The following is a 72089-nucleotide window of genomic DNA, read 5'->3' as shown; positions in this document are numbered from 1 at the left end:
CTCCAGCCAATAGGAGGCATAAACACAAAGAACGAGCAGATTCATCCACAACTGTCCCTAAAGAGTGTTATTACACAAAACTCCCGCCACTAGGCAGAACCAGCACATAAAGAAACAAAACAGGCGCTCAGCTTCACCAAATGGCTTAATCACCCCGTTTTCTCTATGAAAGACAATGCTTGCTGGGGACATATAAATACTTTGTGGCCATCCTTAGTATCTATTCCCAGACGTGTTCCAAATCTGTCTTGGTTGCTAGCGGATTAGCAGCTAATTCCCTCTCCGATGAATCCAGATAATCGATCTGACTCTCAACTTCCGACAATCTTGTAACCAATTCAGAGAATTTAGCCTCCATCGCTGTAATTGATCGACGTATTACAGCAAGATCCTCCAGGTCCGCTACAATCTTTGTCAGCATTACAGACATGCATTACAGTCATGAATTTCTCCCGTCGCACCATCCAAACTGAGTCCCTGGTCTGCGGGCTTGTCAGAGGTGTCAGCTTGAGCATGTAAGTGTCTTTTAATACCTCCAGAGCCCAAGGATTTAGAATTCTTTGCCATGTTGACTTCATAGAACAGTTATATAGCAGGGTGTATCGAATCTCACCAGTTTATGACATAAAAATAATTCAAAACTAGCAAAGTGCGCAGAGCTCGCCGTTTACACGTCCGACACCCGCATGGCGCCACACGACTCGCTAGCTATGGTGTTTTGAATATTTTACTGTCAATGAAATAACTATACCTCTCTGAAGCCTCTGGCTATAAATATATAATTACTTTCAGACATATCTTCTACATTGCAAAGTCTCAGGGATGTATTTACCCATATCCTTATGAATAATCACAATGTATTTCTATAAGTGGCATATATATATATATATATATATATATATATGTATATATACATTGATGAGCCAAAACATTATGATATATATGACAGGCAAAGCGAATAATGCTGATCATCTCCAACAATTGGTTCTCGTAGTTGAATGCAGGAGAAATGGGCAGGAGTAAATACCTGAGCAACTTTGACAAGGGCCAAATTGTTATGGGAAGGTGACTGGGTCAGAGCACCTCTGAAATGGCAAGACTTGTGGGGTGCTCCCAGTCAGCAGTGGTGAGTACCTACCAACAGGGGACTGAGGAGGGACAAACCACAAACAGGTGACATGGTGTTAGGCACCCAAGGCTCATTGATGTGCAAGGGCAACTAAGGCTATCCCGTCTGGTCCGAACCGACAGAATGTCTAATGTGTCACAAGTCGCCTAAAATTTAAATGATGGTTATGGGAGGAATGTGTCACAACACACAGTTCATCGCACCCTGCTGAGTTTGGGGCTGTTTAGCCGCAAACTGGTCAGAGTGCCCATGATGACCCCTGTCCACCGCTGAAAGCACCTACAATGGGCACGCGAGCATCGGAACTAGACCTTTGAGCAGTGGAAGAAGGTCGCCTGGTCCGATGAGTCCCTTTTTCTTTTACATCACGTGGACGGCTGTGTATGTGTGTGCCGTTTACCTGGGGAAGTGATGGCACCAGGATGCACTGTGGGAAGATGGCAAGCTGGTGGTGGGAGTGTGATGCTCTGGGCAATGTTCTGCTGGGAAGCCCTGGGTCCGGCCATTCATGTGGACGTCAGTTTGACACGGGCCACCTATCTAAACATTGTTGCAGACTAGGTACACCCCTTCATGGCAATGGTATTCCCTGATGACAGGGGCCTTTTTAATTAGGATAATGCACCCTGCCACACTGCACACATTGTTCGTGAATGGTTTGTGGAACATGATGAAGAGTTCAAGGTGTTGCCCTGGCCTCCAAATTCCCCAGATCTCAATCTGATTGAGCATATGTGGGATGTGCTGGACCAACAAGTCCGATCCACGCAGCTCCACCTCGTAACGTACAGGACTTGAAGGATCTGCTGCTAATGTCTTGGTGCCAGATACCATAGGACACCTTCAGGGGTCTTGCAAAATCCATGCCTTGGCGGGTCAATGCTGTTTTGGCAGCAAACGGAGGACCAACAGCATATTAGGCAGGTGGTCATAATGTTTTGGCTCATCAATATATATATATATATATTTATTTATACACACACACACACACACACACACACACACACACACTGATGAGCCAATATATACAGTGCATTCAGAAAGTATTTAGACCCCTTCATTTTTTTTTTCACATTTTGTCGCAAACTTTTTTCACATCTTATGCTAAAATGTTTACAAAAAATTAACATCAATCTGCACTCCTTATCCCTTAATTATAAAGCAAAAAAAAAAAAAGATTTTTTAAATTTAATTTATTAAATAGAAAAAACTGAAATATCACATTGACATAAGTATTCAGACCCTTTGCTCTGACACTTGAAATTTAGCTCAGGTGCATCCCATTTCTCTGGATCATCTTTGAGATGATTCTACAATTTGATTGGAGTCCACCTGTGGCAAATTCAATTGATTGGACATGATTTGGAAAGGCACATACCTGTCTATATAAGGTCTCACAGCTGAAAATGCATATCAGAGCAAAAACCAAGCCATGAGGTCAAAGGAACTGCTTGCAGAGCACAGAGACAGGATTGTGTTGAAGGACAGATTTGGGGAAGACTACAAAAAAAAAAAAAGTATTCAGCTGCATTGAAGGTTCCCAAGAGCACAGTGGCCTCCATAATTCTTAAATGGAAGAAGTTTGGAGCAACCAGGACTCCTCTTAGAGCTGGTCGCCTGGCCAAACTGAGCAATCGGGGGAGAAGAGCTTTGGTAAGAGAGGTGACCAAGAACCCGCTGGTCACTCTGGTTGAGCACCAGAGATCATATGTGGAGCTGGTAGAAACTTGCAGAAGGAAAACCATCACTGCAACACTCCACCGATCTGGCCTTTATGGCAGAGTGGCCAGACAGAAGAATCTCCTCAGTGCAAGACACATAAAAACCACCTAAAGGACTCTCAGACTGTGAGAAACAAGATTCTATGTTCTGATTAAATGAAGATTGAACTGTTTGGCCTCAATTCCAAGCATCATGTCTGGAGGAAACAAGGCACCGCTCATCACCTGCGCAATACCATCCCAACGGTGAAGCATGGTGGTAGTAGCATCATGCTGTGGGGGTGTTTTTCAGTGCCAGGGACTGGGGAACTGGTCAGGGTAGAAGTAAAGCTGAATGCAGCAAAATACAGAGATATCCTTAATGAAAACCTGGTCTAGAGTGCTCAGGACCTCAGACTGGGCCGAAGGTTCACCTTCCAACAGGACAGTGACCCTAAGCACACAGCCAAGACAACAGAAGAGTGGCTTAGGGACAACTCTGTGAATGTCCTTGAGTGGCCCAGCCAGAGCCAGGACTTGAACCCAACCGAACATCTCTGGAGAGACATGAAAATGGCTGTCCACCAACGGTCCCCATCCAACCTGACAGAGCTTGAGAGGATCTGATGAGAAGAATGGCCAAAAATCCCCAAATCCAGGTGTGCAATGCTTGTTGCATCATACCCAAAAATACTTGAGGCTGTAATCGCTGCCAAAGGTGCTTCAACTAAGTACTGAGTTAAGTGTCTGAATACTTATGACAATGTCATGTTTTAGTTTTTTCTTTTTAATACATTTGCAAAGTTATTAAAAATCAGTTTTTTGTTTTGTCTTTATGGGGTATGGCATGTAGATTGATGTGAAAAAATAAAATAATTTAAAGCATTTTAGCATAAGGCTGCAACATAAAATGTGAAGAAAAAAAATGAAGGGGTCTGAATACTTGAATATAAATACACTGGTGGCCAAAAGTTTGGAATAATGTACAGATTTTGCTGTTTCTGAAGGAAATTGGTACTTTAATTCACCAAAGTGGCATTCAACTGATCACAAAGTATATTCAGGACATTACTGATGTAAAAAACAGCACCATCACTATTTGAAAAAAGTAATTTTTGATCAAATCTAGACATGCCCCATTTCCAGCAGCCATCACTCCAACACCTTATCCTTGAGTAATCATGCTAAATTGTTAATTTGGTACTGGAAAATCACTTGCCATTATATCAAACTGCTGAAAGCTATTTGGTTAGATAAATAAAGCTTAAAATTGTCTTTGTGTTTGTTTTTGAGTTGCCACATTATGCAATAGACTGGCATGTCTTAAGATCAATATTAGGTCAAAAATGGCAAAAAAAAGAAACAGCTTTCTCTAGAAACTCATCAGTCAATCACTGTTTTGAGGAATACAATGCTTACAATGCTATACAATGCTTGAAATTGACAAAAAAAAATAAAAAATAATAATAATAATAAATTTCATACAAAGGTGTAAAATACAGTCTTCAAAGACAAAGGACAACTGGCTCTAACAAGGACAAAAAGAGATGTGGAAGGCCAGATGTACAACTAAACAAGAGGATAAGTACATCAGAGTCTCTAGTTTCAGAAAAAGACACCTCACATGTCCTCAGCTGACAGCTTCATTGAATTCTACCCGCTCAACACCAGTTTCATGTACAACAGTAAAGAGAAGACTCAGGGGTGCAGGCCTTATGGGAAGAATTACAAAGAAAAAGCCACTTTTGAAACAGAAAATCAAAAAGAAAAGGTTAGAGTGGGCAAATAAACACAGACATTGGACAACAGATAATTCAAAAATAGTGTTATGTATCTTTACCCCATTGAGCTTTTGTGGGATCAGCTAGACTGTAAGGTGCGTGAGAAGTGTCCGACAGGACAGCCAGATCTATGGCAAGTGCTACAGGAAGTGTGGGGTGAAATGTCACCTGAGTATCTGGACAAACTGACAGCAATAATGCCAAGGATCTGCAAAGCTGTCATTGCTGCACGTGGAGGATTTTTTTATGAGAACACTTTGAAGTAGTTTAAGTTATGAATTTTTTTTGTTTGTTTGTTTGTTTGGTTTTTTTAAAAAATTGTAATAGTAATTTTTCACGTTATGTCCTGACTATACATTGTGATCAGTTGAATGCCACTTTGGTGAATAAAAGTACCAATTACTTTCCATAAGAGCAAAATCTTTACATTATTCCAAACTTTTGGCCACCAGTGTGTATACAGTATATAGGTGTTCATTGGCATAGTTGATCAAAATTGGAATTGAGAATCTTTAAATTGGTATTGACATTAACTGTTGTTTTCAGTTCACAGTTTTTTGTACTTTTTTGTAATAAAGTACAATAATTTAATTAGTTTTTCTTTACATATTACTTTTGGTAATGTACTTTTGACCAGTTAAATGTATACCTTGAATACACTCTGTCGCTTTGGATAAAAATGTCTGACAAATGCATAAAGAAATGAAATAAATAAATAAATAAAATATTATTTTAGTTTTTTAATTTGGTATTATTTTATTGAATACTTAATACTGCTGTTTTATACACCCAAAAAAGCTTTTTATTAGCACTATTTATTCACAATGTATATGTGTTATATTGCTTTGTTTATTCATATTTTACTTTAAATCAAGGAGTGCGTTTTTTTCTCTGTTGATTTAGAGAATTGTAAAATTTCACTCACTGGTATTGACTACTGTTTTGAGTTTATTATGAGTTTTATATGTTTATGTTTTTATATATATATATATATATATAAATAATTTAAGTATTTTTTTATTACTTTTTTATTTATTTTCAATTTCTGACCTTTTTACATTACAAATCTAATCCTGTGCTAACTTGAAAAACAAAGCTAAATGTATGTTTATACCTCCAAGTTGCTTTAATAATCAATAAATGACACAATACTAGACTAGAGCAATGCACTCAAGTTTATCTTCCTTTTATTATTTAATTTTGCGCCTTTTTTTTATTTAACAGCATTCCACAGCCAATGTTGGCGACGTCTGGGACAAACTTCTGCATATCTATACACAACTGCAAATGCACCAAATCAACACAACCCAAAGCTGCTTAGAGAAGCTATATAATTGTCTGCCTTCTTGTTGAGCTTTTTCAAAGTCTGGTTGACAAATATTTGGCCAGGACTGCTAAAGAGGGGAGGGAAATTAGTCTCTGGGGCAGGGGGTTTGTGAAACAACGCTCTTCTTTGTTCTAACACCCCCTACTGCGTGTTTCCGTGGTGTTCGGGGAAGTTTAGGATTCCATTCACACACTGCCTGTTTGGAAGGTCAAGCCAAGAAACACTGGACATGTTGGCATTTCTCTTTTCAGAGGAGAGAAGAAAAGAGAGTGCAAAGAGAGGGTAAGTAAAGGTGAGCCACGTGTATGCTTTACCATGGTAAACAATGTTAAAGGAATAGTTCACCCTCATGTCATTCCAAACCCAAAAGGTTTTATTCATTGATAATATTCCCCCGCTGCCCCAAGTTTGTTAAAATACTACAATTGGACACAAAAATGATAAATGTCAAAGGTACCATTTTTATTTTGAGAGCTACAGATATGTGGAAGATTTTCAGTGAAAATCGAGTTAAATTTAATTGAATACTTTAAGATTTGGAATATAGTCCAAAAGTCGTATGGACTAATTTTATGGTACTTTTTGGTATTTTTGGAGCTTGAAAACCCCAATTGAATATATTGTTCAATAATGCTGTCTTCACTGAAAGCGTCCATTGCAGCGTGTAGCATCCGTTGCGGCACGGGATGCCCCATTCTATTGTTTTGTTTTTTTCGTATGAGCTTAACATACAGAAATTACATAGTTATATTGTCACAGTCAGGTGCCTGGCATCATCCAAATCGGTGAAGTTGTCGGGGCACCTGAAGTGGGAGCAGGAATATAGAATGTGGTCGGCCGTCTGCTCCTTGCCATTGCCGCATTCACTGATTGGGTCATCAGTGAGACCCCACTTGTGTAGGGTGGCCCGGAAACGGAGAGGGCAAGTTCTTAGTCGGTTCAGCTTGACCCAGGCTTGTCTGGGTAGGTCAGTTCCAGTGGGTTTGTTAGATACTTTGTTTCAGTCTGTGGTTGTTATTATTACACGCATCTTGGCACTTTTTGTTAGCCCAATTGGTGCCACTGTCATTATTTGCTTCTTTCATAAGGCACCTCATTGTGTTAGAAGGTGGGTGCTGGTTTTCTAGGTGGAGGATCGCGGTGCTCCAGTTGCAGATGGCATCATGCAGCAGGTGATTAGGGTCATCCAAGGCTTTCAGTGCAAGGTTGATGCAACTTGCTTCTCTGTGAAGATTTGGTGGAGAGATGCTGTTTAGAATCGGTAGCAGCTCAGTGGGCATAGATCTAATGCACCCGGTGATAATGCGCATGCTGTTGTTCAGGTCTGTGTCTACCTTCTTCATGTGGCTGCTGTTGTGCCAGGCAGGAGAGCAGTACTCAGCTAACGAGAAGGCTAGAGAAAGCACAGAGGTGCGTAATGCGGTGAAATTTGCACCCCAGCTAATGCCAGCTAGTCTTAGCAGGAGGTTGTTCCTTGCTTGGATTTTTTTCTACTGTTTGTTCGAGATGTTGTTTGATCGTCAATGAGCGGTCAAGTTCAACTCCTAGATATTTCGGGCTTTTCTCAAATGGGATAGTTTCGTCTTCGCATTTGACGTTGACTGTTATGTTAGCAAGGCGATTGGCGAGGTGGAAAATGCTGCTCACTGTCTTGGTGATGCTAAGTTTTAACCTCCAATCTTTGAAGTAGCAGTTCAGCTTGTTCAGGTCAATCGATAATGTAGTTTCTATTGCTTTGATGTCTGTAGAGCAATGCATAACAGTGAAGTCGTCTGTGTATATGTACTTTTTGGCAGTTGTACATGTCAGGTCAGCTGTGTAGATGTTAACCCTCTGGGGTCTGAGGGTGTTTTGGGCCCTGGAGAAGTTTTGACATGCCTTGACATTTGTGCTTTTTTCAGTTGCTTAAAAACATATTAATGGCTAAAGTCTGATAACACTATTCAGCACAAACTGGGCTACAATAATATGTGAACAACATGTATGTACATGTTTGTATTTTTGAGAAAATAACGTTTATGCGTCGGTAATTTTGAAGAAACACAAATTTTAAGTCACTGAAATAAGGCCATATAAACATTTGTTCACAAGACTTTTGAGAACTGGATCTTGTAGCTTAGAGTTTTTGCTACAAAAATGATGTGAAAACCATCCTGATCACTCATTCATACAAAACAATATAGTCATTTAACTTTTGTAAGACACTTTTAGTGTTAGAAAGGCCATATGCGAGGAGGCGTGGATGATCATGAATATTGATGTGATTCACACCTGAGGAGACAAAGACCCCTCCCCTGAGAGAGAATGAATGTAAGGAGACTTAATGATTGAATGTATTGTTTGTAGCTTATTCACAAAATCAAGTTTAAGTTAAAATAAGTCATCTGACTATACATTTTCTTTACATAAAGACTTTACTTAAAAACTTTAGACCTATACTACCATTTAAAAGTTTTAGATCTGTAAGATTTTTTCATGTTTTTAAAAGAAGTCTCTTCTGCTCACCAAGGCTGCATTTATTTGATCCAAAATACAGCAAAAACAGTGATATTGTGAAATAGTTTTACAATTTAAAATAACTGTTTTCTATTTGAATATATTATAAAATACAATTTATTCCTGTGATCAAAGCTGAATTTTCAGCATCATTACTGCAGTCTTCAGTGTCACATGATCCTTCAGAAATCATTCTAATATGCTGATTTTCTAATATGGGCATATTTACAGCACATTTTACACATTTATACCCGAACAGATATTTGCAAAGACAAGCTTCATTGATGATAATGAGGCAGCATAAACACTAGTTAAAATATAATCTAAACATTCATATTATTTTTATATCTTATTACATATCATATTTATATCATACAGCATATAATTTAAATACCTGCTTTAGCCGAAACAACATTTTAATGTAACTAAATCTTGCCTATAAGGACATATTTCAAATTTCAATACTTTGAATCCTGGCTGGAAAGTCTGGAAATAGTCCAACTAGTAAAATATGTCCATGTTTATATAAAATAGCATGTCAACTAATATGTAAGTAAAACTAAATGACTTACTCATCCAAAATTGTATCCTCGGCTCGCTCTTCAAAATGCAAACGTTTCTCGTCAGATTCCCACTGTTCTTCTGAGGAAAATGTGAACTCTTCGTCACTAACCAGGAGCTTCCTCACCTGTGTAGCATGCCATCTTCCAAATGCGCAGAAAAGTGAATGAACTTGAAGCTTTTTAAGGCACTGTTGGGGCCGTTTACCATTTGCATTGATCACCTCAGCACATTACCGTATGAATAGTGTGCTCTGCTGGTGGGTGTGATCACATTAGCGATAATTTGCTGAGCCAGGAGAAACTGTACATCACTTTGTTTCATACAGATTACATTGCAGGAGAATATTTGTTTTAAAACGTAATTGTTTTATTTAAAAGTAGACATTTTAAGCTTTCTTTAGACATATGTTTCATGTTTGTGTGATAAGTATTCGCATAGTTCCAATTCATTTTTGTGGCATGTTTCAGAAAGATGCTCACGGAGACAGAGACGGCTGAAAGCGCACCCTGTTTATTTTCTTTATTTTACAAAAGCACAAGATTTTTTTGTTATTGTGAGTGTACACAAATAAAAGTAGACCCTTTATAGTCTCTAATGATGTCTTACACTTATCTGTATGCCCAAAAATAACGGAGTATTTTAAGTTGTTTCCGCTGTTATGAGGAAAAAATCCAGCAGGATGCACCAGCGTGTCCGTCGACCCCAGAGGGTTAAACAGCATTGGCGCCAGCACCGAGCCTTGCGGGACGCCATTCTTAAGGTAGAATTTCCTGGAGGTGTCATTACCCAGTGTTAAGGTAAATTATCTGTTAGAGATTAGTTCTTGGATAAAGAGGACCAATTTCTTTTTTTGAGATGATACAAAGCAGTTTGAGTATGAGTCCTTTATGCCAGATCGTGTCATAAGCTGCTGTTAAGTCCACAAAAACAGCACCCACTTTCTTTTTTTCTTGGAAGCATTTTTCGATATCATCGACCATACAACAGACCTGGTCGGTAGATGACCTATTTGGCCTGAAACCTGCTTGTTCATTTAGGAGCTGTGGGTCTATGATAGAGCTTATTCTGTTGTATATTAGCCTTTCCATAAGCTTGAGGCTGATGTAGAGGAGGCTAATTGGCTGGTAGCTTTTTGGGTCATCAAGTGGTTTGTTTGGTTTATGAATAGCGATTCTTTTGCTGACACGCTGCAGAGCTGCTCCAGCAACTTCATTACTCGAGCTCACAGGTGATTGGTCAGTGCTGTCTGCATTTCATTTAGAATGTTCACTTTGACGATTTAAGTGTAGACAGCCTCAAGACGATGGACACTGTCATGAGTTTTATCTGGCCCCCTTTGGATTCGATTGGTTAAGGACTTGACTTGGACTCAACTAAGGTGGACTTAAGCCCAACACTGTGGATTCGGGATGACAAGGGGGTGAGTAAATTACAGCTGATTTATGGATAAAGTCTTCATATACAAGAGTTATAGGTCTGTAAGATGCGCTTTAAAAAGTCACCACAAAATTAAACCCATAATAATTTTTTTTTAATAAAAATCTACAGTATTATTACTCATCCATAATAGTAAAGTTGTTTTTCCATTTCTCCACAAGAGACCTTTTTTTCTCTTGCTTCTTGTTAACATTTGGCTAAATAAGTCGATTTTTACATTTAGTTATTGATCAGCCGCCATGCAAATGTACTATTTTGATATTCAGATGGTGACTGTTCAGCTGTTTATTTACCTTCCCATGTTGTCCCTTGGGTGCTATATGCTAATTTTGTTCACTCTCAATCCTGAAAATTGGAGCAGGAGGCACAAAGTAAACAAACAAAAAGCAGAGGAAGGACTGTACAGTTCAAAGAGAAGAGCTGAGTTGTATTTTTTAACGTATTTGCGCAAAAGGAAAGTGTAATTGTTTAGCTGGGTATGAACTCTGTGTCTAAAGAGATAGCGAGGTTGTCACATCAATTGGACACGGCAAAGTTCAGAACATACAGATCCTGTTTTGTGCTTGCGGTGGGGCATGAGGAACGTTGACCGAAATGCTGCGGAATTCTGTGGAAAGTCATGTGGAACTCCAGACTCAAGGCTGAGGTCTGATGCTCAGTGGCCCATATGAGTGGTCCTCTGATCTCAAAGTGTGTGCGCATGTGTGTGTGTTTCGATGAGGCCACATTTCAGAGCATTACAAAGTTAGCGGGTTTGCATTCCACTGGAAATACACGCAGCTCTCGGGGATTGGTTTATTTCTGTATATGGGTGAATTGCCCTACTGTTACACCAGGTATGTTTGCACTAGGACAGGTGTTTTCAACCTTTATAGACCCAGGACAGTGTGACTTGTTTAGGAGAGGTGTGCTATTGCAGTACTTTTTCTAAGCAATCTGAATTACAGGCCAAAAAATCCCATAGATTTACACTGAAAGATGGATCAAAGCCATATCTAGGCAGAATACCATAGAGATTTGAGGGTGGGCTCTTTTGACTTGGGCCAATAACCACCTACCAAGACACCTTTGCAACCACATAGCAACAACCTGGAAACCACCCTTGCATACAGGCAAGTTGTTACAAGGGCAACTACCACTAACATTTTCTTGAGAAAATGTACAAATCTGTTTTCTTTCTATTCATATTGGTTATTGTCAGTGAATTATTTGAAGATCAAAATTTACCAATGAAAGACAGTACACAAGAACACACACACACACACACACACACACACACACACACACACACACACACACACACAAAGTTTACAAAAAACAAAACAAAACAAATAAAACAGTAAGAACAAAGCAAAATATCACAAGCTCATTCTTTATGGCACTCTCTTGGAGACTAGCAAATTGAGAAAGCTAGCAGTGACCATACTTATCACCTACAGCTCACTTTTGTAGAGATTCACTTTAAACAAAAGGAAAATATTTTTTTTTTCAGAGAAAATAAAAGTAAAGGCTGTTTTTATAGACGAGCTGTGGTACTGTAATAATTACTTTGGTCAAAATAAAAGATGAGGACGTGAAGTTACTGAACTCAAATAAAAGATCAACACGGCTGTACAAATTCATTGTTGATATTGTTTTTATTTTTATTTTTTTTATTTATTTATTTATTTTTTGTCTTTTGCCTTTGCATCAGACTCTTTTCTTTTTGAAAAACCCAAGTTTGCCAGCTCACAATTATCTCTAACCTCTCTCCTCCAGGCATTGAAACTCAATTAGCTCATTTGAACAAAAGATAAATTCTCATTGGGTGTTCATGTTTTTATTCATTATTATGCAAAAGTAAAGAATAAATTACATCTTTGTTTATAAATGAAAAATAGGCATAAGCTAGAAATATATTAAAGAGAGACTTTTTGAAAACACTTTCTATGAAGCTATATATACTGCATTAGAAAGGCATTATTATATGTTATATGAATATGAAGTATACATGATGCCTGATAGCACACATTATAATTTGTAATATGTTTACATATTTAATTGTGATCAGATTTATTAAGCTGGCCTATTCATATTACAAACTTTAAAAAGTATAATGCATTATAACACATAATAACACATGATAAATAAAATTTACTCCTTAAAGGTGTTACCCTGAATAGATATAATACAAATAATGACATGCTATATCTGTGGTTACAGTTATTAAAGAAAACATACAACTATATAGTTTATTTAATGATTTTTTGTGAGCATGTGTTGGGCTAAAGGCCTATCAGGTCTCATTTTTACCATGTAATCGTTCCCTGTAATGGATAATCCTCTAGGCTGTATAAGACTGTCAAACACTGACCCCGGATCCTCCATGGATTTACTCTAAATCCTGCTCCCAACCCCCTGACCTCTGACCTTTGACCTCAATCATCAGAGCCAAACAGTCACATTACACAGGGATGGGAGTATCCACGGCAACTTCAAAGTTGTATCTACGTTCTTACGCACCAGTAAATTAGAGAGGTGTTTTAAGAAATCAGTAGTGTAGGAGAGGCATCTTAATGCTTTAACCAAACATGAGGATGTTTATGGTGAGTTAACACTAACTGTTACAAACCAGCTAAGAAATGTCTTAAAAAAAAAAAAAAAAAACATTTACTTTATGTTGAAAATCAGTACCACTTCATCAACAAATCAGACTACACTACAAAAATGTGATGTATACAGTTAGTTGGAAAGGCATGAATAATGTCTTCAAAACGAATAATGGCTTTTCCAAAAAAATATTAAAAATATTCGTATGACTGATTATCCAAGAGGCACAAAGATAAAGTGACATTTTAAATAAACATATACAAAATTACAAATAATTCATGAATCTGTGCAGCCAGTATTTCTAATGTGTAAACCTTATGAATGAAAATGGGCACGTTGTGATTTCAGATCGGATGGGCGTGGTCTTAACTCCATTTGCGGTCTGTGTTAATTGTGCACGTCTGGAGCTTATCAAGTATGACATCATGTACACTTTCCACTTCTTGAAATGTCAATGTTAATGTATCACACGTGATTCCCATGTATTCATTTATAGCCTAAACCTGAGTGCGATATTAAATTCCTGACCTGAAGTGATGATTTCACATCGGAGCCTGTCTATCTGTCTTTTAAAGTTGACCACATTTATGTCCACATATGGTTAAGATTTTATTCTGAAAAAGTTAAAATGTTCCATAAAGGTTTAAATGCTTCATAGAGTATTCATCTATTAAGAATATTCCTCCTTATGTAAAATAGAGAAACTGAAACCACTCAGTCTTTTTTTTTCTTTAAACTGTGCTACCTCTGCTATATAGGAGCTATATAAATTTAACATTATTATTATTATTATTATTATTATTATTATTATTATTATTTAACTAAATAATGGTGTTTTATCATACACATTTCTGATAGATTTACTTGATTTTCACCTGTTTGTAGGCTATATTAATTTTATTTTCATTTATTTTAATGTTTGAATTTGTATTTATTTTTCACTGAAAAATGTGTTCTTGACATTTCACATTTTGCTTGACAACTCCTGCCTCCAGAATAATGTTGTTATACATGTACAGACAAACAATCTGTTATATAATATATCAGAAATACCAGGAGAAACCACAGTTTACAACATATTCCACAGTTAATGTAGCCTACAAATTCAGCTTCATCTGGTAAGACAAAAAAAAAAAAATATAATAATAATATTTTTTTAATAATACTTGTATAATAATAATAATAATAATAATTATTATTATTATTATTATGCTATTACTATAAAAAGGCATATACAAGACCTGTTTTATTAATAGAATCTATCAATTTAAGAGGAACATTTAAAAATGGGCATTTCATTTAGTTTTGACGCACTTCTGGTTTAAGCCCCGCCCACACCAGGTTCTAGCTGAATACAGAGACAAATTACAGATAATTTTGTCATATGAGCAGATACAGATACAAATACAGATAATGGCTTCGATGCACACCCCTATTGGAGATGTATGTGTACTATTTGGGATTCATCTTGTTTCTGTCTGTGGTTCTTTTTAGGAATAGATTTGGTCTCTTTTTAGACACTAATGGTTCAATTTACATTTGTGTCTGCACTGCAGCACTAAAATTCACATGGGACTTCTTTCTCTCTCCCTCTCTCTCTCTCTCTCTCACACACACACACACACACACACACACAATGTAATACTTCAAGCCTCCAGGGAAGTGGAGTCAATTGGGTGAAGCTAGTCGTCCCACTGGGAGGAGTGCCATAGACTAGCTGGATACTAGTTAATAAAGTCTCTGACAGAAAGTCTTTCAATTTGTTTTGCTCTTTGTTTGTGAGATTCCTTATATGGTGCAGGTGACTCTAACTTTTGTGTCAATACACCAAAGCATTGTAAAGATACAGCCATTTATGATAACATTTTAAATGGAGAACAGACAACATGGAGGACCTTGTCAAATAGGTTAATGTTGTAATCTTCATGAACCAAGGGATCAAATTATCCAGATTTGATGCATGAGTAGGTATTGCTGTCCTAAAAAATTGCATGTATAGTGGCAATAAAAAGTATGTGAATCCATTGGAATTACCTGTATTTATGTATAAATTTGTTTTAAAATCTGGTTTGATCTTCATCTAAGTTACAATAATGAACAAACACAATTTGCTTTAACTAATAACACACAAATTAATGTATTTTTATACAAATATTGATATTTTATATTAAATATAAAATAAATAATTCAAACATTCACAGTGTAGGTTGGAGAAAGTATGTGAACCCCTAGGTTAATGACAACAATAAAAGCTAATTAGAGTCAGGAGTTAGCAAACCTGGCATCCAGTTAATGAAACGAGATTGGCGGTGTGGATTAGAGCAACTTTGAATTATAAAAAACACTCAAAAATGTTGAGTTTGCACAAGAAGCATCTGCTGACGTGGACCCACAATCAAGAATTGTTGCTTTGCATAAAGCTGGAAAGGGTTACAAAGAAATCTCAAAGAGCTTTGATATTCATCTATCCACAATTAGAAAAACTGTCTATAAATGGAGATGATTTAGAACTGTGTCTACTCTCCCTAGAAGTGTCCATCCAGCCAAGATGACCCAAAGGGCACACCGCGAAATGATCAGTGAGGTAAAAAGAACACTAGAGTGACAGCTAAAAACTTTGAAGAATCTCTGGAACTGGTTAACATCTCTGTTCATGAGTCTACTACACGGAACACATTAAACAGCCATGGTGTCCATGGCAGGACATCAAGAAGGAAGCTGCTGCTTTCCAACAAAAACATTGCTGCATTCCTCAAGTTTGCCAAAGACCAATTTGACACTCCACAATGCTACTGGGAAAATGTTTTGTAGACTGATGAATCTAAGGTTGAATTGTTTGGGAAGAACATGCAGCATTACGTATAGCATAAAAAGAGCACGGCATACCAACGGTGAAGTCCGGTGGAGAGAGCATCATGAATTGGGGATGCTTTGCTGCTTAGGGGCCTGGACAGCTTGCCATCATTGAGGGAAAAAATAAATTCCCAAGTTAATGAAGAAAGTCATGGTGGCTGTGTACCAGCTGAATCTCAGAAGAAGTTGGGTGAGGTAGCAGGACAATGACCCTAAACACTGAAGTAAATCCACTACAGAACAGCTTAAAAAAAAAAAAAGAAAGAAAGAAAAAGAAAAAAGAAAAAAAAAGAGTGATCCAGTCAGAGCCCAGACCTTAACCCAATAGAGATGCTGTGGAATGACCTCAAGAGAGCTGTTCACACCAGATATCCTAAGAATATGACTGAACTGAATCAGTTCTTTAAGGAAGAATGGTCCAAAATTCCTTCTGAATGTTGTGCAGGTCTAATCCACAGCTACCGGAAACGCTTGATTGAGGTTATTGCTGCCAAAGGAGGATCGACCAGTTATTATATCCAAGGGTCCACTTGTTTTTTAAACAACACTGTGGATGTTTAATGTGATGTGTTCAATAAATACATTAAATATTATAATTGTTTGTATGTTGTTAGCTTAAGCACATTGTACTGTGACTTTGAAAACCAGCTAATTCCAAAAGGTTCACATACTTTTTACTGACACTGTATGCCCAAATACCTGTTGTAATGATGCCCACAAAATTTAGTTTCAAAACATTTCTGGTTTATCTTGAACAGCCATCAAATTTGTTAAGGCACAACTTTGTAACATTTGTGAAAATCGAAAAACTTTTTCGTAGCTTTTGCAAGGCTTGGTCTAAAGATTATGTGAGCCAAATTAGGTAAAACATTAACAAAACCTGAAAGAAAAGGTAGAGCAAAAACCATTTACAATATATTTAATAATATTTTTCAATTTTTTCCCTGACATAAGTCCTTCACATTGTTTGCCTTTGATGTTTGTGAGTTTTCTTTTAAACTTCTGATTCCACTAGACAACTGCACACTTTCTCAGTGAGTTCAAGTCCAAATCATTACAGACTTAGACACGGATAGTTGAACTTAAATTACAGTGAAAATACTCAAAATTGGAGCAGTATGAGGTAGAACAGCTCAAATGGCTGTTTCTTTGCCAAAGGAAAATGTTTCTGATAATAGACTGTTCTTAGATTACAGTTGATTTCTTGCTTGAGGCTTATTCATTCTTTCCTCATATTTTATAAACAATCTTCACTTTAACATGACTGCAGATGCATTTCCCTTTGTCAAGGGTTTATAAAGAGTGTTAATATTGACTGAAGCCATTTACAAATGCATTATAAATCATAAATATACAGTTAGAACAACACAAATTAATATGGAGACTTTCATGCAATACTTGTCAAGTAGTGAGTAATTTTACCTAACATGTTATAAATGCTTAATAACACTTATTAAACATTAATAACCTATTCAAATGTACCTAAATGCAAAAGTGGACACATATGAAGAATGTATTAAGGAGTTACCAAGATTAGAAATACAATTTTGTGACATAAATTGTGAATTGGGACAGTTTTATATTTTTATTTATAATTATGAATAAGTATATTTATAAGGCATTTATAACACATAAGTTAAAATGCATACTATTTGGCAAGTACTGCATAAAAGTCGCCCTTTTTTATTAATGATATTATAAACATGTATCAATGATTTATAATGCATTTGTAAATGACTTATTAGTCATTAATGATCCCTTAATAAACCCTTAACAAAGGGAGCATACAATTTAAAGTGTTACCAACCCATTCCTTTAATAATATTCTCCTATGGCATCAGGCTCTAAAAACCTTTTCGTCTTTAATTAGAACTTTGATTTCTAAGAGTGACCCTGGTGAAGTCAGCCATATAGTCAAGTTTTGGGCAAAAGAAGTCACATTAGCTAAACATCTGTTACCATAAACACTTATTTGTTGCCTTGGGGATTATCCTCAATCTATCATTATCCACAAAATCAATATCAATACAGTACTATGTCAGAGATAAATAGAGCATGGTTTTCTGCTCATGTTGTGAAAGCTGTTTGTTTAGTAATCTCTTTCCACAGGGTCCTGTCCCTACAGAGTGAAATCAGATAGCTGATTTAATGATCTGCAGTGAGTCTCTTTCGCTCACACAAATACACACTCTGCCTCTCAAGTCTTTCTCTCTCATACATTCTCTCAAAGGTAGATGAATACGACCCTTATCTCACCTACACACGGCCAGATACACACTGATTTAGAAAGATCCCAGTTGTCTTCGCTCCTGCTGTATCGACCTCTTCATGGTGGAGGTGGGGGGAGGGCGGATGGCAAATGGGCCTGGTGAAGAGAACCAACAGGTACTGTATCACGCCGACACAACAAATTAGATTCTGCCGCGAGGGGAGGAAAGGAAAAGTCCTCTGAGGAGTGAATTAAAACATGGACTAACTGTAGATGGAGTTTGTGCTGTGATAAAGCCCTTTCCAGATACAGATCTGAGAGACAAACTTCTCTGAGGTCACCAAATCCAAGTATGCACTGCGGCATAGGAAAAATAGGAGGAACTAAAGATGAACTAAATATTATATATATATATATATATATATATATATATATATATATATATATATATATATATATATATATAAAAGTAGGACTGTCAATCGATTAAAAATCGCTTTCTGGAGGCATTTTCAGAATCTACCATTTCTTCATTTATTGGTATTACAATAAAACTATGGTAACTGGCTGTAAGCCACCACCAGGGCTGTGATTTGAATTCACAGGGCCTGGGACGAAAATTGAATGCAGGATAACAGGAAACATGGGAGCAATTTAAACATTATGCGCTTGCATGGGCATGCATCTCTGTTTGAATGAAACTAGGACAACTTCAGATTTACCTGCCCCTAAACAGCATGTAAAACCAAAACAAAAACAAAGCTGTCAGTCAGACAGCCTCTTTACACCTTAGTAAACAGTTCTCAGCAACATTGTAGTACAATGTGCACCAGACGTTTTTCCCGTCAATAGCGTGGCTTGGGACACTAATGCGCCAAACAGGAAAAGTTATCAGTTTATGCAGATTATTTAAAAATCCAGCCTGATCTCATGAATATTACATGACTGTGACAGCACCTCTAGTGTTCATACATAAAACGAGCCATGTTAAAATCATTTTGCAAAAAATTTAGGTATAGTAACATGACTCTAAGTGACCAGGTTGTAAAAATGTCAAATATGATAAAATTTATTGTACGTCATTGTTTATTGTTTATTTTTATTATTATTATTTGGAAATAATTGTTTATTTTATTTTATATTGTTTTGAAATTGATTTGGACTGTTTTGGTTTGTGAACGGAGCTTGGTCTCTGGTCTGTGCAAGTTTCTATTGTAAACAATGACGCGCTTCCTGACTCCTCCTCCACGTGACGCGTGACTTATCAATGAGCTTACGTCATCCCTCTCACGAAGACGCTTCCCAGAGATGTATGGAAGCAAACATTTGCAGATAAAAAGTATATAAGTATTGTTTTGTTTCTAAAAATAATCAATCGTTTGCGTACAGAAGAACTTTATTTGTCGACTGGAGTCGTGTGGATTATTTTGATGCACCCTAAATATGCATTTTGGACTGTCAAAAAATGGAGGATATTCACTTGCATTGTTTAAAGGAGGAGGAGGCCTGAAGTGAAATCCTAAAAATCTTAAATTCTGTTTTGATGAAGAAAGAAACTCAGATACATCTTGGATGGCCTGAGGGTGAGTAAATTATCATCAAATAAAAAACTATTCCTTTAATGTCATCGGAATTGAATGGTTTGGTGTTGTTTAAAACACACACACACACACACACACACACACACACACACACACGTTGGTATTTGTGGTTTACGAAGACTCTCCATAGACATAATATTTTTTATACTGTACTAACTATAGATTCTATTCCCTAACCCTAACCCTCACAAACAACTTTATGCATTTATAAATTTTCAATAAAACATAGTTTAGCATGTTTTTTTAAGCGATTTGAATTATGGGGACACTAGAAATGTCCTCATAAACCACATTTATATCATAACACCCTTGTAATTACCAGTTTGTAACCTAAAAAAATGTCCTCGTAAACCACTTAAACCCGCCCACAAAAACAAACCTTGAGGTTTCTGTGCGTATCCCAAGATGTAATCCTGCAGGTGAAGATGAGCAGAAACATTTGCTTGACTTACAATGAATAGAATTTATTAGTGCAATTGAGGAAATTGTAAAAACAATCGGCAGTAAAGGTTTAGAATCACTATCTGCGTAAACACTATGTCATATTTAATACATTGTTATTTGGTTTTTAGGTTATAGTACAGTAATACTTCATTTTATATAGCTGATTTTTTTTTTATTGACTTACAATGAATGGAATAATAATAGTACACTGAAGCTGGTAGTTTGTATTGCATTGCAAAGCCACATAGGCACTTTGCAACTTTCATTTGCGTTTTTCATTGACTTATTGTTAACACTGACTTGTCACAATTGTAATACAATTGTGATCACTTAACCTAGGAAGTGACATTTATTTATTTATTTAATTTATTTATTTTTGACTGGCAATATTGTTTCACCAACATAAGCTTAAGCAAATAATATATAAGGTAAATTTGATATATGAGCCTCGAGTCAATTGTTGTTTGACTCTTAATTTATGTTAAATGTATAAAGTTAAATTGTCTCAGACTCTGCCTCTTCTGATCTCGGTCTTGACTTGGCCTCAACCCTGTTATGGTCTTGATCTCAAGTCGGACTCGATCCTTTTCTGGTCTCAATCTTGACTCAGACTCGACCCTCTTCTGGACTTGATTCTGTTCTAGTTTCGGTCTTGACTTGTACTTGACCCTCTTCTGGTCTTGGTCTTGACTTGGACTAGATCCTTTTCTGGTCCCGACCTTGACTCGGACTCGGACCTCTTCTGGTTTCGATCTTGACTCGAACTCGAACTTCTTCTGTTTTCGGTCTTGACTCAGACTTTACCCTCTTCTGGATTCAATTCTGTTCTGGTTTCGGTCTTGACTTGTACTCTATTCTCTTTTAGTCTCTGTCTTGACTCGGACTAGATCCTCTTCTTGTCTCAATCTTGACTCTGACTCAAACTTCTTCTGGTTTTGATCTTGACTCTGACTCGACCCTCTTCTGGTCTTGGTCTTGAATCGGACTAGATCCTCTTCTGGTCTCCATCTTGACTCAGACTCGATCCTGTTCTGGTATCGATCTCGACTTGGACTCGACCCTCTTCTGGTCCCGGTCTTGACTCGGACTCGACCCTCTTCTGGTCCCAGTCTTGACTCGGACTCAACCCTCTTCTTGTCTGAATCTTGACTCGTACTCGATCCTGTTCTGGTTTCGGTCTTGACTTGGACTCGATCCTGTTCTGGTTTCAGTCTTGACTTAGAGTTGATCCTCTTCTGGTCTTGGTCTTGAATCAGACTCGGATGAGCTGGTCTCGACTACAACACTGCATACAGCCCTTATATACAGTATGTTCTACAATAACTGCATTAACAATGGTATTTTGATGGAAAGGTAAAGAACCTTGTGAATGAACGCATACAATTATTGATTTTTTTTATTGGCAGAGCAATTTGCTGCTATTTTGTGCTTTTTACTACTTTTTATCAAACTGTTGTTATTTCTACAGGAAAGACCTTTTGTAAATTCAATCTCTCTCTCTCTCTCTGTCTGTCTCTGAACAGTCAAGGGTGATCAGTAAATATTTAGGGGAATTGTATGTTTCAACATTGCTCATGGCTGACATATACTATTCCAAACAGGGTGACCTTTGGAATCATGCACACGTGCACCCGATCACATGATCGCATTATATCAGTCAGCTCCAGGTGACTGCATATATCAAAAGGCTTATGGAATTACTTATGTAATATATGTAATACGTAATACTTATACAGTCCTCGACATGAGTGTATAAATACTCTATTATCGTTACGGTCCAATTTGGCATGTCATTTATTAAATTTTAATGCAACTCATTATTCTTAATGATGATCCTCATTACCGTAACATGCAATTTCTATTGTAATGTACTGCAATGAAAAAATACCATATTGTTTGTTACTGTAGTATAAGTACAGTAAAAAAAAACAAAACAAAAAAAAAAACACGTTAAAGTTTAAAGACAGTACAACAAAAAATACCATGGTGTATAAATATTTTACTGTAATATGAAACTTTTTTAAAATTATTTATTTAAATTGTAGTGATAAGAAAAGTGCTTTTATTACAATAATGAGAATTTGGAGGGAAATGTGCTTAATTGTTATAAAAAATAATGCCAAAAAAGCTTTGTAATAGGCTTCTTTTTCTGTACCAAACAAACAAACAAACAAACAAAAAACTATAAAAAAGAAAATGTATTTTGGTTTGGGGGTGAAATTTGCCCCAGTCATGATTATGTGTAATGTCACAAGACGAATCCAAATTTGCAGATATCACAGGGCTTATGCAATTGCAATAACGTAGCGCTGGATATGAGTGTATAATTACACTAATTCTTATCATTACAGTCCAATTTAGCAGGTTGCGAGAGTGGAATATAGTGGCTCTTCAATATTTTAGATGTTATTTCAAATCTATTTGGTCACAATTAAACATCAATAAGTCTAGCTCAGCTTTTGGTGTCAGTTCTGGTTGAGAGATGTAATGGTAAATGACTGGATCGATGCCTCCCTTCATATGAGGTTGATATCCATCACAGCAGATAGATTTTGACATGTCTCTGCATACAGTCCTGGCACAGACTGCAGAATAAGTAGCTTCATAACAGACATTTACTGGGGATCTCTGCGGAGAGACACTGGTGTGCTCATGCGTTCATTTCTTATGTCAAAAGTGTTTTGTTTTTTTACCATGAGGGAGAGTTGCATGTTCTACTTCACGTAGCTGCAGACATTGCCAGCCTGTTTTAAACAGGAGAGCTGTGAAACCCTCTACACATTTAGAAGGCTATTTTTAATGTTTTAAATCCTGCCAAATTTATTAGGGTTAGCGTTAAAATTAGCATTGTTTTTAATCTATCTATCTATCTATCTATCTATCTATCTATCTATCTATCTATCTATCTCTATATGGCTGCATGATTTGTAAAAAAAAATCATCTTGCAATAATTTTGACATTGCGATTTGAACTTAAACAGTTTATATATATATATATATATATATATATATATATATATATATATATATATATATATATATATTGTATAATATTAATAATATTATTAAATTATATTATGATGATTCTTATTCTTATTATTATTTTATTGGAAAGTCCCATTAAAACAGAACTAGGTCATTTTTTCAACCCAAAATAAAAATACATGTAATATTTAACGTATTTACAAAAAAGAAACTATAATTTGCATTCAGAACATATATTTTGCATAAAGAAAAAATGAAGCCTATTTTAGAACCATTTCGTGACATGTCCCCACCAGTTTTAATTATCATAATGCATCCTGACACGTTATCATTTCATTTGTTTGTAATACCTATAATTTCCAAAGGTAATTTTCATTAGATTCTCGTTACTGCAGAACATTACTTTTTTAACATTTAAATCAGCATAAATCAAAGGTCATATGAATGAGTTTCTTGTTTTGCATTTGCATTGCACTGGAATCGTTTAATAAAAATAATATCATAGTGGTCCTAAAAATTCTTAGTTTCAGCAAAATAAATATTATTTATTTATTTTTGTGTTATTTGCTTAATTTGCTCAATGCAACTTCGATGCATTGCATAATTTTTTTTTTTCAGTTTAACAATTTTTATTGATTTCACATATTTGAACATATGCAAAACATATATACACAGAATCAACATTAACCCCCATTATTCCCCCTCCCACTCTCCAACCCCTCCTTGGCCCCCAACAACATCCCAGTGGTCATACATGATATAGACACACACACACACACACACACACACACACACACACACACAAAAATATATATATATATATATATATATATATATATATATATATATATATATATATATATGCTAATCACACATCCATAAACGTCACATATCTGCCCCATTTCTCCACAAACAAGTTAAACTTCCCCAGTCTTCTAAATGACCCTTCTTCAAAGGCCGCCACCCTCCCCATCTCTAAGCACCACTCCCGAAATTAGGGTGCTCCAGTCGACCTCCATCATCTTAAAAGTATCTGTCTGGCGATTATGACACTGGTTAGGACCCAAATCTTTATGTGTCTATTCTCAACATCGATGACCTCCCTGTTGCCTAAAATACAGAGTCTTGCTCAATTCATCACACACAAAACTCTGAACCTTTAACCAAAACACCTGGATCTTAACACACCCCCAAAAGACATGGGTTATGTCTCCATCCTCTGATTTGCATCAATAAATATTATTTCGTATTTATTTCTTTTGATTTTGGCGTGGCCATAGCTCTACGAGTTGTAACATGATGCAAAGCCACAGCTTCAGCAAACACAAAAACCTTAATATGATTCTCTATAGATACGATTATTATTATTATTATTATTATTATTATTATTATTATTATTTAACAGTATCAGGTGATTTAACATACTGGTTATACATAAGCTTATTGCATATGTATAATCAAAGTTTCATCAGAAATTAAAGAACCTGCCATTGGTTTTAACATGGTTCCTATAGCCTAATGCTAGTTGCTGCTATAATCTCTCAACGTTTCAGATGCACAACTTTCTTTGTCACTGAACATTCTGTATCAGCATCTGGAGCCTCATATTCCCGTAAATCCCCTCTGGCTTTGTGTATGAGTGAAGACTAAGGACTGTGCTAATGAGCATCTGCATTAGAAGAGGCAGTTTGCCCCAACCCAGTGGGAGATTCCCATTCAAATTCACTAAAACAAAGACACTGCATTGACTTCAAAAGATGCTCAGGAAGAACAAAGAAGAATCCATGCCGACTGGTTCAAAGAACGGCAAATACTTGGATTTGTTTTGGATTAGACATATGGATCCTTTAGTAAGAGCAAAGCAGGAAACTTTTTTCTTCCAATCTTGGCTTTTATGTAGCACTGGTGAGCAACAATGCAAAGCATGAATCCAAGAAGGTCAGCGGAAAACTAAGGATTTGGAGCTTTTTGTTTCCATATCCTGTTATAATCGAATTCGTAATCCGCCAATGGGATCTACCGAAACAATGATGGTGACGGAGTTTAAGCTAGGGAGTGTATGACTACTATTCTGCAGATTTTAGATCTGATGCCAAATAATAGTGAATAAGCAACATGATCTTATTAGTATTTGTTGGTATTCATATGTAAAGTATGATTTTAGACACATTACATTTGTATAAACACTCAAACATACAATATTAACATATCAAAGCATGAACAACTTTAGAGACACATTTATGAATCAGGTTTGTTCGGGTTCATAGAATTCTGAATACATGAAATTGATAGGTTGCTTTTATTGTATTATTAATAAATGGGATTAACCGAATATGTTAACAATAAACTTAGCAATGACTCCACTGGTTGTATTTGACAAAAAAACAAAACGGATAACGAAAATTCACTTTCAACTAAAATTGCTGACCTTTATTGTACAAGGGCTGATTTTAAGTATTACCAATTTCCTCGAAAAACCAATTAAAACTATCGATACCGCACCGTCAAGCGCCTAAATGCACTGCAAGATTTTCTGTGAGAGGCCACAAATGTCGAATTACCAAAATTATCTAAATCAAAACTCATCACTGGCCCAGTTTCTTTTATGCTAATGCAATTAAACACTTAGTGGAGGACTGGAACGAGTGATGAGATGAACAAGAGCCCTCCATTTTCCTCACAGGGGGGGGGGGGGGGTTAGACAGAGGGAAGGAAATGAAAAAGTTGAAGAAAAACAGCGAGGACAAGATTCCATTATCACTTGATCAATACGGCTATATGTGCCATCCGTTCAAATCAGAATGTGTTTGCTCTGAGAGAATGCCATTGATATACACTGACAGTGGCACTGAGGGTTGAGTATCTCAACTGTTTCCTAATGCAGACCCTTATGTGATTTGCTTTGTCATATAAAGAACGTAACGACAGGAGGTGGGATTCACTTTTGTTTTGATGGCCACCTACAATGAGTGGAGTGGCTAATACGGTAACAAATAAGCACTGCAGATTTCAGTCCTTCATTCGCTTTGGTAAAACCCCATCATTGGGTAAGATACTATTTTGAGGTTATTTCTTAAGAATTTACTTGAAATTTGAGATGACAGAGGTTGTTAGCAGGAAAATACTGCCCTACCCTCAGAATCACGTCATATTTCTAGGCCAAACGTTCATATTCTGAAGCCAAGGAGGTATACAATACCTTGAGGGAGCTATCGGTTAGAGTTAGCATTCATCTCAATGGCAGTAGCTTAACTAGTGCATGACCCCACAAAAGTACCCAAAGAAACAAAATTGTGCTTGGAAGGTACCACACTGATATTGTGAGCAGTTTTGAAGAAGAACTAATCACTGTATTTGCCCAAGTTTGCAAAGTTACTTGGTTTCAAATCTCTAAGATGCACTAAAACAAGCAAAATAGCAGTCATACAGTCTCTTCCTGACTAAATGGGCAGTTCTCTGCAAGAACATGCTGTAATGTGGACCAGACATTATGTTGCTAGTCAAAAATCTGGCTCTGCGAAACTAGTCTTTCTCCATTTCGAGAGGGAACCTCAGGTGTCAAATTAAACAGTAAAATGAATTCGAAAATGTGTTATTTCTATTGTTAAAAACAGATAACCAAGAAATGGCTAAAAGCCCTACATCACATTCATTTAATGGAATGTTCCAGCAATGTATTTAACATTTCTCCAATTTACAGGGTATAACTTCATTAAGAGGCCTGAATTGCAATATGTCGTACTCAGTATGCATTAGATCAAATAAGATTACCTTGATTGCGATAGTTAATATGCAGAACATTGGTTCTTTCATGCAAAACGTTGTACCCTAGAGTCACCCTTACATCTCCAAAGAGCCATTTACAATTTGAATTCAAGTCTATGCAAAATCTCAATCTCAGTTCCCCTAATGCTTCAGTTACAATGCGATTTAAACTTTTGAGAAAGATTTGTTTGTCATGAGACACTTATGTAATATATTGGGGTGAATTATAGTTGCAATTACAATTACAGGGGTGAATAAACAGTTACGCCAGATTTCCATGTGGAATTTTAGCACAGAAACTAACCACTAACCACCCTCAATTCAGTTGAACCAGGTGAATGTTCCAGGTTCAATACAAGTTAAGCTCAATCGACAGACTTTGTAGCATAATGTCAATTACCACATAAATATTTTTATAAAAATATTATTATAAAAAAAAGAGGCAATGACAACAGTCCAGTTGATAAAATATGCATTCCTCTTCACTATATTAGAGCCTGTAAAGCTGAAAACAACATGCTTCACAACTCGCATTTGGCATCCCTCCGTGGGCATTTTACTTGGATGATGGAGCTCACACGTGCCCATTCGCCAAACAACAGATACCGTTTTGGCCACTGGAGGCAGTGTTTCGCATTTTGGTATGCACAGACCAATTTCCACGGAAGAAAATTCAACCTACAGTTTTCGATTTCACAGTGAGATCAGCCTGAACAAATTGGGTGCACCACTTTTGAGCTGGCTGATATATTGAATATTCACAATATAATTGCAATGATTTTGGTGGTGATGTAAAATTAAGCAATATCGTGAATATCACAATGATTTTGAAGTGTGAGCTTCAAAGTGAACGAGTCACTGTTGTGTGTGCATGCGCAGGGCTCATGATACGCTGTTTTCATCGTGTTCAAAGCAAAGTGCTTTGTAAGGATTTATGTAAACCTGCATGCACACAGAACAGCGTGTGACTTGTTCACTGTGAAGCTCAAACAGATTATGTATTAATTTAGACATTATACATTAATTTATAATGTAATGTGCTCTTTAGGAAACATAGTGACCAAATAAAAAGCACTTCAAAATCACTGTGATAGTGTTTTTGCATTTTGGTAAGCACAGACTTATTTCAGCAAAAGAAAAGTCAAACTACTTTTAGAGATGGGGACATGGCCGAGTGACTTCTGTGGAGAGTGAGGCCGGGAGAGGAAAAGCGGTAAGGATTGACACCTGGGGAAAATTATCTCTAACAGCTGTTTTGTGTTGCAGTGAGAGCTAGAGAGAGATAAAAAACAGCCAGAGCCACAGTTGGAGAGAGAGGAACCGAAGTACTATGATGACGCTGCCAGTGTTTAAGGTTTAGAGAATTATTTTATGTTGAAGATTATTGAGCAGCTGAGTTGATTCCATTTGTGTGTGTGCTGAAAAAGCAGCAATAAAGAGCACTCTTTAAATTATATGTGTGTAAGCTGGTTCCTGCTTCCTCATTTTACCTGAGACTGATGTGTCACACTACTGTTTTCGATTTCACTGAGATCAGTACATAATGCTTTTTATTATTATATATTGTTGTATATTGGTGCATATAAATAAAACAATATTAAATATAATTCTTCCTATGTGATTATTTAGTGAAAACTTTGGAAAACATGCATTTATGATTTTTAACCAGATTAAAAATTTACCAGATTTAATCATGCAATAATCATTTAGTATCTGCTTGGATGTGTGGTTGAAATTATGGTTCTTCTGATTAAAAAAAAGAGTCACTTTTGAGTTATTTCACAGCAAATACATAATTATCGAGATATGCTGTATTGAATAGTCAATAGACTTATTTAATAGATATATTTTTGGAAGCAAGTTTGACCAGTTTTATATCTCCACCTTTCCCTGCTTTATCCTAAATGTCTTCATCCATCAGTGGGTTTCTGCATTTGCTTTCCAGTGGATGTTTTTCTAACCTTATTTGTTACATACAGTGGGCTATAAATAGCAGCATCCTGTCCTTTTCTGCCACAGTCTTGGTGATGGCTCGGTTTGCAGGATCTCCCTCAGCATCCTTGTACAGCAGATGGTAAAATGATTTCAACGGTTTGTGAGCCTTATTTAAATGTGAACCGTATGTTACATTCTGTAGTTAAATATCACAGTCTCAGCTTCAGATGGCACGCCCACAGACACCCAATGAATGCCAATGAAAGTGTCATTTTTGGACAGTGTTCACCCCATATACCCATAACCAGACCTCTCACAGCCTCTCAGTTCTATATTTGTATCTGTGTTTGGGCGGTTTTTCCTGTGGGAAAATAAGGAGTGAAGAGAAGCAGATCACAGAGGGCATTGGTTACGATTTCAAGTCCGGGTGGGTGAGTCTCACCGCTATCCCGGCAGCCATCATTAGCTCATCAAGCAACCTCCAGGGGGTGGAAGCCATCAATCTATCCGACATGGGCGGCCGGTATAGGCAGCCCTGCATGAGATAGAGATTTAGTGTCGAGGCTCATGTCTCTATACTAAATCCAGACAGAACCAAATTGAGAGCTCTGGAGATTCAACTAAAAATTAAGAAGGCAACCGTGCGATGCAGATATATGCGGAAAGCCAAATGGCAAAGACAGGATATGATGGTGAAGTTTCCCACACTTTTGGCACATTTTTTTATACTGCCCTTCTTTCTCTCTGATCATGCTCTGGTTGACTTCCTCTCCTCCCTCTCATTATCAATGTCAAGTTTAGAGGTCAGAACTGTTTTCTCAGATATTGTAACTTGAAGCTGGTAATTACTCTCTGGCCCCAACTCTTAAGTCGCTGAAATGACTGGCTAGTTTGTGCGGTGTGAAGTTGTGTTGCTGATCAAGGGGAAATGTATGACTCATATTGAGGTCTGTGGGTTAATGATACACTTCAGCTTAACAGAAGTTTCTGTTGCTGTTGATTTGCTGTTGCATAAACAACCAAGTATTCTGAGATGTGCCAGCAGGCAAGCTGTGGGAAAGAAAGGCTTAAAATTTAGTGTAACGTGTCTTGATGTGTCAAGTTTGAAAATGTGTACATACGCAAATGAGATTTGAGAGCTACAGAGGGCAAAATTTAAATGAGCAACTTAATTATTATTTTATTTTTTTCTCACACAAGGTATCGTATGACTCAAACTCATAATAATTTGTATGTGATGGCGAAATTGTATAATATCATGGCTTTGCCCGTACGGTAAGGTACAACTTTCATTACCAACAGACTAACCAATCAACAAACATAATTTCAAATCGATGCAATACAGGCATCAGATTTTAGCTAGCCTCCTATCCAGCACTTTATATCATGAAAGGAAATGTCAGTGAACAAATCTGGTTACTTGTTCCATATTATTTATGCAATACAAATGACTGATGGATGTCAATAACCTGAACTACAAAACCCAATGTTTTCTTTCTTCCGTGGTGCACAAAAGTTATTTTATTATTCAAATCATGGTTTAGGTTTGGGTTTGGGTTTATGGTTGAATTTAGGAAAAATCATCATAACAGTTAGCTTGGTTTGTTTATTTTTTCTCTATTGGAGTCAAAGTTGTATGTTTTGTACAAGCCAACTTATACGATTTCTTACGATTTCGCCATCTCGTATTCGCCATCTCGTGACTAATGAGACCAGGCTGTATGATTTCAGAAGACGTGGCATATACTGTAGTGCTGGAGTTGTATGGTACTTTTATGGTGTTTTTATTTTTTATTTTTTATATATATATATATATATATATATATATATATATATATATATATATATATATATATATACTTTGGGGGCTTGACAGGCCCTAGTCATTGTGTGCTTTTGTTGAAATGAGAACAAAAGGAGGGTGAACTACTGTACATTCAAACAAGCTCACACCCTCCAACACTGTTGTTGTTGCTGCTCAAAACTGGTGAAAACTCTGGCTACTATAATTTAAAGTACCACATATGTAGACTTTACACTTACCATGTATGAAACGACTGTCGCTTCTCACTTCTACTCAGCCATGTGGAGACGAGGAAACTATTTTAAAAGGAATAACTCACTGAGGGCCATTTCCTCAGGGTTTGCCTTGCCCAAGAGTTTATGAACCCAACTACTGCTTCGTGACCCTGATTTATTCTCAACCCCTCCAGGTGAGCAATGCTTGAGTTCCTGGGAGTTTCACTGTGCATGCTGGATTCATTACATTTCAAACATGGTTTTGTATTCTGCAAAGCCTATCTGTGTGCCTCGAAACCCATTTCCCAGATTATGACTGGCCCATTTGTGAACTTGGTTGAGTTATGCTCTCGTTTTTGCCTCATTGATATGCCCTACCTGTCCAAATGTTGAATTATGTACTTCAGCTCTATTTCTCAATGAAATAGTAAAATAGTCTAGTGAAGCTGGATTAAAATATATACACGTCATATATATATATATATATATATATATATATATATATCTCAGGAAAGTCACTATGCTGAATATTTAAGGAATAGTTCATCCAAACATGATACTTATGTAATTATTTACTCTCCCTGATGTAATTTAAAATAGATTTAATGAAGAATCTTCACACTGCTCTTTCCTATGGAGCCCCTAAGAGGACAGGGCAGATTTTTTGTCTTTCTTTTCTTTTTTTTCTTTTTTCTGAAATTGTTTTGTGTGCCCTCGCAATAAATTTACCATGCTTTTAATACAGAAACCATATTTTAACCATGTTATAAATAGTGAAACCATTGTGATAATACAGGGAAACTAAAATTATGGTAATAAAAATCATAAGTTTAGTATGGTTTACTATAAAAAATACCATATTTTAACTATGGTTTTACTATAGTAAAATCGTAGACTGTAGTAACCATAGTTTTAGATGGAAATATATATATTTTTTTCTATAGTAATATTGTAGTAGCCATGACTGTTGTAGGCTAACCATGTTTTTTTTTTGTTTTGTTTTGTTTTTTTTTGGCAGAAGCCAAAATCCGCCTCTTCCATGGTGACAGCAACTTCTCTTAATGGTGAATGAATATCGCTTTGCATGCATTATTTACAGAAGTCTCTGCAGATGACATTGGACAATATTCATCTGACATTGAGACACGGAGCTGTTGCTCCATCCAGTAAAAAGAAGAAGGGGTTTAACAACGTGTATTTTAAGTTATCGACCACAATGAGACTGAATATTCACAAGCCATAGACCAGCACTGGCTTAGCAAGGTCCCCATTTCTGACTGTATATATTTATTATGATTTTTGTTAATATTGGTAGATAAAGTATGCTACTATCATATTATAAGTTAGTATAATATGACACTTCAGTGTAACTGTCATTTATGTGAATATATATCGTGTCCCGTCCGCTGCTGAAAGGAAGAGAGCTGTAGGCATAGGCCTACTTATGAAAACTTTTTATTCTCCCTTCCTTCCTTTTATTTGCAGAAAAGCAAAAAGTGACAGTTAACAATGACATAATTTGAAACATTAAATAATGATTAAATTGGTCCTAACCAGTGTTATGGTCGCCAGACAGGTGATTTTGAGGGGTTGGAAGTTGGTTGGAGCGCCCCCATTTCAGGAGTGGTGCTCGGAGATGGGGAGGGTGGCGGCTTTAGAAGAAGGGTCATATAGAAGACTAGGGAATTTGGATTTGTTTGTTGGGAAATGGGGTAGATACTTAGCGTTCTTGGAGGGTTCTCGGGGTGGAATAGTGGAGAGAGAGGGATAGTTGTTAATGTGTGTGATTTATTATTATTTATTTTTTTTAGTTGTTTGTTTTTTTTTTTTCTTTTGTATGTGCTCATGTATGACCACAGGGGTGTTTGGTGAGGGTCGGGGTGGGGTTGGGTTATGTACGTTCAGGTTTTGTTTAGTGTGAGAATGTGTGGCGTCTCTTTGTTTGGCATTGCTACGCATTCTCTCGAACACCTCAAAAGTGGCATAAAAGTAGTCCATATGACTTCCATATGATATAGCCTTGTAAAGCCGCACAATAGCTTGACCAAAATGTGTTTTTTTTTTTTTTTTACCTAAAGTTTTAGAGTGTTTTTTTTTTTTTTTTGGTCCTTTTTTTTTTTTTTTTTTTTTTTTTTTTGGACTCAACAGACCCTGGTCACAATTAAATGTTCCTAAAGGCAAGCACAAAAAAATGAATAAATAAAAATAAAAAAGGCATATGGCTTTGAAATGGCATGAAGCTGAATAAATAATGACAGAATTTTATTTTAAGGTGAACTATTCTTTGAATCCTTTTAGGAGTGTCACTGTGCTGAATATTAATGCTATTGTGAAAACCGCCCCTTGACTCTCAAGTGCAATCATCTAGGTAAAGAAAAACACTGCTCTACGCCATCATCGTGCAAAATGGTTGGAAATATTATTAAGCAGCCTGCAGTGATCTCCGTTGCTGTAAAATAATAACACCAGCTTTCCTGGCACAATTACCTTATTTGTTCCATTCTACAGAACAAATGTTCTGTTTCGGGGGGGAATAAAAACATCTCAATATCAGCAAGCCCTGTGAGTCAGCACTAACGCATATCTCTTAAATAAAATGTCAAATAAACCTGAAGCCAGGTAAGATATTAAAATCGTTATTAAAATTCAGCTACTCCTGGACAATATTGCATTGCAAAACATGGGATCCCATCTAGCCAGATTAGTTGCAGTGCACCAAAAATATTTACTTAAGCCATGCTAAAATATGTATGAATGTCATGGCATTAGAAAGCCTAATAAAATATCGAAGCAATTGCCATTTATTTTAAAGAAAGTTATGGCAAGCACACTTTTCATTTCAAACATTTCACAAAAATTAATTCAAATTTGAATGTATTGCAGGTTTTAAAATGAAGATTAAATGTATTGTGACACTTTTTGGTTGTCAAAAGTTTGTTTAACATATCAATAGTTAATGTGATGAACTACACCTACATTTTTTCACATTGAATATCCTGTTTATTTCAGATGGGTTTCAAAAAACAAGCTCCATAAAATTTGTTCCATACATTTTAATAAAGTTCTGTGAGAAAAACTAGTAAAATATTAATTCACTTGAGTCCAACTCTATCCATAAAATAATAGTAACAACACTGATATTGACACATTGTTTTTCTTAAAAAAATATGCTAAAAATACTGATGTATTGGCTGTGTTAAGTTTATAGTTGTATTCATATTCATGAACAGATTCTTTTGGACTCTAAACAGTCTCAGCTGACTCGGTCTCGACTCCAACGCGGCCCCACTTTGGACTCAAACTTCATTGTTTATAGACCGAGTGTCACGGATTGAGAGGCTCAGGACCCAAAATAATGGTTTATTTAATACAAAAAATAAAACACAAAATCCAACATAAAACTCCCACAAGGGGGAAAAACAAACATAAACAACCCATAGGATAAATCAGATATCCAGGCTGGGGCAGAGGAAAATGGGGAACAGGACCGACCAGACCAAACAGGAATGGTAATCTAAAACCGACAGGGAAGAACAAACAAGGCCAACCAACTCCACAAGACCGACTGGATCACACAAGACAAACTGACACTGGACAGCACACACGAAGAGACTAAAATAGGGAGAGAAATCAACAGGTTAACAAGACAGGGCAGGTGTGACTAATAAACTAATAATGGGCCAACAAGGAGGCGGGGTATGATGTAAGAGAGAGACATGCGGTGATACAGAAACAAAACAAAGCCACATGCTCTCACAAGACAACAAAACACCCAAATGGCATGAGCGCACATCGCCAAGACAATAAGGCAATATATGCTCATGCCAACCAACCAACAAGACAAGAGAATGCATAGCAACGCCAAACAAAGCGACGCCATGCATTCTCACACTAAACAAAACCTGAGCGTACATCGTGAGGCAAATGCCACACGATGCCTGCAACAGGCGACAAAAACAAGACAGGACACATGTGCAAGAGTTCGGCCACACACAGACTCGAAACCTCAGAACGAAGTTACCGAACTTCAGCGCAACGTGAAGACATCTCGCGACCCGGGAGCGCAGCACATTGCGAGGTTCACCCGTGTTCGCGAGAGACAGACATAAACTACTGACTCGAGTGCATGCCGCCAAGATGATATAAGCGCCATGCACCCACATCAATAACAGACAGAACATGGAGCACGATTCTCCGGATCACAACACAGACTGAAACTGAACCAGACACCATTCTCTAGACATGGAGACTGAAGAGCGCACGGCAGGGAATTCAACCGAAACAGAGTGCTCACACAAAGACAGACAATGAAACACAAGACAGACATCCTGTCAGGCAAAATCCCAGACTGACAGAATGACAGGACCGTGACACCAAGGCCCAGTTGCATGAAACCCCTTAAGTTATGAAAACCCCTAGCAAAAATTGTAAGTATATTGTCAATAAGGGTTTTCTGAACTAAAAAGGTTTCTTGGTCTTGAATCAGACTCCACCATGATGGACTCAAACTAAACACATCACATCAGAACAGAAACATTACTGATAACTCATAACTGCTTAAATTTGGCCATCAGCCTCATCAAAACATGATTCCAGGGATAAGCTGTCAATCTTCTGTCGTGTACATCAACACAGGCAGCGTTCTTTGATTCAGTGCCAGCTAATTCTTAATGGGCTGTAGCTTTTTCTATCAGAAATGAATGAGCATCCAACAGTCACTTGTAGAAGTTGCCCTCAGGTGAAAGTTTTCTCCTCAGAAAACCACAAAACCCAAATTTGTCCTCGAAGTTGCTTGCCAAAATCTTTGAGCATCTCTTGAATGCACCGTTGTTGCATGGCAAATTTCATTGTGAGAGATAAATACATCCATACCCAATGGCAAAATCCTGCCTGCCATGCTCTCTTGATTATCCAATCGCCTTGACATGCTGCATGCTAGCTTCTCTTTTACTTTGGAGTCGTTTTCAATCAAGATGATGACTTCAACACTTTTGGCTTGGGATAGGAACATTTTCTATGCTGATTGTAAATGGGAGGACATTAAATGTTTACAAATGGCAATTGTTCTAAAATATGTTGCGTATATTTAATTAAAATTTAGTGTTCTATGCCAAACCAACCCCATAATTATTGAGTCCCATAGTATTGTGCTTGTAAGAGCACAGGCTATACAAATTATATAAAACCATGTATTCAATACTCTATAACCAGTCTAAAATGGCCCCAAGAATACAGTTCTCTTAATGTGCTCATAATGGGATAGTTAACCCAAAAACCAAAAGTCCAAGCTGCTCTTTTCTATACAAAGAAAGTGGATGATATTTATGTAAAATGCATATTCATCTTTGTACGTTTCAATATTTTTGCAAAATAAAAAAAGTGTAAAATAACACACATCACTATCATGTTGTTGACCAGTCTGCTCTTTTCTACATGAATATGTCCATAGAAGTGTGTGGACACACGACCCATAGAGCCTCACTGCAGCTGTGCTTCAACTATTTGCATTTGAAACTTTTTCTAATTGTTTATTGGACATTGGGCTTTCAATCAGCCTAGCTTCTCTATATGATGATAGATTGAGATTTCAAATAGGCGGGACTTTGCAACAAACAGCCAATACATTAATTGGCGATTGTGCTCGATTTTACTTTTCAAACGAACCAAACTGTAGTTACCCTTACAAAAATGGAGAGTTCTGGAAAAATTGCTGCATATTTAGGAGATGTTTGAATATTTTCACACGCAAATGAGCTTTGAGGCAAACTCTTCATTGTCACCTAAGGTTTGCTGCCAATTTCACCATTACTGGTGAAGAGCTGCAAACTTCTGGCAATCATTTGTGGTGAATCACAAGGTTATTCGCATGTGAAAATTATGAGTGGGAAATTTGCGGCAATCTAGATTTTTTGTAAGGGTAGCTGACCCAACAGTCCTCAGAAAGTTAGTGGTTACCTAAAAATTGTCTGGCAATACAGTTTGTCTGGCATACAGTTTATTGTCTGCTATAAACTGTCAATGTATTGAAAAGACTTTTGTGTTGAGAAAGAAAGTAATTCTGATTTGGAACAGCACCAGTTTTAACAGGTATGGCAAAAAGGTAATTTTGGATCCTGCTCACAGAGATTAGACATAATCTAATCTCTATAAACTGTTCTTTGCCACATACTGTACAGGATACAGTCCACCCAAAAATCAAGATTTCATGGCAAATTCACCACTCATTATTTTCACATGCGAATAATTCGCCGCAAATGTTTGCCAGTTTGCAGCTCCTCACCAGTAGTGGTGAACCTGCAGCAAACCTTTGGCAACGATGGACAATAAGCCGTAAATTTGCCCTTAAATTTGCCATGAACCACTGTAACACTTGACCATTGTAAGGGCTCATCTTCCTCATCCCAGTCTTCCTCGGAGACCCCTTGTGTAATATCTTTATTGCCATCCTTTGCTTCCCTGCTCTCGTACTCTCACCAATAAACTGCAGCATACTAAAACACATGCTCATATCCTTGCCCAGCATGTGGCCAAAGTTTATTGAGCTCAGACCTGACTCCATCGCCCCTGGGCACCACGCTGCCTTCCTCCCCTTGTATTGTGTTTATGGCATCTTTATGTTCACATTCATATCAGATATAATGGCCTGTGCTGAATGAACAGGCAGAATTCCGGCTAAAATGAGTAGTATAGCATTCCTGGCTGCTCTCCAGAGATACGAGTGGATTTATGGAACTAGAGGGCCTCGACAATGAAACGGTGTGTGCTCGGCAGGCCGTAGAAATAAGCTTTAAAGAGCCGCTTAGACACGATTCAATGTCTCACCCCCCTGGGGTCTATGTGGATGCCGCTCACCTCTTCTTGCACCTCGTGGAGATTGGGCTAATCGGAAGTGAAGGTGGGGAGCAATCCTCGCACTCTTCCGAAGAACAGCATCAGGAGATGATGTTGAAATGGTTCCCGGCACTCCTATTGAGATAGACAAGCGCAGTCCTACTGTTACACTGAGAGCTGTCTGTCAATGAAGTGAAGAAAGATAGATATCCCAGTATCTTCTATTTTAGAGGAAACTGGGATATTTTATAGCATTATCATATATACAGTATATATCTACAGATATACATAAAATAAAAAAAATAAAGGCTTCTTCTATATATATTATATTATATAGAATAGATAATGTAACATTAAATTGTATCACCTTGCACCTGCACTATAGTAAAAGTGTTTAGGTGTCATTAGATAGCATTATGCTAGGAATAAGGCAAAAAGGAAGTGTTTATCTGTTGATCTGTTTTACTTGTGTTTGTGTAAAAGGGAATAAAATTAGCTTATTTCACCAGGAAACTGCTGTGATATGCACAAAGTGCCATTTTTCTTTGTTTGTCCCTGACTTATAAACATACATTATTATTGTTAATAAATGCAATTCAATAACCATAAGACAACGAGACACTGGTTATGACAGAATGACTGTGAATCAATACAGGATTCAGCTGGCCTCATATTCAATCTGAGGCTTTGCCACTTGAAAGTCATTAAGCTCCTATTTGACCCCTAATCACAAGCATTCTGCAATCATTTCTAGTGTTCTTCAATCTCAAAAATGAGCATCTTCATTTTTCAAGCCTTTTCCGAGATGTTAAACATCAGAAATGAGCAGCCTGGAAGCTGAAATCCCATTCAATTGAGGGAAACTGGGAATCATTTAGAGGTAGATGTTCAAAGTTGATGAGATAGTTTAGGATGGTCAGGTATTGACCATCCTAGCATTATTTAGCATTATGTAAAGTGGGAGACAAATGTAAGGAATGTAAAATTAAAGCAGGAATCTTGGTATTAAAATGTGTTATTGGAAAGTTTGACAACTTCCAAATACACAAGTGTAAACAAAACACTGCAAAATATCTGGTAAATACAAAGAAATAAAAATAAAATAGTTATTTAATAAGTATTTCTATTATGTATTTTTATTTTATTTTTTTTACGAGTAAAACAAAATAATATATCACAAATTTTATAATGAAAATCATAACCCTCAACACTTATCTGTCCAGTGAAGTGCAGGAATAACCGTTTCTTCAGAAATGTGTCAAGTTTTCAACAATTATCTGTCAAACGTTTCTGACATTATGCTTATCTGAACTCTCAGTGCAGCCTTCAGGTTAAGTATCATTACCCACAACTTCCAACTTATTCTCATTATTCTCTTGAGAATTTAGTTTATGCAATGAAAAACCTCATAATGAGTAGTGCTGAGCTGGTAAACATAACACACTGAAGCTAACAACTTTTACATTCAAGAAAGGCCTCTATAGCTACCGCTAGCTCTGTTGCATTAGCATGCAATGGCCTTAAATACATCCATAGTAATTAGTTGCCTAGCAATTAGCTTGAATAAATGAACCTATCAAATTTAGATGTGACAAGGTGAAGTTGATCAGGGTTTCCAGTAATTACTGGGTATTTGGCTGTATATGAAGACAGAACAGCCAATGCATATGCAGAATTAGCTTGTACTAAGAATAAGAAATGTAAAAGTTAAGATATTTTGGATTTGTGTATCAACCCTGCAACATAGACTAGCCTAAGCTGGTTTAAACTGGTCTCCCAGCCTGGCCAAGCTAGTTTTCAGTGGGTCTATCTGGTCAAATCAGACTGGCCAAACTGTTGTTTCTTTTTATTTTATTATTATTATTTTTAGAAGGTCTAGCTGTTCTCCCTAAAAGGGGAAAATGAAAGGTGAACATAGTAGAGTAATTGAAAAACAGGTTAAGATGGTTTGCTGGTCTTAGCTGTTTTAAACAGCTGTCTCCTTAAATTTGTGCTTAGCATTTTGGCCAGCTGGTTTTGCATCCTGACCAGCTTAAAAGTGCCTGAAACCCCTTATAACCAGCCAAGAGACCATTTTGACTGGCATGGAGTGTGGGTGGGCAGGACGGGTTTGGGAGAGTTTGGTGCTATGTCAAATACTACTTGCACCTCTGGATAGATTTATGTTGAGGCTGGATTACCAAACAGAAAAACATTTTTGCCGTCTTATCTATTTTGACCTGAGGAAAATGTCACCTTGGAGAAACCAACCCTCTGGAAATATGAAATGGGGTTCAACAGTAAATGTATTAGCATGAGTCTTATCAGTGTTTTGGCCACTAAAAGAGGGAAATCACTGTGGCAAGACCTTGGGGTCAGCGAAATGGATTATCCATTGTATTTGTAGTGGCAATGAAATGTGCAAGCATTTTGGATTTATAGGAGGAACCACGGCTGGGTGGTTTGATACTATATATTGCCAGAGTAGAAAAGTGTCAACCCATAGAGATTTCACTGCATGGTTTATACCATGGTAGATACTGTATAGTTGCACAGTCAGTATGTAGGACTAGAAACAAAATCCTAAAAATATCCTAAATGACTAAATCCCAGATTTTAAATGAGGTCCCAGACTTGTAGACCCCACTGTATATTGTGATATAAGCATTAATGTTATATAGAATTAGACTTACAAGTCACACACCACTATGAGGAACTATCGCTCTCCTGTTGGTGTACATGTAGTATATCTCACTGAGGTCTGTTCTGGGCATTTTTTTTTATCAGTGGTGACTTTAAACAGAAAACATGAGCATCTATATCTATCTATATCTATCCATCTATCTATATATATTCCAGACTCCTGAACTCTGCGATGAAGCTGTTCATCTCTGTCCAAGCAGTTTCAATCATTTTGAGCAAAACAATGAAAGAGAATGAATGCGGCATGTTGAGACAGTCTGGGGAGCCAGAAGACCTTGCAGTGCCCCAGTGCTGCTAGTGACATTTTGCAGAAAGCTGAGGCATATTGAAGGTCACTCTTAATAAAACTCAAAGCATCAGTCGGGCAAACCAACATAAGCACACTGCTCAAGGATGTCGGTATTTCTCTGTGGAGAAAGAGAGGGAGAAACCAAGAGAGCGAAAGAGCAGAGTGATAATGTTACCACGCTAGGAGGGATTTTCGGAGTACCTTAAAAGGGCAAAGTTCAGCTTGAGAAGCCACAGACGCTGGTTTTAGCCTTGCTTTGGAAATTGTGAGCATGTGGATAGTGATAGCTCAATGTAAGCAGTCATTTTGTGGAACAAATGGTTACAGAAAGGTCTAAAGCATGATTTATTTGCCTGGCTGGTCTGTTTTGATAGTTTTAGACACTTTAAACCAGACTAAGCTGGTTTGCTGATCTTAGCTGGTTTAAAATACCTGCCTAGCCAACCTGGTGTTCAGCAGGTTTAGCTGGTCAGCCAGCTGGCCATCCAGACTGGCCAGCTGAATAGTGACCAAAACCACTCAGAAACCAGCTAAACAGACCTGCCTGACCAGGCTAGAATTAGGATTTAAGAGGGGTTTGTGCACTTTTTAGCTGTTCAGATTGTGAGACCAGCTAGCCTCCCAGCCATACCAGCTGATCACCAACTGGCTAGGCTGGAGCCAGCTAAGACCAGCCTGACCAGCTGACAATTGGCCAAAACCATTTTAAAACCAGTGAATCAGACCAGACTGACCAGGCTTGAAGACCAGCAATCCTCCACAGCTGGTCAGGCTGGTCAGCTGGACAATCTGGGAAATTAACTAGCCTCCAAGCTAAAACAGTTGAGCACCAATTGGCTAGGCTGGGAGACCAGCTAAAACCAACCTGAGCAGCTGACAATTGACCAAAACCATTATAAAACAAGCAAAACAGACCAGCCTGACCAGGCTAAAAGACCAGCAAACCCCCACAGCTGGTCAGGCTGGTCAGCTGGACAATCTGGGAGACCAGCTAGCCTCCCAGCTAAACCAGCTGAGCACCAACTGGCAAGGTTTGGAGACCAGCTAAAACCAGCCTAGCCAGTTGAAAAGTGACCAAAACCACTCTAAGACCAGCCTGGGCGACCCACTAATACCACCCAAAAGCCTGGCTGTTTTTTTGTTTTGTTTTATTTTTCAGCAAAAACTAGTCTGTTTTGATGGTTTAAAAAGGAGTTTGGGTATTCATCAACTGGCCAGGCTGGGAGACTATCTTAAACCAGGTAAGACCAGAAAACCACCATAGGCTAATCAACACTAGCAACTAATCAAACACTTACTGCTGATAAAGGTGCTGGTGTGAGTTTATTTTCTCAAACCAGGTGGTTGTTTCCTTCATAGCCATATTTCAAAACATTTTAAAAAGGTCTCGATAAATTATTTATTCGGCACTAAATCATTTGTGTTTGCTCTAAAGCCATGCGGTAGTTTTTTATTCATTTTATGAAATTTAATTAGTGGAGCTAAAGCAAGCATCACTATTATTATTGCTCATATGTGTGTTTTGAAAATCCCCTAACCCAAAGTTACATTTCAGCTCATAACTCGTCCCACACTGTTTGTGCAACAAACATTAATGATACTTCAAATTATGCAACCTGTTGATGAGAGTTGTGCCATTACTTTTCTAAGCAATAAGACTTCATTCAAAATATCATAGAGGACTCTGGGTGGTAAGTAACCACCTAGCAACCAGTCACAACACCCAGGCAACCTTCAAGCAACACACCAGAACAACTTAGCAGCTGCATACATGATTACAGGCGTCATATTTTTTAATAGATATTCACTTGTCAGCCCGATGCCTCCTAAATTTGCCTCCTGCCCTTAAAAGGTGCATGGAGCTTTAGGTGCCAGCTGATAAAAGGGTGGGTTGTGGCATTCATTTCAGATTTTGCCTCAAACGCTAACGTCACTCCAGACCAATGTGCCTCAGGACAAACAAAATCTAGTCAGCGAAGGAAAGCAGGAAACAGACAGAGAAGAAGGAAAAGCAGCTTTTTAATGCCCAAGTTATCTCGTCCCCCTCTCCTCTCTTTTATCTTCCATCCCCTTCGCTCTGCTCTAGAGCTGTCGACGTCTTCTTCTAGTTCCTCTTTGACTTCTCTCGTCTCTCATACTGATTGTGAGGAAAAGAGCTTTGTGACCAGAGGGGTCTTAACTATTTCTCAGAACATACATTAAATATTCATTCCATTAGCATATGCTCTCTCCAATACTGATTTAATTGAAAATATCTCTTTAAAAATGTGAAGATGTGCCCTTTCCGCCCGGAGAGACAGCCCGTAGCTAATTTAGAGCCACTTGGCCTTTTAAATGGCACATTTTAGTAAAGAACATGGAAAGTGCTAGACCACCCTGTAGTCTGAGACAAGAAAGAAACAGAAAGGATATTTGTGGTCACCTTGCTTTCTACTTTTAATTGTATGCTTCTATAAGTGTATAAAGTGTTTTATAGAACATGAGACAGTTTTCGTAAATTTTTCTAGGCTTTTATGATTATTATCTGTGTGATTCAGCGTTATATAAAAGGCTCTGACTAACACATGTCCTAACAAGGTGCTTGGAACAAGTTAGGACACAGTGTTAGATTGATTAAAAGCCTAGGTGGTAATTCGTCCACAACTCAATACAGTATTTTAAGCTACAGTAGAGAGTCACACCATTTTGCTATCACCCAGCAGCTGTGATATGGATAGACATCCAAATAAATTTTGGGAATTTTTTTTTAATTATATAATGATTTTGTAAATGTGAAGTTTGTAACAATTTGGAAAGAATATGACTGAGGGATTTGGTACTGTAGTGTGGTCAACAAACCTGGAACAACTAAAGCCTTTTCTCAGGGCAGGTTCAAACCTCAAACACAAGATGCGAGTCAGCTTTACACAAACATAAAAAAAAAAATTTAAAAAAAAAATTCAACAAATCTCTTTCCTAACCATCAGTTTTATTCCATCTATGTAATTTAGCAGACACCATTATCCAAAGTGATTTACAATTCACTTATTACAGATTCAGTCCCTCAGAGCAATCTGAGGTTAAGTTTTGCTTAAGAAATTTGGGGCATGTTGCAAGCCAGATTTGAACTCACATACCCCACTTAAGCACCACGAGTCAATGTCATAGAATGTGTACTAACCATTAGGCCACAACAAAACAACAGTCTTGTACTCATCAAGAGTGACCGCATGTCAATTTGGACAATTTCACACTCAACAGTGTTTATTTGTGAATCGTCTTTTGCAGGATTAAAACCTTCAAGTTGAAGTGCCTCTGTGGACTGCTGTAACAAGGTGTTGTTTGTGAAGCTTTTTGATGAGCCACAATTTACCTTCGATACATATCTGCTTGCATTTCCAATATCCCTTTTCAATTGACTTGTAAGACACATGAGCACATAAATATGAAATAGGGAGATTAAAGTTGATAAAATGGAAGGAAAATGCATTCAAATTCTTATCCTTAGGAAAAAAAAAAAAAACGACAAATAATTTACTTTTCAAACACTTCGGAAGCCCATGTAAAGCTTGTGAGAGGCTGTCACTTTAAAGACAAGGAATTTCCGAGAATTAATTTGATTAAATTCACCTACCTCTCACTGGGGAAATAACACACATTTGGAGCAGTGAGATATGCAGTCTTGTCACTTCTAAACGCTCGTCTATGACTTGACAGCTAGAACTGAAACTAGAGTCTTCCTTTTTTGATGTTTGTGTAGCTTGAGCAAAGAACATGTAAACAATCAACCCTTTCCCTATGAGAAAAAGAAAGCACATATCTATATGTACATGCACACATGGCTTTTATTTATTTATTTATTTATTTATTTATTTTTTATTAGTGGAATAAATGAGCTAATGTGTCTAACCCAGGGCACATACTTTTATTGTACTGTATGTGCATAATTCATTTCTATCTTTGCATACAGGGGGCAATTCAGAATGGTATAACCATGTTTTTGACATGTACCATGGTAATGTCGTGGTATTGTTTGAAGTACCCTGGAGTACCACATGCCTTACTGTCAACTGGTATATAAATATGAATTCATTTAGTACCATGGTAAAGTATTACCATGTAGTACAATGATTGTGGCATGGTCATACAGCTTAATATGGTTTGGCTGAGAAGAACATTCCTGGATGAACATCCTTGTTGGTCCTGGAACAACATTCATATCAACCAATCAGATTTTAGTCTTAGGCTTAAAATTGGGGTTAGGGGCTTCTACAACATTCCTATCAACCAATCATTTCCTAATTTTAAGGGTGGTTAACAGTTCAGGAAAGGGATATATTTGGGGTTAGAGTTAGGATTTGAGCTTGGGTTGAGGGTTCCAAGATTCTTAATCAATCATATTTTCAGGTTAGACTTTAAATTGGGGTTAGGGTCTGACACGTGAGACAAAAGTGTCATAGAAGTGACACGAAATGACGTGGTTGCTTCAGATAATGTGATTGTTATGTTACACTTGCGACAACAACACTGTCGGTTAGGTTTAGGTGTAGGTTAAAGGAAAGGATGTCTGTTTTGTTCACCTCTCATTTATCATTTAGGACAATATTTGTTTGGTTTAGGCTAAAGTTTTAGGTTAAGGAAGCATTAAAACCTCCATCTAAAATTCACCTTTAAAACCTTGTCTGATAACAACATAATTGAATTGCTTTTGGCACCCCCAGCTGGACATTTCCTGGGAAACTGCAGCCAAACATGCATTACAGCATGTCATTTTGGTTTGCAAATATGTTGTCACATAAATTTTATGAGATCAGGCTGGAGATGCTCTTTTACCAGTAAGGTGGGACTTTCTTTTCTACACCCACCATATTGGGTGTTCCAATTTCTCCAATTCATTTTAACATAAGTGGTCCGTCTCAGGCTAAATAGGTGCTGGATCCAATTCTGGAGGTTCCAGCACAAATGAAGCCCTGAATGTTCCAGAACCAACTGAATTATGTTAATCAAGGAACAGCCCTTACTTGGAAAAATAATGGTCACTCTAAGTTCTACAGTAATGATCCTGGTAACGAGACAACTAAATTGGTTGTCCTGTAGCTTGTCAAATCAAGGTCTCTTCATTTTTTCTCTTCCTTTTCTATGTCTCTCTCTTTCACCCCCCATTGTGAGATTTTCAATTACTGCTCTGTTTCAATTACACAGCATGTGTAGAATAACAAAGTCTTAATAGCTGGCTGGTTAATTGATTTGAACAGTGGATGGAATAGACCAGAGGTCTATCGGGAAACTCCTGCGGCAGATGAGCCCTGATGACTGGCAGGTGGAAAAGAGCGAGAGAGAGAGTTTCAGGTTGAAGGCTATATCTCTGACCGCTGTCCTTTTGGTGCCGGCTGATTAGTGGTTTCATAGCCGCAGGATTTAAAGGCCCAGCAGAGGTCAAGGATGGGGCAGTAAGAGGCGCTATTTAATTTTACCCTTCAATCTCTAGTGTGAGATGCAGGGCTTGCTGATATCATCACCGAACATAAGTGGCATGACACAGTGGCATGTGTGTGTATATGTGTGTGCGAATGAGAGAGAAAATGAGTTAAAGGGATAGTTCACTAAAATTTGAAATCATTTCCATCATTTCCTCACCCCAAATTTAGCACACGTGTCAGATAGACTACTTTGATGATGATTTTTTTTTTTTTTTTTTTTGGAGCTCTCAGTCCCCATTTAATGTAATGTTATGGAAAAGAGATGTCAACATTCTGCAAAATACCTGCTTTGGTGTTCTATGCAAGAAATCAAGGAATACACAGGACATGTTCTTGCATTCAAAAACAGCTGGGATTTTAGATGTTTTTAAACTGTTTTTAACTTGATCTGGTGTCTTAGAAACATTGCTCTTGTCACAAACATCAGCCAAAGTTGCCATCTGACAGAAGTCTACATAGACCAACAATTAAATATAATGCAGACGGACTGCAAGAAAGTGATATGGTTTTGAATCGACATGAGAGTAAACAATGACAGAATTTTAATTTTGGGATGAATGATTCCTTTAAGGAAAGCTCCAATTTAAGATGTTATCTTCAGACTTACAGGTCTTCTTGCATCGCAAATTGCAAATGCAGACATGCTGATGGCACTTTTGAATTATCCATATTTATTTATGATGTGCCTGAGAGAAAATGAAGTCATTCATACCACAACAAAGATCTCACTGCATTCTGTCTCAATGATGAGAGGTGAAACGTCCCCAGGCATAAAATAATAATATCTTCCTTTCTCATCATGCCCGGAGGTGCTGGGTGTTAATTACAGGCCACGCTGATTTAAGATGTCAGTTTTACAGTTGGAGAATACCAGCTGGCCGCAGCCTTTCTCTGCTTCCTGATTATCTCTCTCCCTTTCTCTCATATACACGTACACATTGGCGATGTAATCCCCATGCTTACTCTAAGCCAAGCAATCAGATAATTCAGCAATGGCAGGACCAGGTTTTGGACCGGACGTTGGAGGAGGGATCCTGCCAATATTCCACTTCTCCCAAAAGCACCCACACACACACACACACATACACATAATGAAGGGCCCTTGCTGAACCTCATTTGGCAAAAAAATAATATAATTTATAATATATAAAATATCTAATAACTAATATATATATAGAATATATTTTAGAAATACACACACACACACACACACACACATATATATATATATATATATATATATATATATATATATATATACACCGTATATATACTATGCATTATTATAAATATTTTTTCTTTTATTTTTACTATTTATTTATCTTTTTGGATACTTTTTACACATTTTAAAATACAATTTTCAGCAAGTATAGAAAATATTATTTTCTGTAATACATTTTGAAATTTGAAGGTCCAAACAAAATCTATTTTCAATTTTGAAAAAAAAAAAAAAAAAAAAAAAAAAAAAAAAATATATATATATTTTCAATTTGACAAAATGGCAAATGGCAAAACTCTCATTAATAGTTACCTCTGTGCACTGTCGGTGTCAGCTAATTAAATTTTTTTATGGAAGAAAAAGAAAATGCCAATAAAAAGTACTATTCTACCTTTGTTTTACGTAAGGCTGTTGTTATGTTGAAAAACAACTTTATGAATATGATTGCATGTATTTGTGTGTGTTTTGAGAGCAATGATTTGTACATTATTTTCTAATGCATTTTTACCTCTTTAAGTAAATGAAATAACTCCATACACCCCATTTTCTGGCGGACTTTTACCTTTCATATGAATGGTGAGCCAAAACCCCTGGGAATAAGAAAGAAAAACCTGCAGGAATCCAATATCCAATATAGGAATTCAAATCTATATTGGCCAGAAAAAAAAGAAAAAAAAAAAAGAAAAATGGGCATATATGACAAACTAAAGCAAGATTTTCCCTTCAGCTTGAAATGAATATTTATATTATTTTTTATTTTTTATTTTTGAGAAACTGAGTATATCTCTTTTTCCTCAAATTACAGCCTAAGGTGTTTTTTTTTTTTTTTTTTTTTTTTAACACAAAACAGTCTGGTAATAATATGTTTTTTGTAAAATGATGGTGTTGTTAGTCAGTCCCTGTGTCTGCAGTCTTGCATATTTAAATTCCATGTGGATGCGTTGGAATGTTCTTGAATCACTTTAATGCAAGTTTTGTTTTCCATGGCAAAACTCTCATTAATAGTTACCTCCGTGCACTACCGGTGTCAGCTAATTAACCTTTTTATGGGAAAAAAATTGCTTATATTTGTGCATAAAACCTGTGTGCGAATGTTTTGGACTAGCAACTTCTAGTCCAAAAGCATGCATTTCCCCCCCATGAATTATTGTGTTGTGCTGAGTGTATGACTTGCATGCAATAATGAACAAGGAGAAATATAGACATTTTGTTGCAAGGAAAAACCAAAAAAAACTTTACTATGAAATGTGTTTTAGAAATTAATTAGTAAATTGATTACTTTTCCATAAAGTAATACGTAATCTGATTACAGTTTAAGTAACTAATTAGTAATCTGTAGTGGGGGTAGATTACTACCGAAATGTAATCCAGTACTGATTAAAAATTAGACAAGTAAAATTATTGTCAGTAATGTAATTTAGAAGATTACACTTTTTAGTAGTGCTGTCAGCCGATAATTTTTTTAAATTGCGATTAATTGCAAAAAAAAAATTTAGTTAATCTCGATTAATCAAAGATTTTGAAAATGCTGAAATTTGACAATATATATTTGTTTTCATGTCAAAATGCATTTATTTCCTTAGGAAAGAAAAAAAACAAAACAAAATATGTAACAATATAATGCTTTATTAACATTTTCCAAACAAAGACTGTGGCCATCCACTTTCCTACAGCAATTGTGAAGCTGCATTCATGATTCTTGTTAGCGTCAGAGGGTCAACGCCAGTGCCACTTTGAACTCAACATGAAAGCGCTTGCAGACAAAAATGTCTCATTCTGCATTTTGGTGATAGTTAAGACTTGGCATGCTTCTGTGGTAGGGTTGTACAGCAAAGCCATTATCTGTATTTGTTACTATGACAAAATAATCTGTATCTGTACTCAGACAGAACTGGACATAGATGTGTCTTAAACCGGAAGTGCGTCAAAACTAACTCCCTTACATTTAGGCTAATTATTATTATTATTATTATTATTATTATTATTATTATTATTATTATTTAATTATATTATTGATATATTCTTTATTTTTTCTCACCAGATGAAGCTGAATATGTAGGATACATAAACTGTGGAATATGTTGTTAACTGTATGTTTATACCTGGTATTTCGGACATTAACCCTTAAACTCATACCTCGGGTCTTAGAGTCCTGGGACCTCATTTCACCCCCTGTAACACATCCATTTTTTTAAAGTTGTGCCCACACCTCTTTAGTATTCCTCAATCTATCTCTTATAGATAGTGACACACAGAAATGCCAGTATATATATTGGTTTAAGTACCAAAAGTGTATAGGGTCTTTAGAGACCAGAGGTATGTAAGAGTGTTGTGTTGTTTCTTTTTTTTTTTTTTTTTTTTTTTGCACTTCCATAAATTATATTTTTTTTAAGATTATTTCATATATATTTAAGTTTACTATCACAGGATATCTATTTCTTTGTGTATCACAACAGAAATGAGTACTATATTCATACAAATATATACTATATCATGCTGACTTTCTGTGCAACAATGAACTCTCAACAATGGTGAATTATCAGTATTTTATATGCACTAGGGATGTGCTCAAAACCTAATACTTTATTCAGAAAGGCATGAATAATGACTTCAAAACGAATAATGAATTCATCCAAATAATAGAAAGAATATTCAGAAGACTGATCATCCAACGAGCACAGGAATTAAGCGATATTTTAAATGAACATACTGAAAATTACAAGGCAATTATTGGTCTGTGAAGCCAATATTACTACAGTGTAAACCTATGAATGAAAATGCGCAAGGTGTGATTTCAAGTTCATTGGATGGCCGCAGTCTGGTCTCCGTTAATTGTGTGCTTCTCAGAAATCTAACCTTATCATGAGTAATGTTAACTAAGATACTATATTATACACATTTTCCTCCTTTTAAAATGCAGGTTAATACACAAACACCAAATGTTTCACACAATTCACACATAAGGATTCATAAACCAACCTGAGCGCAACGTTGAATTTCTGCTCATCTGCCCATCTCTTAAAGCTGATCACATTTACATACATATCGCCAGTGAAGGTAATTGCATGGTTTAGCCTTTATCCCCAAACAGTTTAAATGCCCCAAAAAGGTTTAAATACTTATAAATCTATTGATAATATTCCTGCACATGGAGGATTGCGGAGAAACGAAAATATGCGTTTTTTTTTCGCTTTTCTCTTCTAGAAATATAGAGGCTCGCTCTTGCTATTTGTTCCACTGCATTTCGCTAATTCTGCACATGTAATTTAACTAAATAATTATGTCCTCCACATTATGTTACATTATGTGCACACAAAATAAGCCTCGAGTGTAGCCTACTATAAAACTTTCTGTTATAGATTTATGGTGCTTACAACTGTTTATAGGCTTAATTAATTTTTTCACATTTCTTTTAATGTTTGTGTTTGTAGGCTATTTAATATTCACTGCAAAATTTGTGGTTGACCATTCACAATTGCTTGACACCTCGTGCCTCCAGAATAACATTGTTATAATTGCACACTGCACAGACATAGGCTAAATGAAAATTCTGTTTCAGCAGATATCAATGTCCAGGAGAAACCAAAGTTAAAAACACATTCCACACACATTCCAGTTAATGTAGCCTACATATCCATCTGGTGAGAAAAAATAAAGAACATATCAATAATATAATTAAATAGTAATAATTATTATTAGGCTATAATAATAAAAATAATAATAATTATTATTATTATTATTATTATTAATAATAATAATAATAATAATAATAATAATAATAATAATAATATAAATAGGCCTATCCAAGGCCGATTTTATATACAGAAACTATAAAAAAAAAAAAAAAAAAGTCTTGGGTGCAGTTCCAAACAACATAGCAGTCATGACAATTACAATAACATCTAATTTACATATAACACAATTTTCTTGTAAAAAATCTTGTTTACCCAACACAATATATAATATACACCTAATCATATACAATATACAGTATACAATATACACAAAATAAGATAAGACTGTATACAAATAAAAATACACAGTTATTTTGTGTTCACATATTTTTGTGGAGGACATAATAAATTAGTTAAATTACATGTACAGAGTTAGTGAAATGCAGTGGAATACATTGCAAGGTTTTTTTTTTTTTTTTTTTTTTTTGCATTACTCTGTGTGCAGGAATATTCTAAATAGATTTACAATCTATGAAGTATTTAAACCTCTTTGGAGCATTTAAACATTTTTAGGAAAAAGGATTAAACAGATAATTACCTTAATCGGTAATATGGATATAAATGTGGTCAACTTACAGTCGAGCTTCGCTATAAAATCATCACTTCTCTGTTCAGGAATTCAACAGCTCTCAGGTTGGTTTAGAAATCCTTGCATGTGAATTGAGTGAAACATTTGGAGTTAATGTGACAGATCAGACATTTCAAACACATATCAAGAAGTGGAAAATTAATATGATATAGTTAATACTCTTGAGTCTTGACAAGCTTAGATTTCTAAGATGCACACAATTAACGTAGACTGCAAATGGAGTCAAGAATGTGGCCATCCGATCTAACTTAAAATCACCATGTTCATTTTCATTTATAGGTTTACACTGTAGTAATATTGGCTTCACAGACTCATTATTGCTTTGTCATTTTCTAAAATCGCTTTATACCTGTGCTCTTTCATTCTTCCCAAAAAAATGTTTTTATTTTTTTATTATTCAGATGAATTGAAAGTTATTAGTTTTGAAGCACAAATACATGATTATTGCAATATGATTATGTAATCCAGATTAAATGCAATCTGTAATTTACCCAACACTGACAACTATGGCCACATCCACACTAATACGTTTTCATTTGAAAACGCATCTTTTTCTCTAAGTTTTGGCCTTCCGTATACACTGAGACAGCATTTTTTGATAGCAAAAACTGAGCTTTTTGAAAAAGCTCTCGCAAGTGGGTACATTTGAAAACACCGTCTCCGTGTTGTAGTGTGGACAGAGAAGACCTAGATATCTGAAAACAATGGCGTATATGTTGTCATGTGACACAGTCATGTGATCCATTCAACCCAAAACAATCAAGATGGCATCCCACATTGTAGAGGTGTTATTGTTGTTATTCATTTGTAAGCAGTGTAAAATATACAGTTGTGCTCAAAAGTTTGCATACCCTTGGAGAACTGGTAATATATGTACCATTTTTAAGAAAACATGAGTGAGCAGGCGAAACACAATTCTTTTATTTCTTATGGGATTCATATTCAACTGTAGGTTATAACAGAATGGCACAATCATAAAACAAAACATGGCAACAAAGAAAAAAATGAAATGACCCCTGTTCAAAAGTCTGCATACCCTTAGTTCTTAATACTGTGTATTGCCCCCTTTAGCATCAATGAGAGCATGCAGTCTTTTGTAATAGTTGTCTTTGAGCCCCAAATTTTTGCAGGTGGTATAGCTGCCCATTCGTCTTGGCAAAATGCCTCCAGGTCAAGCAAAGTCTTTAGTCATCTTGCATGAACCGCACGTTTGAGATCTCCCCAGAGTGGCTCGATGATATTAAGGTCAGGAGACTGTGATGGCCATTCCAGAACCTTCACCTTTTTCTGCTGTAACCACTGGAGGGTCAACGTGGCCTTGTGCTTAGGGTTATTGTCATGCTGGAAAGTCCAAGAGCGTCCCATGCGCAGCTTTCGTGCAGAAGAATGCAAATTGTCTGCCAGTATTTTCTGATAACATGCTGCATTCACCTTGCCATCAATTTTCACAAGATTCCCCGTGCCTTTAGAGCTCACACACCCCCAAAACATCAGTGAGCCACCACCATGCTTCACAGTGGGGATGGTATTCTTTTTACTATAGGCCTTGTTGATCTCTCTCCAAACATAGCGCTTATGGTTATGACCATAAAGCTCTATTTTGGTCTCGTTACTCCAACTTACAGTGTGTCAGAAGCTGTGAGGTGTGTCAAGGTGTTGTCGGGCATATTGCAACCGGGCTTTTTTGTGGCATTGGTGCAGTAAAGGTTCTTTCTGGCAACTCGACCATGCAGCTCATTTTTGTTCAAGTATCGTCGTATTGTGCTCCTTGAAACAACCACACCATCTTTTTCCAGAGCAGCCTGTATTTCTCCTGAGGTTACCTGTGGGTTTTTCTTTGTATCCCGAACAATTCTTCTGGCAGTTGTGGCTGAAATCTTTCTTGGTCTACCTGACCTTGGCTTGGTATCATGAGATCCCCAAATTTTCCACTTCTTAATAAGTGATTGATCAGTACTGACTGGCATTTTTAAGGCACTGGATATCTTTTTATATCCTTTTCCATCTTTATAAAGTTCCATTACCTTGTTACGCAGGTTTTTTGACAGTTCTTTTCTGCTCCCCACGGCTCAGTATCTAGCCTGCTCAGTGCATCCACGTGAGAGCTAACAAACTCATTGATTATTTATACACAGACACTAATTGTAATTTAAAAGCCACAGGTGTGGGAAATTAACCTTTAATTGCCATTTAAACCTGTGTGTGTCACCTTGTGCGTCTGTAACAAGACCAAACATTCAAGGGTATGTAAACTTGTGATCAGGGCCATTTGGGTGATTTATGTTATCATTATAATTTAAAAAGGAGCCAAACAACTATGTGATAATAAATGGCTTCATATGATCACAATCCTTAAATAAAAGACAGTTTTTTTGCCTGATCAGTCATATTTTCAAAATCAATGCCAATATTTCGCAATTTCTGCCAGGGTATGCAAACTTTTAAGCACAACTGTAAATGTTTCTTTGTCCATCCTTCACAATGCATTCCTTCATAGGCGATGCAAAGTTTACTCAGAACTGCTGTCCAGTGACGAAACACAAGGACAATTGAGTTTCAGCCCGTACATCAAATGGCGATTTTTTGCATGCACAGTAAGGGGATTTAAGTGTTTTCATATGTTTTAGTGTGGACAAGCAACTTTTGGAAGACGATTGAAACCGGCAGTGTGGACGGAGAGGGTTTCGAAAATGAAAACGCTGTTTTCAAATGTATCCGGATTAATGTGGATGTAGCCTATGACCTTTAACAGATCTTTATCACGCAAAATCTAAAGCTTTAGCTAGCCAATTTATTTGCTAATGCTATCAACAGGCTTATTGAGTCTCAACATTTAGAACCAGAACAAACCACATGTAACAGTGTAGAAAATACACTCCCCCCCGGTTGAATTAGAAAGCTGTTTTGTGCAGATCAAGATGTTTTTTGTTGTGTTTTGGGTGGTTGGGAGGAGGGATGTATAACATTAATCAGCCCCAAAGCTGGATTTGCAAATTCAATATGCTGGCAGTTTGTGTAAATTACTATGAGGAGCACAATTTATGAGTTATTTATTCGTGACGTCCTCTTAAAATGGCTGAGAGGATAAAAGTAAGCCTGCTGCATGCTTCCAGTCTCCACTTCCACTGCAAGACACAGTTAGGCAGCATACCGTATTTATGCCCTTAAGAATAATAAGGGATAATTTCTAGATGGCTTTAATCTGCAAACGTGTCGTGAGAATGACATTGGCTGATACTAAGGTTAGGATTAGGTTTAGGGTTTCTGTGGGACTCCAAAGAAACACAATAAAAAGAGTGCCTTAAAGTTGCATGCGACTCATGAGACTTTTCACAGATTGACATTGGATGCTTTGGAAAAATAATCTCGAGCCAATGTGACAGAACATGGCAGCAAATTGTGGCAGCCAAGGCCAGAAAAGTAAACTACCCTGGCCCACTGCCCGCTCTGCCTAGCAGGGTAAAGGCCAGGGGCAGCTGCTCCTCAATATGCCATGTCAACTGCTCCAGTAAATTTGGGGATGTGTGGCATAAAACCACATGCATACTTGCCAGTAGTGTACTTACACACATACAAGTGTATTTGCATATCCTTGTGGGCTTCCCATTCACAACCATTTCATAACCAAATCATTCTGACTCTGTATTTTGTCTTGTTTTCCAGTAAAATTATCTAAAAATCCTTAAAACAAGATAAATTTAACAGAGAACCAATAATGACTGGGCTAGTTTTCAGATAAATAAATATAAGATTTACATTTAAAACAAGAAAAAGCAAATGCCTAAATCTTCTGAAGACAATCTACCCCTCTGCTGCAACTCTCTACTAATTCTCCATTCCAAATATTCAAACTAGCATTTCACCTTCGCTAACAACACATGCAAAAACCAATGCTGTTTTGGTATCATTGACGTCAAAACCTGATGTTACGTGCCAAGGTACCACTTTTTAATTTAATCTAAAAACAGTGGTGAATGACATTTGAGAGAATAAACATACACTTCTCTCTTCAACATTTTGAGGAATGTGTATTGAGAGGCACACAATCTTCTACACTGACTACCCAGATATTTACCATACAGCACACACACACATACCGCCATTTGGATTGGACTAGCACTTTTTGAGGAGGTCAAACAAATGTGTGTTTCACAGATGTAATTTTTTATTTTAATCCAGGCTGAATCAAACACGTCTATTTCTTTCTCGGTTAATAATACGGAGCAAATTACCTACTGTTTTTCAGTTTACTCAGACGTCCTCTGAGAAATCTAATCCAATACAGATGGGAATGTCTGTGATTGCGATACATTATTTTTCTCCTCGTTTATGTTGACCTTGGTTGAAGATTGTGTCTAAAGCTAAATATTTCATTTTGCTGCCTGGTGCACCTGCAGAATGGATTTTGGACCTTTTGCCAACTTTGTGTAAATTAACAGTTGGTGGTTCAACTACTGCTGGAATCCCATCCAAGGTAAAGGACATTATATCAGTAAGGAGCATCCGGCCACATTCTGCTCAGAACGGCTCAGGTTTGAGAAGAAAATAATGATCAAAATATTAAGAAATACAATCTTGACCAACACAAAATAGGTATCGTTTTAAAGCTTAGAATCTGTACTTTACAATGTATGTAGGCATTATGACCAAAACTGAACAAGTGTTTTGAAATGTACAGACAAATCAGAAGTGTTCCGTTTTGATAATGTATGAATAATTTTGCACTGTACATGTTATTGAAATCGGTAAAACATCAAACTGATCAAATAATCATGTGTCATGTGTCATTAGAAAGCTCTCAGTAAGTAGAATAGAACCAGCCCATTTGTTTTACTAACTGACAAAAATATAGCGATAAATAACTAAGTACACATCTTTGACATACGTCACAAGTAATGAGGTGTTGCTTATAAGTCACATTTTTGCTTATAACTTAACGAAAAATAAACAGAACATAAAATATCACTATCATTACTTAGTGTAGGGATTTCCCATTACAATGAGCCCACACGTGATGTAATCAGATGCATAGATCATTAGATAATTCACATGAAGCACAATGTGTACATAGCACATAATGTGCTATCTGGCTAAAAACACATTAGCTTTTTGGATCAGATGTCTTCATCGGAAATGATGTAGTATGTTGTCCAGCAACATGGAACGCAAAACCAATCGTATCATGATTCAGATCACTACAACATGAGGTGGAAGTCATCCAAATATGGGCAAAGAGGATCATTCACTCTAATTACATATGGCCACCAGGAGATGGCGCCAAGTACGACACAGACTAAATGATCACTCAGTTGACACAGAATGGAACTGATTGAGATCTCTTTACTCATGCCTGCATGCTTTAGAGAAAGAGCATACCATTATTCTGTTTGCATGTGTAATTAGTTCTTATGTACAATTATTATGTTTTATATGTTTATTTGTATAGCTTTGTTGTATCAACACAAAATTGTACTCAGTTACAGGTGACATGATTGGGAACAAAACAGTTTTTCGGAGCTACTTTATTTATACCCTGAGATATATAATGTCAAATCAGTAGAATATTTTTGTTTTTTTTCGTGGCTCAAGTTGCAAGAAATCACAGACCTCTTCTGCTAATAATGTGTCTTGTAACTCAAATATCAACTAATTCCCGTCTGAATGCTACAGAGTGCTATAAAGACCTACATATACTCTCTCAGTCCAAACACCCACACAATATCCAACATGCACCAACAGTGACAGGTTTAAAAATGACACTGTGCTCAATCCCCAGTTGTCAATCTTTTTTCTCTCACTCTATTTTCCCTCCATGCCACTCCGGTTGCCGTGGTGTCTCCCTTTTGGGTTTGTGTGAGAATCCAGCCAGTGAACATTCTAGTGGAAGAATGACAGGTCACCGTGGATACTCAAACACTTTGAGAGCTTCCTCACAACAATATGCACCCTAAGGTTTCTGCTCACAAGCAACCATGTCTTTTAAGCCATTTTTTTTTAAAGGACACTGTAACAGTGATCAGAAATAATAGGGACAAGAGGATGTGATGGGATCAGGAAATGACAAAAGCTAGGATTCAAACCCAAATTGACCGCACAAGATCCACCGTGCAATGTGTCCGAGCCAGAGAACGTACATGAAGAGATAGCAATTTAGCCAAGGAATTCCAACATTCTTGGAGTTCTCTATACATTAATGGGAGTGCTCGGCTTGCGCAGGACCCCCCGAAAGTATGCGATCTGGAGGCTGCCATCTTTGCTCATGGATGCTCAGTTACGGCACCACGGTATTACATGACTGATCACTCAAGGCAAAAGGCAGGAAAAATATAAGTCCATTTCACATTTTTAAGAGTCCTTCAAAAGCAATATTTCACTGCTAAAACATCTATTTTAATGTAATGAAATACTTAAGAGATACATATTGCTTGGAAGAAAATTATTTCCTTAGAATACAGTTATTTTTGAATGGTCATCAACAGGGAAACAAGCTTTTTAGTACCAGATGGTGTAGTTCCTGCATCTATCAGCAGGGTGGTCATGTTTACCTTTAATTGGCAAAATTCTGTGGGTGAAAAAGGTATAGACGGATGTTAAATGCATGTGAAATCCGCAAAAACTACTTAAACTATCAGCTAAACTCACCTCATTAAAAAAAAAAAAAAAAAAATAGAGTTCTGGCAAATTAGCCGCAAATTTTCCACAAATTTTGCAGCAAGTGTTCCACGTATTATTTTCACATGCAAATGAGCTTGTGATTCGCCGTATATTTTTGCCAGAACTTGTAGCTCTTCACCAGAACTAGTGAACCTGCAGCAAACCTTTGGCAACAATAGACAATTTGCTGCAAAGCTCATTTGTGGCAAATTTGCCATTATCTCTCGATTTTTGTAAGTCCATTGTAAATATTCAGTGTAGCCATGTAAGAAACACAGTCCACAAAGAGGTCACTGCCAAACTAGTCAATGATGCGAATTTGCATGTCAAAGTTCACCATGGGAAATTGCTGCAGGGAAAGACTGTCAAATTTATAATCGCGTGGATTCCCACTGAGAATACTTCATTTCACCCACAGAATTTTGCAGTGCAAAAGTAAATATGACAGTGCCTTCATGCTAACTAGCCAATTCCTGACCCCCTGGATTCAGCAATACCCATTTACCCAGTTCCTGCTCTTATTGTGCATGAAACATCTGTTCCATAGAGAGAATTTTTATTTATTTATTTATTTTCATTTATTTTTTTATTAATCTTTCATCAAAACATAATAATTTGCTTAGTCACCTGTGAAACAACTTTTTATTTTTGGCTCACACCACCAAGCCTTATTACTTTTCAACCCCTCCACACCAACCACAAGGCTCCATTCTGGTATGTAACCCATTTTTAAGATCCAGTCAATTTCAGATGAATATCAAGTCCTGCCCTAATTTTTTTTCTACTGAATATTCATGTTTTATGTCACATTACGGAAGTAAATTGGTTGCAAAAATAATGTTGATTTGAAGGTGGTCACTGGTTTTACTTGGTCTCTAGATGGTTGGACCACCAGCGGGTGGACCTGGTTTTGAACAAATAAACTCCATCAAGCTGGTTAGGATTGGGAGCCAACCATAAGCGAGCAAATACCAGCTACCATGTTCTAAAAACAGCTTGTCCACCTTAAGTTGACCTGTTTTTTTTTTTTTTTTTTTTTTACAGACAGGGATAGTATATGAAATACAACATAAATGTTCCTTTAGGGAGTGTGTTTATGTGTGTATTGTTCTCCTCAATGCAATCATGTAGAACACTCTACGTTTTATTCGGCCCTTGTGAACTGCAGGCATTTTCGAACGAGCACTCAATGTTTCCTTTCTACTGGATTGAAGGAGCTCACACAAAGTGGGTGCCACAAATTGCCAAACAGAGTGAGTCTACAGGCAGGCACTCTTGTTTGCAAATGTTTGCCTGACTTACAGAAAAACCACAGGTCGTTTAAGGTTACTGGAGCGATATCATATTTGCTTTTCTCCTTGCACACAGCTCTCCTTAGGGACTGCTAATAAGCAGAAAATGCATTTTCTACCTCAGCTAGAAAAGAGCATTTTGATGTTTATTTTTTATTTTTTCCCGTGCTTTGATTCCTCTTAACTTTTCATCATAGCCTCCAGCTTTCAAACGCATGTCAAACTTCAGCTTATTTGTGTGTGGTTTTTTTTTTTTTTTGTCTACGTCTTCTCTTTTCCAGTTATAAAGTGTCTTTCTGCAGTAATCCCTGTGTCAGGTCATTATGAAGTAGTTCTTTCCACATTCTGAAGATGATGTAGACAGGGAAGATGAAGGGGTAAGCATCTACGCTCTCTCTCTCTTCATCTGAGGACATCTCAATGACATCTGGGAAAAGAGGGAGATGTAGGGAGAATGATTGAGAGAGAGTGAGCAGAGTTTTGAAACGACGAATGACAAGCCAGATTACAGGTGAGCATTAGAGAACAAAACATTCAATTTTTCAATGCCAATACGTCCTTATATCTCTGTAGGTCTGGTTGTATCGCCACACGGAGCTGTATTTCTTTGCCACATCTTTGTAAACAATACCTTCCCCTAAGACTATTCAAAATACAAAGCAGAAACTCAGAAAAGAAAGCCATGATTCAATGATTAATATAGGAACTAATAGGGTTTTTCCCCCTCTTTTCTTTGTCCCAAATAACTGCAAGGTTAGCAATTATTTCTGCATTGTGTCAGCTATCTCGGAAACCACACGAAACACAATGCAATGGTCAGGACTCATTAAGAGCTGGTCTGGGATCATCACCAAAACCAGAAGTACTTTACCATTTTTCATATAATTCAGTGATGAAGCTCTATCATCCATCATTGCAAGGTGAACCTCAATAATTAATCTTCCAGGAAAAGCATCATGAAAAGCCTTGAATCATGCCCGTGAGAAACTCACCATCACGGTGCTCAGGAGTTGTGGGTGGTTGCCAGGGCTTTGCCAGGTGGTTTTTAAGGCGTTCTGAGTGGTTTATATCTTGTTACTGTGCAGTTACTTGGGCATTTTAGGCGACCGCTAGGTTGTTACTTACTAGCCCAAATCAAAAATGTCCACCTCCAAGTCTCAGATATTCTGGTCCCTAGATATGGCTTGTGTCCCTCCTTAGTGTAAGTCCATCAGACTTTTTCAGCTGTTTTTTCATCCACCCGGCAAACAAATCGTAATTATTTCACTTAGCTGCATGATTTGAGGTATCATTCATGTCTGTATCATGGTGTTGGGACAAGTTACGCACCAAAGTTTAATACTTAGGGTTTTGTTCAAATCCATAAACACCACCAAACCAGGTGGACTGGGGAGATAGCTTTGCTAATATGTGTGCATGTCTACACAGTACATCAAACTCAACTTATTTCAAAAGAGGAAGGACAATCCTATTTTCAAAATGTGACCCCTTTAAAGTCATCTGTAAAATATCTGTTTTAAACTATAGTGAAAACAGGTGAGAGGTCATTGTCTTGTGCTGGTTTTTGGACAGGTGGATCCTCTCCAACTCTGCAGAGCTCCTCCAAACACTCATACATGGCGTGAAAGATGTAGCCTTTTATTAAATCTGACAGAATTTATTTCCGAGTAGTGTGTGTTAACTACATGGCAAAAAGAGGAGAGTGCTGAGAAACAAATATAAAGAGAGAGAAAGCGAAAGAGAGAGCATCATCTCCTTTTGACAACACAGCTGGATTGTCTTTGTTCATCTAAAAAAGGAGCAACGAAAAGTGGAGCTGTCTGCCTGCTTCTGACATGAGAGCAAAAACAGAGACTGTGATTACAACCGAACAGGAAGGACAAAAATTATGCTGATAAGATGAATGGTGAATGTGGCAAACAAGAGTTTAAATGAGAGAAAGTCCTTGATGAATCATTTATGTTTAGATACTCTAGATGGTCTCTTTACTCACACTGTGACATGGAGGAGGGTGGTTATGAATGATAACCATTTTATTTTCTGACTTTGTACCGCCCCAGGAAGCAGCAAAGAGCTGATTGTGTGGTGACATTCGGTTCATGTGAGGGCAGGTAGAAATGCAGCTGTGCTATTCAAAGGCCTGCTGACAGCTGAGGAAAGCAAAGAAAACCAAGGGGGGATTTCCATACACAATACTGATTTTACCCTTTTTGATGGATCCAGGACTTGATTCTGCCTTTCACATCATGTTTGGTGTTAACACAGCAAACTCCCATACTGATAACCCTAACCAGCTTTAAGCAGCTGAAGGTGGTTGCCCTTACACAACATCTAAAGTTCTGGCAAACTAGCCACAAACCTGCTGCAAATTTGGCACTCATTTTCACATGCAAATGAGCTTGTGATTCGCTGCAAATATTTGCCAGAAGTTTGCAGCTCTTCACCAGTAGTGTTGAACCTGCAGCAAACCATTGGTAACTATAGACAATTTGCCACAAGTTTGCTGCAAAGCTCATTTGCATGTAAAAATGATCAGTGGCGAATTTCCGGCAAGTTTGTGACAAACTCTCAATTTTTGTAAGGGTAGATGGACTCCCAGCCTGTCCAAGCTAGTGAAACTAGTCTGTTTTGCTGTTAATCTAGCTCAATCCAGCTAAACACCATCTTAGTCATGATGGGAGACCAGCTAAACAATAGTTTTGCCAGGCTGGGAGATCAGCTGAAAACCAGCTTGGCCAAGCTAGGAGACAAGATAGACCAGCTTTAGACAAGCTAAACACTAGCTTAGCCATGCTGGGAGACAAGCTAAACACCAGCTTGGCCAGCTTGGGAGACCAGCTAGACCAGCTAAACACTAGCTTGGATAGGCTGAAAGACCAGGGAAACACTATGTAAGCCAGGCTGGGAGATCAGGTAAATACAGGCTTGGCCAGGTTGGGAGACCAGCTAAACACCAGCTAAGTCATGTTGGGAGACCAGCTTGACCAGCTGAGCACCAGCTTTGACAGGCTGGAAGACCAGCAAAACACTATCTTAGCCAGGTTAGGAGACCAGCTAGACCAACTGAACGCCAGGTTGGGAGACCAGCTAGACCACCTGAAGACCAGCTTAACCATCTTAAACTAGCCAAGACCAGAAAACCACTTTACGCTAACTTAAACATGCTGCTCGACCAGCTTTACCAGCTAAGTTTCATATTGCTAGATCAGCACCACTAAATAATCACTAGCTAGCATTAACCAGGCTGGACGTCCTACTAACCTGTGATCTAACTTTTGTGGCTACTTAAATGTTTGAAAGTGCTGTTAATTAAAGCTGTTTTGTACATGTACTTTCCAAGACACAGCTCATATTCAAGTTAATTTCTTTGGCTACCTTCATACCGCAGCTGAATGTGGCCAAATGTGCTTTGAATCAGACATTTTCAAATCCGATCTGAGCCACTTTCATATCCCTTACAAAAAATTTTCAAATTTGCCATAAATTCGCCACTGATAAATTTCACATGCAAACAAGCTTTTCGACAAACTTATGGCAAATTTTCCATTGTTGCCAAAGGTTTGCTGCAGGTGGAGGGTGGAGTCCGTCACTAGTTGTGGCTGAGGCCTGCTCTAACGTGATGTCACATTAGAGCAGAAACGAAAACCAGTCACTTTGAGACACTGTTTTAGATTAATAGAAATATAAGAAAGAGGAGTGGGTGAACTTTTAACATTGTAGGGTGGTTGTGTACACACACTGCCAACTCACATTTATGTTCAAACACCATGTAAATGTGAATTTTGCATAATAGGTCCCCTTTAATGTGATTTATTTTACATAAATTAACTCAACATTTGTCACTTGCACACTTGATTAACAGCACAATATGCCTGTTATGGTTTAGAACCTTTAATTTCAAGTCATATCTTTTAAGATATTTATTTTTAAGAAAATAAAAGACAATTAATTATAGGCTTCAACAGTTGGGTGCAGCAGTTCATTTGAATTTTGCATAGTAAAATATGTGCATGAAAACATGCAGAGGTAGATTTAGCCTATGTAACAAATCTTTGCTCATGTCACTTGAGCAGAATCAAGTTTTATCAAAACGCGTATCAAAGTCAATGGAAATCTGAAATAATTACAGATAAAAACTGTATATATATATATATATAAATAAATTTTTCCTGTTGTCCTTCAATTTTATGATGTCTCGCTCATAATATTATATTCTTGAGCTTCAGTGGTAATTCCACCATATGACTGGAAATTACTTTATTTAAAATGGGTTATTTTAGAATAGCATACCCTTATGAAAATCGAAAGTTCATGGCAAATTTGCCACTGATCATGTTCACATGCAAATGAGCTTTGTGGAAAACTTGTGACAAATTTTCCATTGTTGACAAAGGTTTGCCAGAGGTTCACCACTACTGGCGAAGAGCTGCAAACTTCTGGCACACATTTGAATCAAAAGCTCATTTGCATGTGAAAATAACAAGTGGCAAATTTGCGGTAGGTTAAGATTTTATGAAAGGGGAAACAAATCAGCACATAATGTAACTGCCTTACTGTACATATGGTTGATTTAAATTAGAAGGCCAGAGACCATTACATCATGAGCTGGTTTAGATGTAAGGGTCAGAAGTTATTTAAATATATATTTAAATAGCTGTCCAACATGCCAAAAATAGAAACAGGGCATCTGTCAACTTTTAATGAGAGCAAACTACTTTTGTTGCATTACGATGTGGTGCAGGAGTCTGGTGTAGACACAAAAAGGTAGCTGCCCATTTAGACAGTAGACAGCAGGGCAGCTCACTTGTTTTTGAATCATTAGATCACTCAATAGTTATGCATGCTATATATTTAAGCCATTCTATAAGACAGGTGCCTTTTAAATTTTGGAAATAGATTATTAAAGGAAATCTTTGAACAATTGCAGACATTCTACCTGACAAAGAATCTCTTCAAGTTCTAATAAAGTGCATTGTGCCATCTCCAACTAAACTAATAAAAATATATTCCAATATATGAGTGGTGGTGGCATAGTGGACTAAAGCACTGAACTGGTAAGCAGAAGGTTGTTGGTTCTATCCCCAAAGCCACCACCATTGTGTCCTTGAGCAAGGCACTTAACTGCAAGTTGCTCCAGGGGGATTGTCCCTGTAATAAGGGCACTGTAAGTCGCTTTGGATAAAAGCATCTGCCAAATGCATAAATGTAAATATATTCTTGTAATGGGTAAAATATTTGACAACAAAATGGTTGCTGCACTCCCTGTTATCAAGATATTGGCCTCTTAGCATCCTAAAGTCAATAATATGACTTTTCTATAGTGCAAAAAATAATCAAATACTGTTTCTTATGTCTTTTATGTAAGATGGTGTATATATTATGCCTGACAATCCCGGGTCAGAACTACCCTCATGCAGCTCTTTTAGTGCCTTGGCTTGGTGTACCTGCAGAAGAGCAATGGCGTGCAGGGCGGAGGTGGCTTGTCCAGCGGCACGATAGGCCTTAGCCGTCAGAGACAATGTAAACCTTCAGGCCCTGGACGGGAGCTTCGGGCGCCCGCACCAGGTGGTGGCGCTCAGCGGGCACAAGTGCACCGCGAGCACCTTATCCACCTGGAGGATCACCGAATACCCCTTGGCCGCCCCCCATCAAGGGTAGTGAGAGCAGGGGAGCTGAAAGATTGGGACCGGGTAGTAAAAGGTGCCCCCCACGATTTTGTCAGCTCCTCATGCACTTCCGGGAAGAAAGGAACCGGGACGGGGCGCGGCCATGAGTGGCGCTCTGGGCCCAGGAACCAATCATTGAGCCGCAAGGTTTCAGGGGAGAGTGGAGGGTTCCACTCTAGCCCGACGCTCGCAGCTGCCCGGGAAAGCATGTCCGTCAGCTCCGCATCGGCCTGAGACTGGGCGACCACACCCGAAGGGGGAAGCCCAGCCAAAGCCTCCACGTCAGAGTGGACGATCCCGCTCTCCGATGCTGCGCTCGATAGCTCATCATCTTCCCGGGCCCCGAATAAGAGGTCGAACTCGCCCTGAGACGAGCTGGCGGTCTCATCCGAGAGCCCAACCGGGGCAAGCGAGCATGCTGAGGAATGGGATGTCCGTGGGGGGTTACCCGGGGGAGGTGGTCCCATTGGAGTCCCAAAATCGGCCCCAGTGCTAACCGACGCGGCCTCATACCCGTAGGTAGAAGGACCGAGGCGGGGAGCTGGGGTGGCTTGCTTTCTTACGAAGGCAAGCCGCGACTGCAACGTTACCATGGTCATGTTCTCGCAATGAGGACAAGACCCATCCACGAACAAATTCTCCATATGGGCAGCGCCCAGACACGTAAGACAGCGATCGTGGCCGTCAGAAGCTGAGAGATAATGACCGCAACCAGGAATAACACACAAGTGGAAGGGCATCTTTAAAAAGACGTTCCGTGTGTGCCGCTCTTTTAGAAGTGAAAATATACTCTTTTTTAGAATATACTCTTTTTTTATTCTGCCAAAGCGCCCAGGGGCCTTCTCTGCACTCCACGGGTGCAGAGGGGGAGAAGCCGCTGAAATGCGCCGTAAATCCAGCAGATGAGGCGAATGAACTTGGCGGATGAATTAAGCTCACTGAATAGAATCGTTTGGCTCCAAAGAGAAAATCTGAATGAGTGGTTGCATACCAGCTCATTTTATACCCGTATGTCCGGGGGAGTGGCATGCAAATTCCACTTGCTAATTCCCATTGGCCTTTTTTCAAAAAGCAGAGGTGTTTGGGGCTCCCAAGAGTGACCCCTAGTGTCACTACATCGACACTATGTCGAGTGAGTGACAGACTTCAAGGGGTATTCCACTGCACTTTTCCTAGAAGGAAGTTGGAAATTCTGACTTACTGAGTTGAATGGAACGCAGCATAATGGCTGCCCTTGGAGAGGGTTTCAAATGAGGCACTTGTGACCCATAGAGCACACGTACATCACTGAGATGTCTGTTTAAGAGCATTTCATCTTGAAAGCATCACATTCTAATTAACATCTGCTAAACATCTTAACAAGATCAGATTTACCAACATTCTAAATCATAAACATCTCAAAGACATCAGCTGAATGACTTATTGACATCAGAGGAATTATATAGAATTATTTCAGATGAGCAAACAACCTAAAACATACATCTTCCAGATAACACACAGCAAACTGACATCTGGGTGATGTATGTTTGCTATCAGGGGAGGTCATTTTAGTTAGTATGTTGTAGACAACAAGGCAGCTCAGCAGGTTTTAGAACAGAGCACAGGTAACCTCACAATATGAGATCAAAATCACTTTATGTGAAAAGACTGAAAGCATTCATGCATTCTGATTGGCCGATGACATGCATGCATTCAGGTGTGGCCTGATTCTCACCAAATGGACATATGTTGAACAAATCAAGCTCAAGGATCACCGTTGTGATGACTTTTAAATAGTTTATTATTTTTAATTTTCCATACACACTGGTGTGCCCATTTATTTTCAAAAGCCAACAGCAAAAGTGATGTCACAATCAAATGAGTACATACTGTATAACCCAAAAAGAGAGTCAAGGAGAGAGAGAAAGGGAACCACTATTCCATTCTTAGGAGTGCATTCTTTGTGTGGTTACTATGGAAACAGTCTTTCTGAACTAGAAGAGCTGAAAGTTTAATATGAATGCATCAGTATTTTTCTTTTTCTTCATGCTGGTTGGCTAAAAATGCTAAATTACTGGGTGCATTGTAATACAATCTCTATTGTTTCCTTATGATTAACACATAATTGTAGGCCTCTCTATGGCACCTGTTGACCTTGCAATTTGAGATCTGCAATTAATTTTATTCAGTATTCTAAAGATTTGGTTGTTTGTGGTTAGAACCAAATGAGCAGGACAGTCTATTTACTCAGGGGTGTTAAACTCAGTTCCTGGAGGGCCACAGCCCTGCAGAGTTTAGCTCCAGCCTTGTACTAACATGCCTCCTTGGCTGTGTCTCGTTTGGAAGGATGAATCCTCCGGAGGTCGCATTTGTTGGCCGCATACGTCATCAAGACTGTCTTGTTTCAGAAAAGCGAGTAGAACACTTCGAATGCAGCCTTCTTTCATGGGAATTCAGAGGATGCATGAGATGTATCCGTCGTGAGCACTCATAACCCACAATACTTTGCTTCATCAGAAATGTCTAAAAAACATTATGCCAATTTGCCCGTAAATATGATGTTCAAACGCAAGGAATGATAATTCCCAAGTTGAAATACCTCAGTAGATGAGTGCAGAGTAAATAATATGTATAATTATATTAATATATAATTATAATAAAGTATTAGACTAAAAGTACACCTGTAAAATCTATTTTCTTTTCTGTTTACATCATTATAACTCTTCTTAAATTTACCTCATACATTCCCTTCTAAAGGGACTTTGTTCCCTTCTCACTCAAGAGTGGCGTGCTGTCATAGCAACCATGTTACCTTCCGTTTCCATTTGTCCTACGAAGGCCGTCTCATTTATACGAGGCTTGTTTAAAGCCTTCAAAGGATGCGTCCTACCTAGCCTTCCAAACGAGACACAGCCCTCGTAATCTTCAAGCACTCCTGAAGACCTTAATTAGCTGCTTCAGGTGTGTTTAATTAGGGTTAGAGCTAAACTCTGCTGGACTATGGCCCTGCAGGAACTGAGTTTGACACAAGTTTACTGTATAGGGTATGATATGTTTACCCCATGCTATTTATTTCTCAATTATAATTATATACTATAAATGTGTTTACAGAGATTCTCTTACCATTCGCCACATGCAGCTGCATACGTGACGTGTGAATACACACACATGCTTTATGAGGTTGAATGCGGTGAATAACTGTTTCTCTGATTAAACATGAATTCAAAATTGACCCTATTTACTTTTATGCACAATTAAACCAGGAATGTGTGTTAACAGTTTATCGATGCTTGTTATTCCAAATAAAGAATCCCTGATAGCACACAGACATCACCCAGACGTCTGTTTGATGTGTGTGTTTATGTCTGGAAGACATATTTTTTTCATTGTTTGTTCATCTGCAATATGTCTATAAGCTGTTTCCTCTCAGATGTCAATAAGACTTTCAGCAGATGTCTTTGAGATGTTTATGATTTAGAATGTTTGTAAATCTTATCTTTTTAAGACGTTTAGCAGATGTTAATTAGAATGCGATGCTTTCCAGATGAAACAATCTTAAACAGACATCTCAGAGACGTATGTGTGCTATCTGGGATACAATGCTAATCTTTGTAATCATTTATCAAAATGTCATAACTTGCTCCACCTCTGGATAAAATCAAGTCCCACCTGAAAATGTTCTTTTTGTTTTACTGAAATATGCCAGATTTTCAGAGTAAATTGAGTTTAATAAAAAGGACAGTTCCGATTAGGAATTCTTATTCACTGAGCCGCGTTCAAAACCTTCGTAAAATGTGTGTTCACACCTGTGATGTGTTTTTATTAGAAAGCAGTGGCTTCTTTTGTTCCTCCCTAATGTTTTCCATGTAGTAGACTCATGAACAGATGTTAACCAGTAATACTGATTCCTTCAAGAGCTTTCACTCTAGGGTTCTTTTTTACCTCATTGAGCATTCTGTGGTGTGCCCTTTGAGTCATCTTGGCTGGACAGCCACTTCTAGGGAGAGTACTAAATCGTCTCCATTTATAGACAACTTGTCTAACTGTGAAGAGATGAATATCTAAGCTCTTCAAGATAACTGTGTAACCCTTTACAGCTGTATGCAAAGCAACAATTCTTGATCATAGGTCTTAGGGGTGTGCAGTGAAGCCATCTGTATCTGTATTTGTATCTGTATCGGTTCATATGATAAAATTATCTGTCTCTGTATTTGGATAGAATCTGGTGTGAGTGGGGCTTAAACCGGAAGTGCTAAATGAAACACCCATTTTTAAGTGTTACTCTTACATTTATAGTTTCTATGAATAAAATATGCCTTGCATATGCCTTTTCATAATAATAATATAATAATAATTATTATTATCATACAATTATTATTTAATATATATATATATATATATATATATATATATATATATATATATATATATATATATATTATTTTATTATTTTTCTTTTTCTTTTTTTCTTACCAGATGAAGCTGAATTTGTTGGCTACATTAACTGTTGAATATTTTGTGGTTTCTCCTGGTATTTCATATATTAATGTATGCATGAAACAGAATTTCCATTTGTCTGTTCATGTATAACAACATTATTCTGGAGGCAGGAGTTGTCAAGCAAAATGTGAAATGTCAAGCACACATTTTCCAGTGAATAATAAATACAAATTCAAACATTAATATAAATTAAAATAAAATCAATATAGCCTACAAACAGGTGAAAGTCCAGGAATTTTTCAGGAATTTTTACGATAGAACTACATTATTTAGTTTAATAATAATAATAATAATAATAATAATAATAATGTTACATTTATATAGCACCTTACCAGAGTTCAAGAACACTTAACATTTTCATTCTTTCTTCGTTCTATACAAGGAGGAATATTCCTAATAGATGAATAATCTATGGAGCATTTAAACCTTTATGGAGCATTTAAACTTTTTTTGTTTTTTTTGTTTTTTTTGGAATAAAGTCTTAACCAGTTAATAACCTTAATCGGTGATGTGTATATAAATGTGGTCAACTTTAAAAGATGGAGAGATGGGCTCCCACATGAAATCATCACTTCAAGTCAGGAATTTAACATCACGTTCAGGTTTAGGCTATAAATTAATACATGGGAATCACGTGTGAATCGTGTGATACATTAACATATACATTTTAAAAAGTGGAAAGTGTTTATGATGTCATATCTTAATTAATGTTGCACTTGACTATGGGATCAAAATCCCGTCAAAAGTATTGCGATCACAGATCCAAAAATAATAAGTGTGAATCAAAATAATAACCATGAATAAAAAAATAATTAGCGCAGATACAAAAATAATAAGTGCAAAAATAATTAAAAAGCGCAGATCAAAATAATTAGCGCAGATCAAAAAATAACAAGCAGGAATCAAATATATAAACATTTAAAATATGCTGCTAAAAAAACAACAGAAAAATTAAAGCAAATTCATCAGAATTGCAAACAAAATCATGTTGTTTTGTGCTCTCTGACAATTTTGCTCATATTTAAAAAATTTTGTATATTTAATATTTTTCTTTGCTTTTGTTTCCAAGTTCTGCACTTGGTTTTTCAAAACTTATGATTAGAGTTTAATGTAAATCAGGGAGCGTTTCATAACAATCAAAACAGACACAAGCAGCGTATCTATCAACCACAAATAATATAATATTGAGTAGCAGCCGTCGGAGTTGCACTGGAGTGACATCACTTCCCCTCTTCAAATGACTGGCTAGAGGAGGAGCTGTCGATCAAGAACTAGTGGACCAATAGGGATGCAAAACGCCCCCTGATTTACATGAAACTCTACTCACAAGTTTTGGAAAACCAAGTGCAGAACTTGGAAACAAAAGCAAAGAAAAATACAGCGTAAGGGTACAAAAAATGAAAATATGAGCAAAATTGTCAGAGAGCACAAAAAACAGTAATATAACCAAGGAAAACATGATTTTGTTTGCAATTCTGATGACTTTGCTTTAATTTTTCTGTTGTTTTTTGTTTTGTTTTTTTGCAGCATATTTTAAATGTGTTTATATATTTTTGATTCATGCTTGTTATTTTTTGATCTGCACTTAATATTTTTATCTGCGCATTTTATTTATTTTTTGCGCTTATTTATTTTTTTATCTGCGCTTATTATTTTTTGATTCAGGCTTATTATTTTGATTCACACTTATTTTTTTGCATCTGTGACCAAAATACTTTTGACAGGATTTTGATCCCATACTTGACAAGCTCCAGACACAAAGAATTAACAGAGACCGCAAATGGAGTCGAGATTTTGTCCATCCGATCTGAAATCATAACGTGCACATTTTTATTCATAAGGTTTAGGGGCTGCACAGATTCATAAATTATTTGTAATTATGGATATGATTATTTAAAATGTCGCTTTATCCTTGTGCTTTTTGGATAATCAGTCATACAAATAGTTTTCTATTTCTTTCAGTCTTCTGAGATTTCTTTTTTTTTTTTTTTTTTTGAGAAACATGGTCCATGTCAGCAGATGCTTCTTGTGAATAGCAAACTCAAATTGTTTGAGTGCTTTTTATAAATCAAAGTAGCTCTGTAACGTTGTTGGCTGCTGACAATGATGGCAATGACGAAGACATGAAGATGAAGAACCCAAGTGCAGTTTATTAACAAACGCGAACCAAAAAACCCTAACTAGGAACATAGAACATAGAACATAGAACATAGAACATAGAACATAGAACATAGAACATAGAACATAGAACATAGAACATAGAACATAGAACATAGAACATACCCATCACATTCAATACTTGACCACCAGACAATGCAAACATGAGGGCTTAAATACAAGACATGGGGGAACATAAACCAA

Source organism: Myxocyprinus asiaticus, chromosome 49 (genome assembly GCF_019703515.2).
Source record: "Myxocyprinus asiaticus isolate MX2 ecotype Aquarium Trade chromosome 49, UBuf_Myxa_2, whole genome shotgun sequence".
Lineage (NCBI taxonomy): Eukaryota > Metazoa > Chordata > Actinopteri > Cypriniformes > Catostomidae > Myxocyprinus > Myxocyprinus asiaticus.
The sequence above is the reverse complement of the archived record's forward strand: the minus strand, read 5'-3'. Positions refer to the sequence as shown.